This window comes from Lethenteron reissneri, chromosome 17 (assembly GCF_015708825.2).
Source record: "Lethenteron reissneri isolate LAM-NWPU_2019-01 chromosome 17, ASM1570882v1, whole genome shotgun sequence".
Classification (NCBI taxonomy): Eukaryota; Metazoa; Chordata; class Hyperoartia; order Petromyzontiformes; family Petromyzontidae; genus Lethenteron; species Lethenteron reissneri.
In genome coordinates, this window is record NC_083795.1 from 8,508,700 (window position 1) to 8,580,788 (window position 72,089).

Below are 72,089 nucleotides of genomic sequence, written 5' to 3' on the forward strand. Positions count from 1 at the left end.
ACAAGGACGTTTCTGCCTCTCCCCACAGTGTTAAGCGACCTCGTTAGCACAAAGAACATCAATTTAGATTCCCTCTAGTGAGCACCACCCCTTCTTTCTATCTCTCCTCCCTGGCCCCCTCTCTTACCTAGACAGCCTCTAGTCACAGATGCCCTCTTGACCCCTTCACCAAATTGTTTCCTGCTGTGGTTGTCCCACACAATGACGGACGCTGGTGTAGCGCCCGAAACGTCGTCATTTAATTTACTTTATTTCATACCTACGGGACTTTACCTAAAGAACCAAAGGGTAGAAGAAAGCGCATCGTTGCAGACCGAACGGGGAGTGTCAAGATCCAACCAACAAGAGGCACCATGAGACCTCCTTGCTGACCTCTCGGTGTGCCCCAACCCGAGCTAAATTCCACAATCACTACGGTAAAACTCTTTCTTTATTGACTTAATGCACCCCTGAATGTTGTATAGTCATATTACATGGGGGGGGGGGGGGGGTGGTTAAACGTGTCGGGTGATCCTCCACCCACACGGCACAGCCAAGTAATGTTTGTCACGTCAACACAACGTGGTGCCAATTAGTTACCACTTCAGCCCACCGGGGTGTTGGGAGAGTACATCCACTGCATTGAGATTTGAGTAGTCCGACGTTTCGCTGGTAATTACATCAACCAGCATCATCGGGCGATTTGCCAGTATAGAGAGGCAATCCACCACCTGCTTCCAAGGTGTTCTGTGAATATCGCAAAAGCCTTCGTGTTGAACTGATTACAAATACTCTTAGTTTTTTTCGGTAAAGTCACGTAGGTAAAAAATAAATAATAAAAATAATAGCAATAATAATAGAAATAAAATTATAAATCACGACGTGATTGTCTCTTGGATTGTTCCTCACTTGATACAGTAAATTTAGCTGTGACGGTCCCACCTGATGACGGAGACTTGTGTTGCCTCCGAAACGTCGTGATTTATTATTTTATTGCTATTATTATTTCTATTATTTTTATTATTTAATTTAAATTTTATTGTATTATTCTCTTTTATTATTATTTTATTTTTTACCTACGTGGCTTTACCGGAAAAACCTAAGCGTATGAATCCTTGCAGTCACGAAAGCTTCAAATCTAGAATTGATTACATATAAACATATGCTTTGTCCATGTAACAGCCCTCTTCCAAGACGTCTGGATAGCGTGGAAGAGTAGGCCAAACACACCCTTTGGTTCTTTCGGTAAAGTCACGTATAAAGAGAAAATAATAAATTAAATACTAGCATACGACGTTTAGATTGCAACACAATCGAGAACAAAGCAATTGCAGGTCCGCGCCTTTGCCCCCGCTCAGCACCCCCCCCCCCCCCGAGTCTAATTCCGTGACGTCACTCCCCTTCGTGTCTCGCGGTGACGTCACGTAACAACAACAGCTGACGGGGGGGGGGGTCAGCATCGGCACGCGCCTCCCCTCTGCATTTCATACAGCTGGTTAGCGGCCCCGCTCGCCCTGCCTCGCCATTGGTGGAGCCGGCGTGCCCGATTATCGCCCCCACCCCACCCATCGCACCGCTTGCCCCACAGACCAATCGCGAGGCGGGGATTCACGCGCACCTCGCGCCAATCGCGATCCTCCACCGGCGACTTGCGCCAAAGGCGACTCGCCGATTGGTCGAGGGCGCAGGGGGCGCGAGCCTAGGCGACCAATCGCGCGCTGCTCTCCCGGGGGGGGGGGGGGGGGGTGTGGCCTATTTAACCCAATCACGAGCCGTGCTGCGGCAGCAACGCGGAGGGCGGCTCGCGATTGGTTAAAGAGCTCGTCTCGACCAATCGCGAGGCGCCGTGGAGCCGGGGTTGCGCTTATGCGATCTGCGAAATCCAAAGTCGGTCTCCCCCCCTCCCCCCCCCCAGCTTACTTCCGCGCGGTGGAGCGGAGTGAACGTCTCGGTGTCGTCTTCGCGGTGAGTCGCTCCTTCTTTCTTCATCCACGGCGACCTCCGCGTTGCGCTCGAGGTGTCTTTCAACAGCGACGAGGGAAGGAACGATGGTGAATGTATGTGGGGGGGGATTTTGTTCCGACGAGCGCGTGTGGTGGGATAGGCCGCAGGGCACGTCACCGCGCTTGCCTAAGTGGGCTGCCGGGCTTACTAGGGGGTTGAGGCCGCCGGCCTCGCACGATCACCGCTCCCCCCCCCTCCACCTCCACAATTCGTGTTGGCTGACTCTGCTGTCAGCTAGTTTCCCTCTTTATCGTGTTGCGTGCGAGTCCTCATTCCATACCGTCCATTAATATGTATTTTAAAATCCTATTCATACTCCCATCAAAGAGCGTATCCAACCAAATTGTACAGTGTCCTATGGGGATCGTTTATGGCCGCATCACAAATTACATTATTGACGTGGCTTTGAGTCGAGGCTGGTGACAACGTTGTCCTCGTCTTTCCAAACCTCGAGTGACTCGTACAAGGAGGGTTTGTTGATAGTTGGAATGTGGTGACGTGTGACGAGCGTATCCGTGCTGGCAGACGCGCAGGTACTGCATGTCTAATAGAAATAGGACTGTGGAAATAACCACTTTATGCTTTTGGTCAACAGGTTTTTTTTCTCCAGTAATGAATTAAATAAATACGACTCCACATACATACACAAATATTGTTTTTAGTTCATAGCCTATGTGTCAGGCAGCGCTTTCACCAACTCGTTAACTGACCAGCGTGGTTTAAGTAAGGTCAGGACGTGGGGAGAGGATCTCATGCAGCAGTGGATTAACAAAGGGGATGTACTGTACTGTACACGCTATCCAGCAGCATTTAATTAGGTAATCTGTGGAGCTGCTCTGACCTTCTGGCTCTCATCCGTGGCAGGCTGTTTAAACAAACACTGCTGGGTTGCCACATGTTTTTTGGCAAACACTGTGTGAAAACTGAGACGCGTTCAATGCAGAAACTAATATGTAAAATAAGCTCCTCGTACAGTACGCTGCCATGGAAAATTGTGGGTAACAATAGTGAGATTTACACAGGCTTAAACTTGCTCAATGAAGTGCCTTCATTTGCACTTATATACAGTATTGTCACCAAAACTCCTCCCCCTCTGGCATGAAACATTAAACCTCACATTCCCTGCTCAACACAATCCTCGTTAGATGCGCATATTCTCATATTTGTCAAATTGCCCCGTGAAGGCGTTCACTTATAGACTCTTAATCAATCCATATTTTATTGTATTTCGTTTTTGGTCGGCGTGTGCTACCTGTCGTCACATTGTTAAGGAAAATGGTTGTGAACAAAAATGTAGCAAAAACTGAAACGTGCACATTTAAAAGGCAGAAAGAAGAACACACCGATGAGGGAACATTTTAATGACAATTCAAACTGTTAGCAAAAGTAATTAAGCATCGTCAATAAATGTTGCTAGAAGAGATAATGGTCGATGGTCAAGGATAATGACGGAGTGGCAACCAAGGGAACAATGGATCCGAGGAGTTGGAATGATGAAATTGGCTCGTGATGAATTATATTATAGAATCGTGAGTGATGGTGGCAGCTTAGGGAAGCCTTCATTCAACAGTGGATTGACGAAAGCCAATGATGTTCTGGATAATCTGAGAACTGGATCTTAAAGCAGAGCTTAAAGCCAGCCCTGGCCATGTCTTTCCTAACAGCAGTGTGATATGGATTTTTATTTTACAGCATGCACTGGGATTGAACTTATAATTGTCAACATCTTCTGGATGAAGGCATTTCGAAGCTATCGCAATCTTAATCCTGCTATTTAATCAACCTCGCACTGACACACGTTCTGATCTTATTACTCCATTGCCCCATTCGGCGTTCTCTCGGACAAGTTACACATCCCTTGACTGTCGCGCCATCGTTTTTATTGACCATCGGCCGTCATCTCTATTAGTGATGCATCCTGCACAAGCTACTTACTTTTATTAAGAATTATATCTTTAACCTTGGGTAAGTTCTCTAATCCTTGCTCCTTTTTGTCTCAATTTGATTCCAAGCACACATCTTCATGCTATATAGCACACTTTAGAGTTTGTGCATTTAGACGTTTTTATTCCGTTCTATTCATTAATATTCATGTTATGTGACAGCAGATAATATGTTTTGATTAAAACATTGTACTTTAGGCACATAGGTACGTTGTTTTCATCTTCAAGTTCAACTTTCAAAACGTACTTCAACCTGCACTTGTCCGTTTCTATATTTAACCATTTAGATTCTGGTCCACATTCAATAGCTGTCCTCTGTATATTCTGCTCCGTTTTCCAGTTGTATCTCACGGACAGATATTTCCAGTTATTTAACGCCGTTATCGTACATGACCTTTGTATTGTTTCTTACATATTTTATCCTTCGCCCAATTAAGCAGCTTTCTTCTTCAAGGTCGGATATCATTCCCAGTAGTTAATTCCTTCTGAATTGGATCTGCATAAAATTATTCTACTCGTTTTCAGGTTCCATCACTGTCATTAGTTACTATTCCATTTTTGGCCATAATTTCTACAAATTATCAGTTGCCAATCAACATCATTTTGACTGCTTTCATTCTCCCTTTGCTTGATATTACATCATCTGTCATTTCCTGACCTACGAAAATTAAGAAAACTATATGCATGTCCTTCACTGAATCCAAAATGCACGTATAACAATGTAAACTCGTGTATATTTCCTTGGTTAAAATTAAGCCCAGCAATTGTTTGTTTTGTATTTTTAAGTCGAGCTACAGATGAATTGCACCTTACAAATGTAAAGTGTTATTTTAAGTGAACGTCTACAAGGAAAAGTTCCACTGAAATGTAGGTTGGCTACTTTTAAATTGCAGTTGTTTTATTGATGTGTCGTTCAATGTCTAAATAAAGCAGAACTTGTACATGATCATAAAGTATTCGTTAGGGCCAGCTAAAGTTGCTATGTGTTGTCATATTTAAAGGCCGGTTGCTATTGATTCACTTGGTATATTGCGTGACATTACTAAACACATAGCACACTGTGTTATGTAAACGAATGTAAAATGGGAACTGAGGTACATTCTACAGATGTAGCTGCAAAGGTTATTTTGCTTTGTGTCACTATTAAGTAAAATATACATTTACATGATATCTAGCTAATGATGGAAACTGCTGTATTTTGGGATTTTGCGTAATGGATTAGAAATGCCCTTTTTATTTCCTTGTGAGGTAATTCAAAGTTTATTGCATGAGACTAATTCGTTGTATGCACATGTGATTGTTTTTGTAGGAATGCAATTTCACGTGGAAGTTGCCACAGGCAGTGGAGAATAATTGTGACTCGATCATGGCTACAGCTTCTTGTGATGAAGTGCGACCAGAGGGCCAACTTGACATTTCAAGTGTTGTTGATGAGGAAAAGACAAATTTGCTTCAGCTCCCAGACCACACTGGAGGATCAATACCTAATGAGGCATTATGTCTGCCCAACGAATCGCAAGCCGTGGGTGTTGGTGCATTGGCAGAACATGTAAATGTTCAAAAAGAGGATTCAACAACAACAGAATTGCAGCCAGATGAGAGCCTCGGCGAAGGAAAACTTGCGGCAGTGCAATTGAACTCTGAACTTTGTACCAAATCGCGCCACGTAGAAGAAGCTAAAGGTGAACACAGCGAAGCAATTGTAAAGAGCAGTACTGACGCAAATGTGGTCGAGATGAATAGTGACTCTTCACATGCAGCAGTTTGCAATGCGGACATTTTGGATTCAAAAGCTGACACAAACAATCATGAAAATATCACTGCACAAGCATCCAGTTCAGACTCGGAGAAGCCAGCACCTGAGTCGTCGCCTGAATTGGTTCCTGCTGAAGAAGCATTGTTAACTGATATTGAGATGGAGCTCATAGAGCTTGAGTTACCTCCAACCATAAAAGTTCTTAATGGAATTAAAAAAGAAGCTAGCATCGCCGCTGCTTTGCGTGAGCTGGAAACTCTAAGACTGCGTTGTTCTCTGCAAGAGGAAACCATCAATAAGTAAGCAATTTGCACAGCACTGGATTGTACTTTGAATTCCTTATCTTTTGTTAAAACCCTTGGCCTTGCTTTTGTGAAGGTTTAATTGTCCACGGATTTGTAGGGAGATGTCAGTTCTTTTTTACAACAAAGAAGCCGTTATTAAGATTACTTTATGATTGTACAGTTACAGGATTGCATCATACGTTCTTAAACAAAACTTATTTTAATTTGGCTCCAGTGGATTTTATAAACGTAATTTTTATTTTAGAAATGCTGTTTTATGTGCAGTACATAATGTTTTTCAGATTAATTTGTATGCTTATTGTAAAAAAATGTTTTATCTATGTCTTTGTTGATGTTTAATATACGGGATTTTAAGCTGCCTAGCATTTAACAGCAAACTGCTGTAATATGCTGCAATGGATGTACAGGGTTTCATATTTCATCATAGATAGCCTTGTGACATGTTTCTGGTGAGACACAGATTAAGGTATAAACCACATGTTAACTGTAAGGTTCAGTGTATCATTACAAGGCATGTAACATGTTCAATTTATTGCTTCTATACCAAGACTAGAACATTAATTTAAACATCTGGCGACAGGTACTTTTCCACCTACATTCGGTACTTTTTAACTTTAATATATTTAACTGTGCAGGTTTGTGTTTACAATTCCACAATAAATGTTCTTTTACATTTTTGAAGCTCCCAAGTGCAGCGAACTTTCCCATAAGTGTGTAATGTTGTAAGGGTATAAACGGTATGCTTATGTATTCAAAGTGTACCAGCTTCATTGTGTGTGGCTGCTAATCTCATCCTTCCCAGGTTGGCAGTGGTTGATCAGAAGCATCAAAAAGAGCTTTGTGAGCTACAAGCAGAGAACAAGAACCAGAAAGAAGCTTTAGAGAAACACATTGCAACAGAGTTGCTCAATAACTCCACTATTAAACAGGTATTAGCATTTTTTTACAAAGTATCTGCAACCTTGCAGGTATCAATGAATTATACTACATTTCTATTTCTGCTGCCTTTTACAACTAAAGTATGGGATTGTTCATTATGACATGATTGAAATGTGCAGGTGTGCATTATATTTAATAATACGGACTGTGAAACTGCAGCTATCAATATTTATTCCAATGACATTACAATGTAATTTGTTCTAATTATTAAAATAAAAATTCTTTATTGGTATTGTTATTGATCTTAGAAGATGACCACCATGCACAGCAGGTTGTCGTTATATGCTGTGGGCTTAGATGGGGGACAGCAGAGGGCAATGCAGCAAACTCCATTGTTGTACTCTATGCTTACATTTATGTGCTACCTGTGGTCACCAACCCACACTGATCAAGTGTGGTGAGATATAGTCACGCCGTCTGAGTTGTCACACCAATCGTATGGCATTGGGAGGCAAAAGCTGCTGTACAATCTACGCTGGTTATAGGTTTGCAATGCAAGAGACTAGGGCAATGCTCTTGTATTATATTTTTCAAATATATCTGGACGGTGGTATTCAGGTTAAGTATTGTCTCTTGTATTCTTTTTAGCTGGAAGAAAAGCTGCAGGGATACCAGCAGGAGGTGACTGCGAGCAAGGAGCGGCTCGCTGCACAAGAACAGGCATCCAGGAGCGCGATGGCCCAGATCCAGAAGGACTTGACCCTTCGCTTGGAGCAGGTGGGGCTGCATCTCAAGTGCCAAGCGTCTGTTTAGAGTGCAGCCTCTTGCACACAAATCACTCGGCCAGATCCTGTTTTCAGTAAAAACTTAGCATAGGGCTTAAGCTCATGCCATGAAAGAGCCACGCGAATATATCATTTTAGCATGTGTTTCTGTACACATGTTGATATTAAACATGTTTATTATTTTTAAGCTTGGAGGAGATTTCATTTTGTGTAAATATTCTCATGAGTACAATTTGTTATAGTTGGGTCATGACACTGTGTGTGAAATATTTTGTCCACAACAGCCTTTTGTTTTTAGTAGTTTTATCAGCTGTGCTGTTATATCATCTAACCATTATTTTCTGTGTTTGAATTACATTTAAAAAAATTATATCCTGTAAATGTTGTTGTTGAGTTCATGGAGTTTACTCTGCATGCACCATTCACTATGCACTCAAAATTCACATTGGCAGTTTCACATGCATGCATTGCAACTCGTAATTTGTAATACTAAACACATTTAATTTTGCCTTCAATTGTATTGTGATTTACTTGATTTAAGTGAGTGTTTATAGAAAGGGACGGGGATGCGTTTTTTCCCATCGGTCAAAATTAACACTTACACTTGTTTTGCATTTGCTGTGCTATAAAGGCCAATAAGCGATGCGAGGAAGATCGTAAGGAGAAAGAGGCCATGGTCATGAAGTACGTGCGTGGGGAGAAGGAAGCGCTGGACCTGCGCAAGGACAAGGAGGGACTGGAGAAGAAGCTGCGTGAGAGTATAAAGGAAATGGAGAAGTTCACGGCCAGGGTGAAGCTGCTGACCCAGGAGAAAGGGCGTCTGGGCACTCTCTATGAAGCCAGGGTAAGTGGGCATGAATAATCATTTGGTATGGCTCATCCGTTCACTGCAAGATGTTACTGGCAGACTCGTGCTCATTTGCAAACCGGTGCTGTATGCACCTGTTCTGCACGGGGAAAGTTGCCACTGAGAGTCACCTTGTTTCGACCTAATCAGGTTATTGAAAAGATTGAGATGAGATTACATGTTCGGTGCTTTTGAGTTGCATTGACATTAAGCATGTGCCCTATAAATACAAATCCTTAATTATTATCAGCGTGCTGTACCCATTTCATTTTTCTTTTGCCAAGTTTGCAGTTACATTCTAAGTAAAATGAATGGAATTAAATGTTTTAATGCGATGGTCATATCAGTTTTAGAGAATGCACAAATTCCTCGACCTATATGTTGAACTTCTTTCACACATTACGTAGCGAATCATGCTTATCAGGTGCAGGGTGGGGGGGCTTGCCTTCCAATTTCTAGATGTGTTGCATGGTTAGGTAGAGTGGATTAAAGGCTATATAAAGATACAAAACGATCATCACTAGTGCTATCGATCCAGGCCCTATGCTACCGCATGGGGTATGAATGTTTTGTAATATAAATAGTTTAAACATGGTACGATTCGTATGCCTATTGATTGCATATATCATCTAATTTCAGGATGGAGATGTTCACAAACTGAACAAGGAAATCGAGAAACAAAAAGAAGAAATCAACTCTCGTGCCTCCAAAATAAAATGGGCCCAAAACAAGCTCAAAAGTGAGCTGGACTCTCACAAGGTAATCTCATCTTTAGTGTATTTTGTTTTGTACCCTGTACGAGTGTATACATGTATACCTAGAACCATTTGTCAGTCCACTGCTGGATAAGGGCCTTCCCTTGCCATTTGGGTCATGTGGGTTTGGCCGTAATTCACCATTCTGATCAGTGCTGGTTGGTGTAGGCGGGATAAATGTGGGAGCATGAAAGTACAGTACAATAATAGATTTGCTGCATTGCCCTTTGCTGCACAAAATGTATCCTGCAGCATACAACACCTGTTTCGTTAAGTTGTTTGCACTTGCAAACGATATGCAGGCTCAACACTGCTTAGTCTCGGGGTGATTTGGTCAGTGTACAGTGTATCGGTAAAATGTATGGTTTACAAAATGTCCTCATGCGCTGCTATGTATTTGAAAGGGCATGTCTTTCTCATTTTACTCACTGAACACATTTTATTTATTTTTGTTGTGAGTGTGCAACGTCACGTTATATAGTCATTCATAGAATGTGACCTTCATATGAATACTGTACCTGTCTCAAATATTGTGATCGGTACTTTCTATAATTGTTTCGTCTAAACTCTTATTAATGTTATGCACCTGCATATGTGCATAGCGTGGTGCCACTAGTAATGTAGTGCGGCATACTCCAAAGATTGCAAACGCAGCACGTTTAAAACATTATCAATTATTCATAATTCAATTTGGACTGGGTACTGGTTTATGGATTGCTCGGATAAGAGGATTCAGATGCCATAAAATTAATAACGTATAATAAACAGCCCTTTATCATTACACTGCTGGATGAAGGCCTCCCCATTCCAAGTCGGTCTTCAAGGTTGTCTGATCATATTTCATCACAGTGGTGGAGGGAGGGGCTCTGACGGTTCACCCTGGGCCAGGAATTAGATGTGCCAAGTGTTTGCATGCGTAATAATTTTAAATAGGACAATGATGACTGGGATTGCAGGTACAGTAACACTACTTGTCTAATTCGCTGTTATCCACACTTTGTTTTATCTGCACACCCTATGCAATCCTGCATGTCTTTCTATTATCTGTGCACTATATTCTTCCTATTATTCAAGCAACCGTGTGGATAAAAAATATTGTATCTGTGTCAGAAAATAATTCCTTTTTATCCAGACCATTGTGCAGATAAGAACATTACCCGAATACTATGGCAAATCCTTCCTATTATTCGCGACTAATCCGCAACTCAGGAATATTAATGGATGATAATGATATTGATTATAATGACGACGATTCTGATAGTTATGGTGGTTATGGTGAATGTTATGATAATTATGATGCTGGTAAATTAATGGATATACATTTCCTGGAAGTCATTGCCACTGGACACTAGCACACATTGCACAGATTAGAGAACGTTTGTACCAAAGTAATCTTATTATTTCCCTTTCCGCAGACTTGACCAGACACAAAATTATTCCGAAATGTACTTTTGGAAGCATTGTATTTCTTCTTATCCAAGCTTTTGCTCAGATAAGAGGAGTTATCTGGAAGTGGCAGGAAATTCATCCTATTACTAAATCTCTTTATGGAAAAATGTGATCCATGCCTATAAATGCCTACATTAAGCTTATGACTATTCCACTGCAATGTATTTGTAATTGTTTGGGCTGTTTAATTTATATTGCACGACTGAATATTGTTGTTTGTGGTTCTTTTTTAAGGAAACCAAAGAGAAGCTACGGGAAACAACTGCCAAACTCTCAGAAGCAAGAGAAGAGACGGAACAAATCCGAATGAACTGTCAGGAGATGATCAAGACCTATCAGGTAATGACATTTAAAGGCTTAAAAACTACATTGCATTTCTTTTTCACCACATGCTTTAAATGTAAAGAAATGATGTCTTGAACTTTAGCATAGCTATGGGAAAAAAAAGCCATATTTATTTGTTGCTCATGCTTCACAGAATATTTGCTTGTGCATGTATTCTCACGATTGGCTTAGTTATTGTTCGTAAAAGTCAATTTTGTTGGGTGCAGCCAAAGAGCTTGTTTAACCTTTACTCGCACATACTTTAATTCCAAAAGTAGTTGTATGTTTCGTTTTATTTAAATGTTAGAGAATTGCTAGAATTCAATGGTGCATTAAAAATCATGCCTTGAGAATCTTTTGAACTTTCTTCTTCTGCCACTAGATGGCAGACGGCATACACATTTCACAACGGCTGTATACTTTTGAACAAATATTGATAGGTGTATCAATTTATCTACCACTGCATTGTTTTTATGATTATTCCAGTAGTACTACATATACGTCTTATCTTACAGGAGAGTCTGGTGGCACAACGGTGCCACCAGACTCCCCCCCCCCCCCCCCCCCCATACACTAACCAAGACAACATGCACAACACTCAGTCACCCACTCAAACAAACAACACTCTATAAAACACTAATCCAGACTCGTGAGATAAATTGCATTGTATTGTAAATATGGAATATGACAGAGGAAAAGCTTAAGCAGCTGTCACTTCACTCCCTGCTAACCATGAACTGTAGTATAATGGTTGACAAAATATATTTAATAGCACTTAATGGGGTTTGCTGTGAAATATATTTTTAAATAAATGATACTGCTTGTACATGTTGAGCCTTTTGTCAATCAACTGGATGACAGGCTCCCCCATGCTGTGCAGGTCATGGGGGTTATTTGACCACAGTTTGCCATGGTGGTCAGTGCAGGATGGTAAAGGCAGGAAGCATAGACTTGGGAGCGTAATATATAGCACGACGTTGAATTTTGCTGCACTGCTCTCTGCTGACAACGTAGCTCCATATCCTCCAACACATTTTTTTGCATGGTGATCACCAGTCCAAGCACTATGCAGGCTCAATTCTACTTAGATATTGAGATGATGAAATCTGGTTTATTCAGGGCAATTTCTAGGCTTGGATTGATGCTTTTGCTAGAAGATATAAAGAATAAAACGCAATAGTAGCAGCCTACTGAATTGGCCTTTGAGAACCTTTGCAGTTAAGCCATTTAGTCAATAATACAATGTGAGCTTCACTCAATTGTTACCATGCAATTTCTCTTGATTGACATATTTATATTTTGGCTCCTGAAGATTCTCTTCAAGCTGCACAGATAATACAGTTTCTCTTTAAACACAATAAATACCATCTCACATTTCCTTCTATAAGACATTCTATTATCGAGGTATAAATTGTGATGACTTTGCATCGTTGAAATTTACTTTTTTGCATTTAGGAATGTTGGTACCTTAAGCTTTTTACATTATCTTTCACTGACGTGCTTTTAGAACTTTTTTTTTTTATTAAACGACAACAAGCATACCCACCCTGAGTATTTGTCCATGGCTCACTTTGGCAGGAGTCGGAGGAGATCAAGTCCAACGAGCTGGACGTGCGTCTGCGTGTGACGGAGGGCGAGCTGCGGAAAAGGAGAGAGGAGCAGAACGACTACATGGAGGTGTGTGAACCTGTCCTTCCTCTACCACTGAACCGAACAATTTAACCCATTCCGATGACGTAACGAGGCCCCCACAAAGCCAATGTGAAAGGGTGTGTGGCACAGTTTGGTGCCAGCTATCATAAGAGTGCGGTCGTGTCTCTACAGTTCTTGGTGGCGAGTCCAATGTTTTTAAAAACAAGGGTGCTTTTCCTCTCTAAATTAACGCTAGCCGCCTGCGCTTTCTGAGATTTGCTGGTGAACGGGACCCACCCTGCAACTTGCAGACATCCCGCAGCGCGAAACGGTTAACTCGGCATGATCTGTGGACAGATTTTCTGGGTTGTGGATTAACAAATCTTGAGGCAAAAACTTAAATATATTTGTGCGCTTCTTCTCACTCGTTGACAAGTCAGTGAGGCAGCACACACGTGACGTCAAACACATGGCAGGTAAACCTGTTTAAGAAACAATAAAAATAGATGACACGTTCTCCGTCTTCACGCCCATTCTACACAGGGAAGCAATTGCATATGTATTTGTCGCTTAGTTGCATATGTTTTGCATTATTTGTGTTTTTTATTTGCCCAAACCACCGCCCCCCCCCCCCCCATTACACGGAATAATCGAGAGTCGACTGTATTCTAGTCCAAGGGGACATTTAACCCTTTCCACCCACCCTTTTTAGTTTCCCAACTGCCCATTTGTAATACAATACCTAGGTGGGGGGGGGGGGGAGTTTAAGAACAACAGTGGCTGTGATCATTTGCATTGGTGAGTTATTGGTTCACATTCCTTCCACATTTCTTGTAGCACATGGTTGCATAATCTATTGGAGTAAAAAACATACCCTGAACTCTTAAGGTGTTTCCCATTTTGGGTGACGATCAATTAGATGCTATACACTTTGCACGAACCATATAAATTGGTGTTCGCATTCCTTAAGCACAGTTGAAAGTTGAAATATCCGTCTTATTAGCTCTCCTTTGGAAATTAGAGTTTAAAATAATTGTTTCTATCAATAATTATCGTTGACTGACATTTCTGCATGTGTTCACTCCTGTAAAAATTCAGATCCATGGGGCTAAGATCAAGGAGCTTGAACACCTCAAAAGGAACTTTAAAGAAGGCATGGATGAGCTGCGAACCCTGAGGACAAAGGTGGGAATATCGGCGTCTTTTGTGGCTTCTTTTGGGTGTCGCTTGGCTTAACATTTGGGGCTGTGCGGATCAGACAAAAAATATTGTAGAGAAGCCAATGAGTGGGGCATGGGTGAGTTGTTAGGGTGGGGAAATTGTGGAGTCTTATTATAGTGTCATTGCCCACTTTTGACTTGCATCACTGACTCTGTGACTTCGGAAGGAACCGTTGGGGGCTACACCTCAACTCCATCGCCCTATTTGGTGTTTTTTGGCTTTTCTTGTTAAGGGAATTTTGCAGTGACACCTGTTGATGAGAAACATTTTAATACAGCTGTAAGTTTTATATTTATAGACTGAATTTGATTTTCAGAGAACATGACTGCAATTAATTTGTGCTTAGTTATCAATGCCACAGCCAAGACATTCAAGTACACTGTTACCAAAGCATATGATACTTGTTACAAAATGTATCATGGCTCATGCACCTGTAAGCCCTTTATAGTGGCACATTTGCTTATTTTCAAGCATCATGTGCAATGATGAAATATTTTAACTCAGACTTATAAATGTGTAAGAAATCTTCTTAAAATACTGCAGAATATTTTCGTACAAGGTGTTAAGTATTGTATAATAAAGGACTAACATTTGGAAATTCTTGTTGGCAGCAAATGAAGATTAAATTAAATGTTGATATATATGAAAGGAATCAAGTCGGGTATGGTACTCTATTGATTATAAATGGCCTCCATCTTATATTAGTATTGATTTATGTGTGAAAAGAGTACTCAAGTTCACTGTGTCTCTTACACATGGAAACATTCTCTCAAATATACCTTTATTTGCTTTGGTTGAATAATATAAAGCGAGTCCTTTATAGCCAAAGGTAAAGGCTACATGTTGTAATTCGAAACAGCTTGCCATATCACGACTAAGAGTAATGACCCGTGGAAGGCCAGGAAATATATCGGCAGTGTAACCCAAAAACTAGGTCATCATCAGTGTTTCACGCTTTCTTGGGCAAATGGGCTTGGAGTTGCTGATCTGTAAATGGCAGTGATGGGAGTAGGGAAGCAGGAAAGATATTAAATCAGCTGTGCTGGGTGCAATGGTCATGGTACAGTACTTGATTGAGCACATTGTTCGTAGCGACACAAGTTTGTATTGCTGCTGTTCTTTAGTTTGAAAAGATATCGCATTTGGGGTTCCTTTGACAACTTTTACAATTCATTGTTCAAATATGATTGGCTTCAATATTGCACATTCTATTGTACTGAATTTGATCGCAGCTGTAAATTGATGCTGTCGTATATAGATATATTTGGCTCCTAACAATAGTGATGATTCTAATAACGTGATAAAAACATGTATAATGCGTATTAATTTTGTTTAAATTCTGTTTCCCAGTACATTTCATTGTTGTGTTTTTTATTTGAAATTCTCATTATATTATAGAAACAAACGTCTTTTCAGTCAGTTCCATGCAGCAGTAAAAAAAATTGGCTCTGCTGTGTAGAATTGGAACATGTTTGTTTTAAAAGTAAAATACGAAATTAATGAGTTGTTTACCAGCATAGTTAAGTTTCGATAGTTAATATTTTTGAATGTAAATAACTCTTCCTGGTTACTTATGCACCCAATTTATCTTCATTGGTTTACTTTAAAAGTAGAGAATAAATACAGCCTAGAGGTAGAGCTTGTGAAGGTTATCCTATAATTATTGGCTTCATCAAAATGGATTGGGCATTAAAACATTGCTCTGATCTTTATTGATTAAGAATTGCACCTCCAAATATATCTGATCATTCAGTGAAATACATTTTTTTTACCTTATGGCCTTTGGTAGTGCTTTAGAAAGATAAATAACTCCTGAAATTATTTCATCTGTAGTTTGTATAAAATCTAAAGAATGCTGATTATATTTAAACGGTTAGCAGAATAAAATTGCCACTGACCCTGGGTTTGAATCTGGGTAGCCACCCTTGATTCCAGCCCAATTCTTGATTATGGTAAGTTGATGGTCTCACTGACTACTGTGAATATTTATTTATTTATTTTGTGTTTCACTTACCTTTTCAAATAGTTACCTCTGAGAATGTAAACTGTCTGTTTGACTGCCATGTGGAAAACATTTGTCTGTGCAAGACGTGTGGAAAATTACAGTGCCATCTCTTGCGGATTAAAGATGTCACTTGAAGAGCGCTTAGAAGTAGTTTTATGACGTTTCCTACTGCAGGCTGTTTTACAATATGGAGTGCTGCACTATTCTGAAAGAGTGCTAAATGGATAATTCATCTCAATACATGAAACCAGTAGCACATTTGGAATACTATTGGTATACATTGTTTTATTGTGAGCACTAAATTCCACCTGCACAGGGCCTAATGTCAACCGGTTCTGCCTGGGTCGGAAAGCCAAAAAATATTTTCTGCACACCACACTCGGTATATCTCTTTCTGTGGCCATAGCTACTGGTCATGTGCATACATACCCAATCCAGTCTACCAGTGACCCCAAAAATATTTTGTGAGAAATCAAGCCCTGCCACTGCTTCATTGCACACGACTGTGCTGTGCGCTGTACAGGTGAAGTGTCTTGAGGAGGAGAGGATACGCACCGAGGAGGAGTTGGCCAAGTACCGGGAGATCATCAACCGGCAGAAGGCAGAGATCCAGGAGCTGCAGGAGGGTGTGCGCGCAGTTGACCGCCTCCAAGAGCAGATAGACAGGTATAGGTGGTGTTCTCATGTGATAATTGACTTACTGGCACGCACATGCACAAGGGCTGCTTAGCTCGGGTCCATCTCATGAAGACATTAATGCTCGATTATCCTTTTAGTACACTTCAATCGAAATGGCCTTGATTAAGCAGTACGAGTGGACCGCTTCAGGTGTAGGGTTTGCAAAATATTGCATTTTGGCTATACAGTAAAACCTTGGGTTGCGAGCATAATTTTTCGGAAACGTGTTTGTCATCCAAAGCACTCGTATATCAAAGCACTCGTATATCGGTTGTGATCACGTGACACTAGGCAGACAAAGCTTATACGTACTACTCGTATTGCAAGACCTCGCTCGTTTATCAAATTAATATTTATAAAAAAAAATTGCTCGTCTTGCAAAACACTCGCAGACCAAGTTACTCGCAATCCAAGGTTTTGCTGTATATCATTACATTTACATTATGGTTATAAACTTTGCATTATGGTTGAAGGTTTTTTTTGCATTGCAAAGAATAATAGTTTATGTATTTTCATAATCATGTACTTTCAGTAATTCACAATGTCTTGTCGTGCAATTCCAATTAATCTTATATAAAATTTAGTTGTCAGATAAAGTGACCAATTAATGATCCGTTTTCTAAAGTGTACAACTCAACAAATATTTAAAAAAATATTGATACAGAATACCATGATTTGTATTCCATCATAGTTGACTGCATGTCTTTTTTTAGAGTTGTAAATGTGTACCAGAAAATGTCATAAAAATTCTGCCCCATTGCAACATGAGCAATTGCTCGTATTGCAGAACGCGATCGGTTTATTTAGCTGAGGAATGGATTACTTTGAGGCTTTGTTGACTTAACACCTGAGCTTTCGGGCAACAGATGTGAAGTGTGTCTTATTGCACCTTGTGTAATCCCATCTGGGTGGCTCGTACGATCATCCATGCTTACGGCAATACTTGGGAGTAAATATAAAACCTGCTTCGAATGTTGTGATAGCCAGCATTCTGAGATGCATCGTCACTCTTTGTTGGGTTACTTTAACAAAGGAAAGGTTCACTATTACTGGGCCGTTTGGGAACATTTATATAAATGACCGTATTAAGGATAATTTTGCGGAGTTATTTTTTTAAATGCGCTTTTTTATCAATACTGTAGATATGAAGCAATTATTGACTTTCAATACATCAGTGTAGGAGCACATAATATACTGTAATAATGCATACATTTTGACTTCAAGAGGAAAAAAAGTTTTTTTTAATACATTTTTGTTAACTCTTTAGAGATTGACAAATCCTCCAAAAAACGCTATATTGTTAATTAATCAGAATGACACCAATTACATCGATTTCTCATTGGCTGTAATATAAGTGGAAGATCTAAGGTGTAATAAACCCATTTCTCGTCATTTATAAGTGCCTTCATTGAGATAGTTAGACTGTCTAATGATTCATTATATAATTGCTCATTAGAGGCTTATTCACAGAGAAGGATAATTCAGAGTAGTTAGTCCATTTCAAAACATTTCTCTTAATTCGTTTTCCTAATTATTGGGATGTAAAGTTTTGTTTTTACCATTTCCCTAAATCAGGCAGCAGAGAACACACATGTGGCTTTCATTAAATGGAGTTTATGCTTTATAGGCCGATTTAAGCAAGAGCAGGAATCGTTGCACTGAGTAAGATATTTTGGCCATTTGAAATACATAAAATATCTATGAAACATATTCAACTGGAGCTAAATAAGCAGTGTGTCCAAGTTTTATAATGTTATTGCAGATTATAATATGTGTATATATTTTTGTTCAAGAAAATTTAGATTGTTTGTGGTAAATATTTCATAGGGAGGGAACCTACATTATATACATGCTTCTGCTGTACAGTGCATTGTATTAAGTGGTAAGGTAGATTTAATTGACCTGTATACATGAATTAGATACGTATTTCTTGCTTCCAATAAGATTCTGGAAAGTTTGGCTGTATCGGTTGAATATTCAAACCATTGTGCCTGTCCTCACTTCTTATATCGTTTGTGTGGAATATTGACCTCTTTTGAAAGCACATAAAAATCCCCTCCGCTTGCATACATGGCTTCCAAAGATCAGCTGGCAGTCCAGCCAGAATGCTTATTTAAATGTAAAATTACTGCTTAAAGGATTGTAAACTTTCCAATTGTGGAAACAATATGAATAATCCTCAATTTATTCAAGTGGGATTAAAGGCTGTCACAGTACCTGACTTGGCATGCAGGTTGGGATTTTGCCTCATCGCTTACGAACCTTCCCTTAATAAAAGCCATGCTTATGCACCCAAGTAACCCGGTTCTGGCTCGATGCCTGGCTTAATATAGTCAAGGCTCCTTTATATTCATGACTGTTATTAAGCATACAATAATTGTATGAAGAGCCTTGTTTTCTAAGCTAATACCATTCTCATTATCCTGCACTCAGTGGAGACAAGATTTTGGATGCATTGTATTAAATGTATTCCTTGTGTGCTATATTCCATTGACTTTGCTATGTAATTTGTCTTTGCACTTTGGGATATTACATGTGATTTCACTTGAAATTCCTTGTGATAAATACTGCTTGTATTAATTTTGGTGCTGCTTTGCTTGAGAAATAAGACGTAATACTGTCACATTCATGGTATGTGTTAATGTCAGCTTTAGGCTTTCTCGTATTTTTATAAGTTTTTTATAAATACCCAAAGATGGAATTTTTGCAGTGATTTCGATTTTTATACACTTTGTAGTGTCATGTTAGTTTAATCTTTTTTTATACTTTTACATTTTAATACCAGCCAACAAAATTTACATTTTCTGATTATATAGGTCTCCAGCTTGCTCTGTTCATGATACAATCTGATTTTTGGACATTGTCTTGGTAAATTAATGTTAAACATAAATTTGTAACCAATTACTATAAATTAATTTTCCAACATGAATTGGTTAACCCGTTCTGTAGTTTTTTCAATGCTGAGTTGATGAACACCTATATATTGTTTAAATAACAGTGCTGGTGGGGGAGGAAGGGGTGTTTTATCAGTGTTCATCAGTTAATCCCAAAATCCTGGAGCCCTATGTACATGCGATACATATCACATCATTCAGTATCGTTCTGTAGTTTAATAAAGCGTGACATTGTTTTATTTTAAAGCTTTATTATTCAAGCGTTTCCAAAAGACCCCTTCGTTGAACAGTCACGTTCTTAAACCCAGAAATCCACACTGTGCCGACAACAGCAGCGCTTATAACAATGAAACCGGCATTCCTGGCATTTTCTTGGCGTTGCAGCGATGAACAGGAGCAGGCAGTTCTTCGCGAGGAGTTGGCGGGCCTGAACTGCCTTGTGGCCGACCTGCGGGTGGACATCGCCGGTAGCCGTGAGCGCGAGGCCGAGCTGCTGGCCTTTGCCGAGCGACTCGCCAGCAAAAACGCACAGCTACAGTCCGACAGCAACGGCCTGCAGGCAAGTGTGGATCGACTGGAGGCCTGCGAGCGCAAGCTGATGCAGGAACTGCAAACGCAGGGCCAGGCCAAGGAAGCACTGGTGGGTGAACCGTACAATGCAAAGTGAATGTTGGGATCTCAAATAAAATAAAGTTTACATTGAGGTGTTGGGTGAATTGTTGCTTCCTGCCACCATGAAGCACAGCAGCGACTTGGGGAGGCCTCTATCCTCATGGCTGCTGATGATTATCATGGCTCTCGACTCTCAATTATCTGGGGAAAATGGGCATGGGTGGCCCCAGTAAAATTCAAACAACGCAAAGCGTATGTGAATCGAGCTATAAAAACATTTATTGTTTACTTGCGTAGAATGGGGGTGAAGATGTCCATTTGCATTGCTGTTTGTGGCAAACTTTTTATTTTTTACATTTTATGGTCATGTGGGCTGTGAAAATATATTTTATTTTATTTTCTGCCAGCACAATTAATCTGCAACCTGTGTAATTTGCCTATGGATAATCAAAAGTTAACTGGATATATACAGTGTTCTTTGCATTGGATCAGTGTACAACTAATTGCAGAAAACTATATTTTTTATAAAATAAATTTAAAAGGTATGCATTGTATATTTAATTAAATTCCACGTCGGTGTCTTTTTGAAAGAGGGTTTATTAATATTTGAGTTGAGTTCTTTCCATGAAATTGGTTTGTGGCAGATTTGACAGTAATGACATGGCTGCAATATATAATTCAGCCAATTCACTGAATATAATCAGAGCAGGTTGCTCATTTGTGAGAATGATGTACACTTAACAGCAATTGTTGAATTTTATGCTTGTAGCCTAAATGTAAAAGGAAACTTTAAAACTGTGGACAATGTTTCATTCGTAATTGTTATGTCTAAAACATCAATCATTATTTCCCAATTTTAAATTTTATTCTAAAAAATGAATATAAAGTTAAAACATTCAAAGCTTATGGTTTTGTCAGAGTTTGTATGCCACAAATCGCACATGTTAATATAAATCTAATTTGGGTAAATTAACAAAAAACAAAGGGGAAGAACCTTGACACACTCATTATCGTTAATGAATGATGACCATAGTGGGTAGAGCAGTGGCACAATGGAAAGCATACTGCTCGATTTAACTTGACCTTGGTAGATCACCTGCCATGACTAACATCAGCGGTGATATCTGAAGCTCTCGCCCCCTTCCCTTCACCAACCAGTACTGACCAGCATGGTGCAGTATGGACAAACAACCCCTTATGACCGATATGTCATGGGGGGGGAGGCCTTTGTCCAGCAGTGGATTGACAAACGGATGATAATACGCAAGTGGTGTTGTCGGCTTCTAGGCTGAAGAGTTGGGGGTGGTGAAGAAGCAGCTGGAGGAGGAACAGCGCCGCCTGGGTGCAGAGCTCACAGAGGCGACCCGTCAGCTAGCACTGCTCCGTACACAGGCGGATGAGTTGAGGGATGAGCTGGCCACCCAGAAGCGAAAGCACGCTGCCAACACCAAGGATATGAGCAAGCAGCTGATGCATGGTGAGGGAGCCCAGATGCTTCCAACTCGCAATGATGAGCAAAATACCTTTCAATTACTGCCGTATAGTAATGTTTATACACGTTACCAATTATCCACGTCAACTCTCATTTAGATACAAATTACTGATTACGTTGTGTGTAATTTGGATACAAACTACAAATGTTAAAAATGGCATACATTACGTGTCATTTACATACTGGTCGTTACTACCAATAACTAAAACCATGAAAGCATTACTTTAATTTCTTTATTTTCCCACCATTTGTCATTTGGTATGTCATTCATTTTCCTGAATGTACATAACAACCTTGGTGGTTTCTTAAAGATTTTAAGGCAACTGATAGGATCTTTAACACGTAGGCATTCATGACTAGTATTATTCATAATAAAGGTTTTTGGGTTAGATCACATTATTTCTAAATGTGTCGCAACCCTCCACCACCCCCATGGCTAATCAGTAAAATATGTGTCACGTTGACAAAAGACAAATAGTTTACTACTTTAGCCCACCGGTGTGTTGAAGAGTGGATCCACAACATTTACAATTTGAGTAACCTTGACGATTCGTTGGACATTACATCCAGCATCTTCGAACGATTTGCCAGAATAGTGAAACCATCCACCTGCTTCCGGTCTTAAATAGTGCGGGATGACGTCATTGTTGAACCCCATCACGTTTCTAGATCACAGGCGGAGATGGGGGTGTATGCAATTATGTAATAGATCGGTAATCAGCCACTTATCATGTGACTCACCTGTAAAAAAATGCAAAATATGTTGTCTATTACTTAATAATACGCTTCCAGGCTTCGCTAAGTATAGCTATCACAGCGATTGAAATTATTTGAATTCTTCTCAACTTCAATTGATTTTCAACTAATCCTGGCCAGTAATAAATAGTTCTGCATAACACTTCAACGTTATCGAAATCAATTGAATGTTTTTGTTAGCAAGCATGCTTTGCCACTGCTGACAGCTCTGTTTGGGAGAATTTAATGTTTCTTTGATGTTCTTTTAGTCTTGCGCTAATGTTACGTCCCGTCTGTCCAATATAACACTTGCCGCATAAGCAATTGATCCGATATACACCTTCTGTTCATAACTTCGGTGATTCATCTTTAGTACAAGACACTAGTTTTTGAATTATTAAGTAAGATATACAACACATTGCAATTCCTTACAGGTGAGTCACATGCTAAGTGGCTGATTACTGATCTATTACATAATTGCATACACCTCCGCCTCTGATCTCGAATCCTGAAGGGGTTCAACAATGATGACGTCATCCTGCACTATTTGAGACCAGAAGCAGGTCGATGGCTTCACTATTCCGGCAAATCGCCCGAAGATGCTGGATGTATATTCCAGCGAAACATCATACTACTCAAATTGTAAATGTTGTGGATCCACTCTTCAACACACCCTGGTGGGCTAAAGTAGTCAACTATTTGTCTTTTGTCAACGTGACACATTTTTTTCTGATTGGCCGTGTCTGGTGGTGGAGGGTTGCGACACATTTATAAATAACGAGATCTGACCCAAAAACCTCTTATGATCGGATCTTGGTTTGTGCATATATGGCCCTCAGTATAATTATTTTTTCCTCTGTCCGATTGAATCCATTATACTACAGTAGGTGAAGAGACCTTCATGCATGGTTTGTAATGCATGATTTTGTCTATGCATTATAACATGACGAGAGCGTGATTGATATTGTCCATTGTGAAACAAAGGTTCTATTAATTAAAGTTCATGGTCTGTTTGAGTAAGTTACGAGGCAAATAAAACCTCTTATTACGGTTTGTTGAAAGCTTTAATGTAACTGGAACAAATTCTTATTTTTCCTACCTTGGCATTGATGACATGGGATATGACATTGAAATATGATAAAGCATGTTCGGGCATCTTTATATATTTCAGCTGTAAAACTGCAATAATAACAAAGGTAAATAATTGTTTACAATAAGCTTTGAACTTTAAAGAGATCATGCTGCAATTTTTTTTTTACTGAAATATAAACTTGCAGACAGTTTTCTTAACGGAAGCACAGCGCAATAACAAAAATTACTTGGTCTTTAATTTACGCATGCTGTGTTTTTCAGCTCGTAGAAAACTGGAGCAGCTCGAAACTACTCAAGAAGGCAGGGAATCTGGAGGCATGGGAAGCCGCTCTAGCTCGTCTGGTGAGTTATATCACTCGGTTGTGAATGTGTGTGTCCCTCAAGTTCCCAACCGGGACATGCATGGCTGTAGAGTTTGTGTTACAACATGACTTACTGAATTAGTTTAACAAGGTTATGTTGTGATTTCCTTGTACCATATCACCCAGAATGTGCCCGATCTCGGAAGCTAAGCAGGACTTTTGAGCCCTGGACTGGACAGTGCTGTTATGGGCTACCACCATGTATAAAACAGGTGTTGCAGGCTTTGTGACTATGCTGTGGACAGCATTGGGCAGTGAAGAAACATCCATTCGTACTGGTATTATGCTCGACCATTTATGTTACCAGCCTTAACCAACCTGCACTCAGCAGTGTGGTGAAGTATGGTAAAACAACCCCCACAATCCATGCATCACAGTTAGCGACTGCTGGATCTTTGCAAGGATCTCTTTATTTCGTTGGCATGATGTTAACTCCCATGCCGGATATGCAGGAGGTCCGGGGTTCGATCCCGACCCTGATACCTGTTTATTTGGAGTTTGCATGTCTACCTACCCGTGGTCATGTGGATTTTTCTCCACGTCCTCTGGTTTTTCCCTCAACATTTTGAATCGGCATGCATTTATAGTATTTGGCTGCTATAAATTTCACATTGTAAGCTACTAGAATTTGTGGCAATGTCGCTTCTCAAAAAGAGCTATATAGCTCCGTGGGACTTACCTGGTAAAAATAAAAATAATTTAGTTTCAGTTTATCTCCCTCATCTCGTCTCCCCGTCAGGCTCGCTGAACGTGCGCGCAGGTGGCAGTCGCGACGAGGGCTTTTCGGAGGTGGCGGGCTCCAGCCCCGGCACAGCCGACAGCTTTCCAGAGGTGGACAAGAGCGTGCTCATAGAGCGCATCGTACGCCTGCAGAAGACTTTAGCCAAGAAGAACGAGAAAGTGGAATTCCTGGAAGATCACAATCAACAACTCCTCGAAGAGCTGCGCAGGAAGACCAAGTGAGTGGCTTGATTTCGGTGCAAAAATGTAACTAATCGAAGCCAATTGTGATGTTTAAAGATGGAGGTTTGTGTGGACGTTGTATTTCATAAGTGTCCACCTTGATAATTGTTTTTTACCCTTTTATCTGGCAACAAAACTGACAACTTTTTTACAAGGAGTCATGTTTGCATTGACCACAATACCTGCGGTCGGAATGCAAACAAAAAACAACTCTGATCATGTATGCACTGTCCTTGAAATTGATTGGTCCACACCCAAGACAGCTTTTCTTAGAGCCTCGTCTCACATGGTGTTGGACCAGATGACGCCAAAGGGCGTCACCGTGTGAGACTAGGCTCTAAGAAAAGCTGTCTTGGGTGTGGACCAATCAATTTCAAGGACAGTGCATACATTATCAGAGTTGTGTTTTTTGTTTGCATTCCGACCGCAGGTATTGTGGTTAATGCAAACATGACTCCTTGTAAAAAAAAGGTGTCAGTTTTGTTGCCAGATAAAAGGGTAAAAAAACAATTATCATATTTTGCTACTGGCAAAGGAGGTTCCAATGGTGTCCACCTTGAGTTTAATCTGTTTGGTTTTATCGTTTCCAAGCATTTGTGAGTCGCAAGTAAAAACATTGCATTTAACATGTGATGTGCTATGCTCCCTGCCTTTATCAAACCGCACTCACCAGCATGGTGAAATATAGTTACCAGTGTGGTGAAGTGATATAAACTAATTTCATGTATTTCTTTACATTAACCAGATTACAAATTTGTTGGATATTTAGATAATTTTCCGTAATTTGCCTTAAAAATGTAAAAAACTATACTTTTTATAAATGCCCTGATCATTCTAATAACTTTCACTTCCTTTGAAATGTCAGTTTTATTACTTTGGAATAAATGCAGCATTCACAAGGCTAGTTTGAAGTAATAGTTTAAAATATCTTTTGAAAAGTAAATTCGATTTCCAGCACCTGAATTTATTTTCTAAATCTTTCATTGTTGAAAATGTGTCTGTAGTCAATGGAGATTGTGTTTTTTTTAATCTTTAACAGTAGATTATTACTAATTTTAATAGTGTATGTAAAGTATGATTATTTGGGCTCACAATATAAGGACGAAATGCTATTAAATTTCTCCCTGCCTATATTATTCAAAGAACAAACACCCACATTGTGATACATTTTGCTTGACCTTTCAGTCGATTACACAGCATTTTATGCGAGCCAACCACCAAACTTTCCATATCAAGGTTACTTGAAATATAATCACTTTGTTCGATTAGCTCCATTCCATTATTAGAGGTGTGTGTGTGTGTGTGCTCAGCACACGGTTGATGTTGTTCTCCGTTTCAGGATCATACACAGTTACATAATGCGCGAGGAGTCGGGGGCCCTGTCCTCTGAAGCTTCGGACATGAGCAAAGCACAGCTTTCGCGCAAGGGAGGCATCATGGCGTCAGTGTTTTCGTCGCAGCCGGCCGACAGCACCATGACACTGGAGCTGTCTCTGCAGATCAACCACAAGCTGCAAGCAGTGCTCGAGGACACAGTCCTCAAGAACATCACCCTCAAGGTATCTGGCATAGACATCCTCAAGCCCATGGCCTTTATTTAAAAAAAAAATCGGTTCCCTTGCATAGTGCAGGTTTTTTGCAGCATTTTGAACCTGTGACTTACAAAGTGAAGAGTGTGTTATTTGAGAGCTATTTTGGTGATCTATATTTGAGCTTTTATCGGGTAACATGAAACACATTTCATCAGAAGCATTCTCCCATGCAGGTCACGGTACTATTTTAAAATATGCTTCAAGAGGAGGGAGCAGTAGTGCGATCATGGTATAGTAATTTGTGCCCTGCACCATGATCCCAGCTAATCGGCTGAGTTGTTTTCCTGACTACGGCTAACATCAGAGACTAGTGATGTCTAAACTAGTCCTGGGCCCCTCCCCACCTGCTGCCCCATACCCATGCACTATTACAGACTAACCAGCGTGGTGAAGTATGGTCAAACAGACCCCAATGACTGGCAGGACATGGAGAGACATCCAAAAGTGGATTGACAAGAGATCCAAATTATTTTCATTATTTCATCTAACCTATATAATTCATTTTTTGTCTGTCTGTGTGTGTGTGGACACAACTTGCGACTGTTTTAACTCGCAAACCATGGGGTTTATGTGTCAAAAAAGTACCCAGATTCCACGCGACAAGCCCCGTGGTGAGCCTGCACTATTCGTATTTCACATCCGTCAACTTTAAAGTAGTTAAATTAACAATTTAGTTCTATTTATTATATAACTACGTTGAGCATGCACCAAAGCACGCATCTGCGCATGCGCGATAAAGCTGACCGGTGGTTGCCCTAGCAACGCACACACGCAATCAGTGGGGGGGAGGGGGGGAATTCTTATTCACGTTAGAAATGATAAAATAATTCATATCCTCTTCCCCCCCCCCCCACCCAAATGTGTGCAGTTACTTCTATAAAGTTGGTAGATGCTACTACTATAGTCCGTAGATAACTACTGTAGAGCGGGCGAGGGGATGGTAGGGGGAGGTAGCGGCCTTGTCCCAGCCTGCCAAGGTACCACCTCGGCCGGCTGGGCAATCGAGGCGAGGCCGGGGGGCTCTGCACGGGACTAGGCCTCACCACGCCACTTTGTGAAGTTAGTACTGTTATAGAGTCGATTATATACTATTCTAGAGTGGGTGTATATGACTATAGAGTAGGTAGATACTACTGTAGAGTTTCTAGTTACTGCTACTGTAGAGCAGGTGGTGGGGGGGGGCGGTATAGCAGCCCAGCCCCAGCCTGCCAAGGTGCCACCTCGGTCGGCTGGGTAATCTTGACGAGGCCGGGGACTCTGCACGGGACTAGGCCTCACCACGGCACTCTGTTAAGTTCGTAGTTAACTGCTATAGAGTCGGAAGATACTACTGCAAAGTCTGTAGATACTACTGTAGAGTCAGTAGATACTTTTGTAAAGTTGGGAGATACTACTGCAGAATCGGTAGATACTAGCAGCGCTCCCGCCATGTATTTTTTTCTGCTTCAGCAGTTCTCACCTGATGACGATTGCTTGTGTTGCAATCGACAAGTCTTGATATTGTGATTCTTTGTTTTATTTTATTATAATTTTTCTATCTATGTGGCTTTACCGAAAGACCCAAAGAATATCTATTGACCCCCCACTTTCTATAACTTGTTGGACTTCTGCAAGCCTCTTATTTTTTTGACAGACAAATGGACAAACAGCACACCGGGCTTTCACAATAGTTAAGTATTTGTGTATGTATGTTATGTTTTAAGATAAGTTTTTGAATATATTTTTCCCCCTGATAACGCCGAGTACTTCCCGCAAGTTTATATAACTGGTGAGACTTAAGTAGGTATTTGAAAAATAAAGATTTTTTTGCATTAAATGTATAAACTTTAGTTATATTAATATAATATACTAATTATATTTTGAGGTACCGCATTTTTTATCAAAAATAACATGTGACAATGTCAAATCATTTCTTAATATGTTACTATATTTTACAGATACATTTTTATAGTTTTAAATTAGAACATAATACATCATAACTTTCCCAAGAAAATAATTCAGAGATCTATTACGTAACCACACCCACATTTTGTCCAGCAAAGTTGGAGCAGCAGAGAATTTTAATAGCATTTAACCAAAACTCATTTTATGACATGAAAGGACAAGCCCGTAAAGGACCTCTTGGGCCATTGTGACGCTAGAATGTGCCACCATAGCGACGCGTCATTGGCCGTCGCTCTTGCGTAGCAGGTGCTAGCGGGGCAGTGTACCTAGTTGCTCATGCGTACACGACCAACGTCATCGTGGGTCCATGAATCCCTGCAGCGGAGACGCAGGAGGCCCAGGGAGAGCGGCATTTCACATCACGGAGTTGCACATCACAGAGAATCGGACGAGCGAAATGCAGGCGGATAGAGGATGGAATTGAAGGCAGAGTAGCAGACGAGCAGGGTGGTACACACACTGAAACTAACATTGTAAGTTCTCGCGCAAAAATAGTGCATTATTCATTGAAAGCTGTTTCAATAAAGATTATCAACTAAGCAACTCGGTGAGTAGTAATTATGTGTGTAATTAATTAACATGATTTATTTGTAGTGCTAGCATTTAGTAATGTAATGGTGTTCGATTTTTTATTTTTAAAAAAAACAAGGTTTTTGTTTCAGTATGGTTCAAAGTCAAAGGGACATTCCCAAGACACAGGCATGAAAGCTGATCATTATCGATGGTTGCACTATACCTATTTTCATAATGCATCATTCGTACCAAAAGGCAGTGTTATCCCTCCCATCACCAATTTTCTTTTTACAGCATTTGTGATTTAGTTTTTTTTCTTTAGCCACAGTTCTTTCAAAACAAAAGGTGGGGTAAGATTTGAATGGGTAATTGTAGGTTGTCATGTGCAAAACATTTTAATTGACTTCACTACCTTAAGTGGAGGGCAAATATATTGTGATGCCACAATTATTGTCCATTTTGCACATGTTATAAGTTTAACAGTGCATGCTTTGTGTTAAATGTATTATAAAATTTTACTCCGTATTGCGAGTATTTGTGCAGATTACTAGTGTGCCGACAGCATGATCTTTAAAGAGATTGCTCTGATGGTCAGTGGAAACTGCCTGTCCTCACAGTAACCAAGGCGTCTCTCGTTGACAAAAGAGTAAACAGCATAAAAGCTGCTGACGTCAAAAAAAGCACACAAGTAATTTGCCGAGAAGTCATTTTGCTGCGTGCTGCAATAATTCACGTTTCTTGTGTGACTCTTAATTGGTGGGGAATAAACCCACAGTCACCCCCATGATTATAAAACTCAAATCGGTCGCATGCACAAGGATACAGGGGGACCTTTTGATGACTTTGCTACTTTGGCACACACTTTGGCAATGTTCCCAAGCAAATTGTCTGGTGGTTATGGTGTTTGGTAGGTGCTTCTGCCAGTGAATAAATTTAACCGGCAGGAAACGCGTAACAAGATGCATGCATGACATTCTCTTCTGTAAATGACTTCCTTTTTCAATTAAATATAGCCAGCCTCTGCTCAGCTCCTAAAAATGAGCATCTGCACCTGTCAGATAATTTATATAAAATGTTGCATTTATTCTTTTTTTATGGATAGCAGAATAAAACATGGTGAGTTAAAGAGTAAGCATGGATTTAAATTAGAATTTTTTTTGCATACTTCATTGTACAATTTTGGAATTTACATATCTGCCATAAATTAGCATTTTGCTTTAAATGCATAGCAATGTGTGCACAAGTGGTGGTGCAAATGAATTATTTTCACAATTTTTTCATCACACTGGTTTTGTAGATACTGTTTTTGCATCGCACATTGGTTTTGTAGATACTGTTTTTGCATCTACTGTATTGATATACATTATAGGTGTGTCACGGTGCATTGATTTATTAATTACAATAGATTCTTACCCCCATGATACAGTCACTGTTATCGTATGTGTAAGAGTGGATTCGTTAAAATGAACAGAGGTATGCAATACGTTTGCTTGACCCTTCCAGCCAAAATGCACAACAGTGTAAAAAAGTTATTAATTCTGTACATGTATCGCAACCTTAAATGGAAAAAATTCATTGAATAATGAGGGGGACATTAATATAGCCCTTTTCTATGATTCTTTCGATAAAGTCACGTATATATGAAAACAAATTGACGATTGCTTGTGTTGCGATCGAAACGTTGTGATATTTATATTATTTATTCACTTTATTTTCATTGTTTTTCCTATCTACGTGACTTTACCGAAAGAACCCTAGAATATGAATTCCTGCAGTCACGAAAGTTTTAAGTAAAAAATTAATATAACCCTACTACTCTTGGTAAAATCACAATACTAGCCTGGCATGCCTATAATTACATACTAAAAAAATACAGCAATGATTGAATATCAATGGCAATGTTATTTTTATAATGTAACATTTTAAAAGCATAAAAGAGCCACAGTTGACCCCACTGATATCCTGAACCCATGAAAATGTTTTGCTTTGGATTACAGTGAGGTTTCAATTTTAGCCTTTACAATATGCAAGCAATCCCTACTGGACCTTCGAGGACATGAGTCATTGGTCTTTTCCTTGCATATTCGTACTATTGTGTAGCTGTTCCCTTGAACTTTGTGCAGCACAGGTTACCAGACTCTCAGAGATATTATTCACAAACATGATATTCTAATAATGCCATTAAATACGATACATTTTGTACCCTCCAGGTCAGCCTGCCCGGATATGTGTGGTTTGCAGTGCTTTGGAAGGGACAAAAGAGCAAATTATGTTGCTGGCTATGTTGAGAAATGTGTATATATTGGATGTCCATCAATTTTTTAAAATCTGAAATGATGTTAAATCTGAATTGTTTTTTTTTTCATTTGGATGAGTCGACATATTGTTTGGTGATGATGGTCTGCCACATTTCATTCAGATTTTCACACTGCAGGCTTGGCTATTAAGGCTTTGGATGTTGGCTGAAAGTGTTTAAGCTTAATGGCTTTTGCCAAATGTATCCATGCGTGGAATGTAAAAGTCTCCAATAACTGCCGTACTGTCATTGCGAGAAGTCTCCATATTGTTGAATCTTTTTTTATGACCCTATTCATCCCATTAAAAAATTGTCTTACAAACGGCAAAGAAACCATTGTCAAAGTACAGCGTTGGTATTAGAGAAAAGAGTGTATCGTTCGTGAAGGTGCTCAGTCATATATATCATATTAAGTTTGTTTAAGTCTTCAAAAGTGAGATTTAAAATGTTTTTTTTCATTATTTACTACAACGTACGTTAATAAGTAACTTAATAAATGTCAATATATGTTCTTCCTATACTGTCTAAAATCAGCTTCAACAGTGCATGATATTTATTCCTATTGGTTCCAGAATTTTACTAGTGTGTACTTCCTTGTGTCTTTGTCGATATAATTGTGCCTGTATAACGATCCATCACAAGCTGAATACTGGTAAACACTAACAAAGGCTCACCCTCTTAAGCCTCACCTTACCATATTAATAAAAAGTGTGCTGTACTCGGCCCTTACCCCCCCCCCTTCTCCAACCATTATATAAATTGAGTGGTAGCTCCTGCAATCTCTCATTTACTTGATACAGCTGTCGTGGCTGTGACGGTTCCACCTGAAGACGGAAGCGTGTGTTGCCTCCGAAACGTCGTGATTTTTATTTTATTTTTATTAATTTTAATGTTTTACCTACGTGACTTTACCGGAAAAACCTAAGAATACTGAATGACTCATTATCTTTGTTGTTTCTTTTCAGGAAAACATGCAGACCCTTGGTAAAGAGATTGAAAGACTCACAAAGCTTATAGAAGAACATCAGACAAAGAATCAACCCTAAATCAGCATTGCTTGTGCATAGGCTGGTAAATGTCTTACGTGCAAGTACTTTGATCTCTGAGCTCGGTACAACGGCTTCAGTTGAACACAAATGATCATGACGTGTATTTCAGTTTTATAAGCACATTGCTCTAAATCGTGTTTGCTATAATTGCATGGCTGGAATTCTAAGTTAAATTCATTCTAACTCTAATGTGAAAGATGTATGCGTGTGATAATTGAATTATATATATTACAACAAAAAACATTTTGCGTTTTAAGGTTATTTTCCATTGCAATGTGGTATGTTAAATTATATTATTTACTGCCAAAGATGCACTGTATAAATTAAGGTGATGAAATGCAGAGCATTCGGTGCATATTTGACTTTCTCAATTATTTCTGTCGTAAAAATGATTCGTTATTATCTATTAGAGGTTTTCCACATCACATGTACATATCATGCCACTGGCTGCACAATATTTTCCCATCAATTGGTGTGGATTCACTGCGCCAGTTTGCTACACAAATCCAGTGTCTGCTGCTGCTGTACACTAATGTTGTCGGAGCTAATCACATGTCTTTACTGCAACATTATCTTGTTTGTGGGCACTGGCCTGTAACGTGACACTCCCAAGAATGCAGTTCACCTACCCTCACTGGCTAACTTGCAGATCCAGTGATGCAAATCATTCCATGAGTTCCCACCATGTCATGCCAGAACATAGTGTCGTGATCTCCTCACATGGATAAACTGTAGAGTGACTTACTGATCTCTTGTGTACTTTCTAATCTCTTTCAAGTGTAATAGTGCATTCATAATACCATAAAACATATGAAGCCAGTCACCCATGTGAACTGCATCAACATACCATCAACCAAATGTGTGTATTTTTAATGAGATATATGTATAATATGTATATATAATTGAGATGCTGGTTATAGTTGAGTAGAACATTATGAACTGTAACATTTACTTTTTTGGGGAAGAAAATATGCTTTGCGTACTTTGTGGCAGACATGTGGACATTGCCTTGAACGGGCAACGGCTCCAATCCTTCTCAACCAAAGTTACTTCCCTTTTCATTCTGTTGCCAGTGTAAGATGATAAGAACCATTTATATAACGAATTCTAAATATAACAGTAGGGGACGGCATGAATTTAATGTGACCATTTGAAGAATCTTAGTGCTAACTGCCAAACCCAAATTATAACGCCTTGGTCATCATATGGATAGCACGTTTTTTCCCCAAGAATATTGTGCTCTTGCCCCAACTGCTAGACAGTTTTCCAAATAGTTAAGTCATATTTTTTATCATACAAGCATATACATTGTCCAAGTAATGGTATGTGCCAAGTATATGTTGTATAAAAGTGACCATAGCTCCTATTAATGCGGTATTGTCTACATAAAATAGTCAATTGATGACCTGTTTAAATTATCCCCAACATTGTTAACAATGCATGCTGCACATCCATGTAGGTAGGTGTGATATGTGTTCATGTACACTTACGGTTTATTTTAAATGTTCTTTGTTGTGCAAAATGTATGTGTGTGCGTCTGGTTCTTTATGTAAAATTTATGAACATAACCATTTTTGAATCTATTTTAATTGTACCTTATCTGTATTTTAGTATGTTGAAGTTTGCTGTCTTTCATGCCCTGCAAATATCTATTGGTTTTACAATAATTATGAAATGTTAACATGAAAGCATTTTTGTCATTAAGTCACGTCGTAGAGAAATAAAACATACTGTATATATGTATATGTGTGTATAAATATATACAGTATATACATTTACACATGTGTAATGTACATTGTTTCTTAATGTGTTCATTCTTGTATGTATATATGGAAATATCGTTTAATAAAGGTTTTCATAACTTCATTGTGCAATTGTTTTTATTCATGCACTTAATGTAATTATTTGAATGTATTGCGATATCATCATTACGATGTGTATTTATCATCAATGTGCATTTATCCTGTCAAACACAACAGGTTTTGCAGTCACTGGTTATGTCACAAGTAATGTGTTCATATGTCCTGTCATCGGACTACTTTATACAATTTGAAATTGAGTTTAATAAATTGGTGAAAGCAGGGCTGATGGGCCAGAAACTAATAAGGTCAGCCATCAGTTCCAGTTGGTCCCAATCACATCACTCCCATCTATAATATGAATTCTAGATTTGAAGCTTTCGTGACTGCAAGGATTCATACTCTTAGGCTTTTTCGGTAAAGTCACGTAGGTAAAAAATAAAATTAATAGAAATAAAATAATAAATCACGACGTTTCGGAGGCAACACAAGTCATTTTAGCTGTGACGGTCCCACCTGATGACGGAGACGTGTGTTGCCTCCGAAACGTGATTTATTATTTTATTTCATTATTACTTCTATTATTTTTTACCTACATGACTTTACCGAAAAAGCCTAAGAGTATAATAACATTAAACTAATAATCCTATCATGGTTCTTTCGGTAAAGTCACGTAGGTCGAGAAAATAAAACAAAACACGACGTTTCGGGCGCAACACAAGCGTCCATCATCAGGCAGGGACAACCACAGCGAAAACAATCGCTGAAGTATGCCCTAGGCTTGTGTTGCGCCCAAAACGTCGTTTTGTTTTATTTTATTTTCTCTACCTACGTGACTTTACCGAAAGAACCGACAGTATGGATCCTTGCCGTCACGAAAACCTCAAGTCTAGAATAATCCTATCATGTTTGGTGTATACACTATGTAACAACCTTACCAAGGTCAGTAGAAAATGTCCCTGTTCAACTGACACTAGTCCATCTTCGCTGTCTATAAACCCAGTGCTTTTCGGGGGGAAATATCTATAACCTACAGTAGCAAATGCAGTGTTTCCTGTTTGTGGTATAAAAATGTGCTTCGAAGGGGAAATGGTGCTGAAATGTTACAGAAACGGCAGTGAAATGCACAATCAGGCTTTGGCATCTCCCTGCTGAAGGGAAAACTGAGTTTATCACCACAGTGTCTTGTACTGGGTCTACTCTTGAGCACTGTACGTTGACAAGAACATACAAGCTACGCCCAGATTTTGGGAGAGGCGCAGTGACCATTAAGCCCACGGCTGGTTTAAGATTTGCTTGTAAGTGTATATGAGGTTTTAGGCGTTTTCCAGACTATGTAAGCTTAAAGGCGAAATTAAAATCACAGTTTTGAGTCGTATAATGAATTTCTTCTTTCCTGTTATGGCGTGTTTGCATTTTAAAAAATTTCAGTGTCCAAATGAGTAAATTGATTAATAGCCCATCGCATGCCTTATACGTGAGCACGAAAGCGCTGCACTTGCACGTGTACAGCCATGCCAATTCATTGCTGGATGAGGGTCCCCCTGCACAGGTTCTGTGGATTATTTGACCATACTTGACCGTATTGGTCAAATGCACTGTGTACAAGTAAAAAAACACGTGTAATAGTTTCACGAGCAGCGTGAGCGACTTTGTAACTTTAGAACGTGGGTACTGCGTACATTGAACACAGCGATTTGCTGCCTGTAATAATATGCTCGCTTAGGAAAGGGTTTCGTGTTAAGTCTTCCTTCAGTAGCCCTGCATGAAAACTAATAAACTACATGTTCGTTGCTCTGTATTTTGAGAATTACGTACACTGAGTGGAATGACCACATGCATATAAACGCATTGCCGACAAAATAATGCTCTCCGATATCTTTTTTTTTACCCAATTAACCACATGATAATATATAATTGACAGTAATTAATGTAATTGTTCTGCCGTTTAAGATGCCATGCCTCACCTGAAGTCTTCTCATTAATAGCTTCATTTTTAAAATACGCGGCATCACCAGCGATCACTGCAAATGAGTCGCTCATGGGGCAAACGCCTCGGCGGAGCATTGAGCCGGCACTTGAAGATTCAGAGTTTAATTTCTGGCAGATGTCTGTGATTAAACAAGGTTCTTAAGTGTCGTCTCAGTCTAGCCACACACACACAAAATACAATCGTTGCCTTTTTTTAATGCGTATTCCAATTCTGCAGACTAAATATATACTCTTAGTTCTTTCGGTAAAGTCACGTCGGTAAAAAATGAAATTAAAATTAATACAAATAAAACAATAAAAAATAAAAATCACGACGTTTCGGAGGCAACACAAGTCTCCGTCATCAGGTGGGACCGTCACAGCCAGATTAGACGCACCTGATGACGGAGACTTGTGTTGCCTCCGAAACGTCGTGATTTTTATTTTTTATTGTTTTATTTTTATTAATTTTAATTTCATTTTTTACCTACGTGACTTTACCGAAAGAACTAAGAGTATGAATCCTTGCAGTCACGAAAGCTTCAAATCTAGACTAAATATGGTGCTCATTAACTTTATAGCAGCGCGTGTGAAAAGGCACACCGTGGAATCATGACAAAAATGTGCATAAATGGGCATCACAATTTGTTTTCTGACACTAGTCCAGTGTTCTTAATTGCAAGGCCTGCGGGCCATTTGCGGGCCATGATGGCTTTTATTGTGGGCCCCTGATGTGCGGCCCTCGACAATACACAACACGTGACACCCCCCCCCCCCACCATCGTGCTGCTGTCAACAACCCCCAATGGTTTCAAACGTGTGGCAGCCCTCACACCGATGTTGTCTTATCGGCGAAAGTGGGCCCCTCCCCCCTTTGAAAAGTAGTGATGAACACCGCTGTGGTCCATCTTCGCTGTGTAGAAATCCTGTGTTTGTGTGACGCTCTTTTTTTTCAGATGCTCTGCTCTCATGTGGAGGATACACTTGCCTTCTGCGAGAGCTGCGATGTTTTTGTTTTCTTCTCATAACATAACTCCGATTGCACAATTGGATAAAATTAGAAGATGCCTACTGGTGGTGTCACACCTACATTTCAGAGGTTGTCTAAAACAGGTTAGCTAACAGGAATCTGACGATGTTAAAATCTATTTTCGAGAGAATTAAGCAAAGTACAGTATCAGGCACACGTGCATATGGCCCAATCACAGCACAGTTTAATCCTGTGCTATAAATTAAGCAAAGTTGCAACTTGGGATGTTGTAAATAACGCGTTATGAAAATTATATTAAGGGTGACTCGTGTTACACATTGCCCGAGCTGAGCAAATTGGAAATAATACACGGTCACGTATTGTTCTTAATTAAGTGGCACTCACCGCACCAACAATTCTAATTATCGTCGTTTATAAGTGAAGCTCTGAATCATTGTTAGTCATTTGAACCGCAATGAATGAACTGTGACCTCTTGTGCAGTGAACGCTGAACACCTGCAGGAGTAAAAGCATGCCCACAAGTAGCATCATCAGCCACGATCAAGCCACTGCTAGATGAAGGCCTGTCCCCATCTCTTGTTTCTACAATGCAACCATCCACCTCGTACAGAGGTCGACGACCCAAAATAACGAGAATGGATTTTTTTTCGAATTCGGTAAAAAAAATGTACCCGTAAAAGCAAAGTTTTTCACTATAAATCCTTTATATGCGTGGCGGCTACAGTCCTCTCGTCCTCTGGCTTGAGATGGCTGCCACCTATGAGTCAGATGATTGTCTGCCACCATTAAGCAATTGGTAATAAAATATTTATTTATTTATCCCTAAACAGTGTACAATTTTGGGAAAAAAAATTCACGAAAATTAATTGTCACGCACAACGAGTCTGTGTGCAAAATGTCAGCTCGATTGAATCACGGGAAGTGGGTTAAAAAACGACCGAAAGATTTGCACGGTCGTAAGCAAGCAAGCACGCAAGCACGCAAGCAAGCAAGCAAGTGAACTTAATATAAAGGATTTAATAAAAAACAAAACATTTGAAACGCCGCAATGCATGTGAACACGAGACGGTGGTACTGAAATAACATCACGAAAGAGCCACGGATTGCCGACTTCTGAACGAGTACCATTACCCGCTCCATCTCATCTGATGACGGACTCGTGGAAGCGTTCCAATCAGTGCGCTGCGAACCTGGCGAGCCGGATTCGTTTCTCGCTCACGGCCAACACCGGTGATGAAAATTATCTGAACCGTTCCTGGGCCTCCCCGAGGTCGACTCAGCCTCAAATGAATACCCGGTGAGATGTGTAAACATCGCCACTGGGGAGACAAAGGCGGCCGGCCGTGGTGTTTGCCACCCACCCCCTGGTGTGTACCGTGCCGGCCTTTAGAGGTGCTCGCTAACAGCACTTGCCCCAACAGTCTGTGAAGGCTACACGGGAGATCTTTGTCTTTGTCTCCACGTGAAACGGAGCACGCACGTGTTTTTATCGCTCCATTCCACCCAGGGCGCTGTAAGACCGATTGTGGAATCTCCGTATAAGGTTTCTCAATTGTATTAACAAAGGCACAATGCAAGATTTATTTTTTTGTTGAAACACCCGGATATTTTGGCCAGTGTGGGCATGCCGTGCGTAAGGACCGTGCTATTCTGCATGCAAATAGCGCGTGCACAGCTCGTTTGTCAATCCACTTACTGGACGAGAGCCTCCCACCCGCTGTTGGGGTTACTTGACCATACTTCACCACAATTTGTCAGTGACAGTTGGTGAATGGGGGGGGGGACTGGATTAGTTCAGATATCACTTGCTACCGATGTTCGCATTGGTCGGGAATTGTGGACCGTATAAGCGGTATAAACGCAAAAGCATAGAAATACAGTCCAACAATTGATGTTGGAGCACTGCTCTCTTCTGCCGACCACGTGGCCTCGAATTTGTTGCGACGCAATACCTGTTGATCACATCACACGGATTAGTTTAAAAATGAATATCGAAATACAGTCCAACGATGAATGTTGATGCACTGCTCTCTTCTGCCGACCACGTGGCCTCGAATTTTGTTGTGACGCAATACTTGTTGATCACATCACACGGATTAGTTTTAAAAATGAACATCGAAATACAGTCCAACGATGAATGTTGATGCACTGCCCTCTGCTGCCCCACCACGTGGCCTCGAATTGTTGTTCCGACAGAGATCGATCGCCACACAAGTAGTTCACAATAAATCATGAACAAAACTTGCCATTATTTTATTCCCAACGAGAGAAAAAACAAACCCCCGTTGTTTACTGTCTTCACCTCGATTATTGCAATGTGAGCCGTGCCTACATGCCTACGCGAAGTGGGGATCTGCGTATTTGAGTGCTTATCAAATCAAATGGCTGATCATTTTAGCCCAGTCCATTAGCTTCTGCACAAATAGGATAATGCGCCCGCTGTTGCTTATTCGTCATTTGCATGGATGATGTATAACCACGATCCTTATTAGCAGCGGCTTTGATCAATCCACTGCTGGATAAAGCTTCCCCACAGCCTGCTTGCCATCCCTCTCAATGCAACGATCCACGCAAACACCTTGCCCACGAGCTGATTTAATGACTCCATCTCCCTTCGTTGGGTGTCCTCTGGGACGCGTTCCGTTCCTTGGCTGCCTGTCGCTATTTTTGACCATCTGCCATCATGCCTTCAGGCGACGTCTCGTCCCGCCAAGTTAATTTGCCTAACCATTTAAACGCTTTTATAAACTTGCATTCGCTCTCTCATCCACGTGTTCGCCTTTCTGTGTCTCAATGGTGCACCCAAGTACGCATCTCTCCATGCTTCTTTATGCCCTTTGTCAGTTAGTGTTCCAGTTGTAGAAGCATGCGTCAGGTAATTACACCGACTGACATTTATACGGCAGAGTATACCGTATTTGAGCTGACCGTTTTGACGAAATGCACCCCGCTTTCGACAGATCGCGGAAGCTCAGCAGGTTTTACGCCTGGATAGTGGCTGGGTAGTGCTTGCATTGGCGACGACCGAACAACGAAACACTCAGATGTTGACTGCAACGACCCTGCGTTGTCAGCAGAGAGCAGCGGAGAAAGAAAAACAAGTAAACCCGTAAAAACAAAGTTTTTCACGATAAATCCTTTATATGCGTGGCATCGGGGCGGCTAGAGTCCTCTCGTCCTTTGGCTTGAGATGGCTGCTACCTATGGGTCAGATGATTGTCTGGCAGCATTAAACAATTGGTAATTAAATATTTTAAAAAAATTCCCTAGACAGTGTAAAATTTTGGAAACATTTTTTTCACGAAAATGCATTGTCACGCACAACGAGTCTGTGTGCAAAATGTCAGCTCGATTGGATCACGGGAAGTGGGTTAAAAAACGACCGAAAGATTTGCACGGTCCTAAGCAAGCAAGCGAACTTAATATAAAGGATTTAAAAATCAAAATGATTCTACTGAACTTCGCTCCATCGCCTATTCCACCCGCTTTCACCTGCCGACCAGCGCGGTGAAGCATGGTCAGCTGGGCCGCGCGACTCGCGTGGCGCGAGGAAATTGCCGTCGTCCACACAGTCAATTGAACAAAAGGCCCGTGGAAATACATACATCAACGCACGGTGGAGGGGCTGCAGGAGCGTATGTGAGTCACAGACGTTGTGGTCCCGCTTTTGCGCAGCCGTGCACGTGCCCGCGTACAGATTAGTGGATTGAGTGGTTTCCTTTGCATCGATCCGAGTGGGATCATGACGCACACCTTGACAATAGGTTTGGCCTTGGTAATGATCTCATGGTGTTGCTGCGTCGCTCGTTTGCAGCCTCCATAATCTGGAACACTATCCCATCGGTGATCCGTGCTGTCGACTCACCCCGTTCAAGTCCAGGTTCAAGACGTTCCCTTTCTCCTCTGCCTCCAACTCTGTCTCGTTACCATATATATGGGCCTCATTTTTCACGTGTAATTCACACAAGACCCACTGTTGTGTACAGCGTTTCAGATACGGTTGCACTGAGACGCTATTTAAATCGAAGCTGTTATTTTTAAAAGGGAAATGTTAACTTTGCTGTCAGGTATCACTTTCAAAGGGCCTCGTACGCTCAGCAGAAATTGCAGACATCTATGGTGCACTGCCAAACAGCCAAGCATGGCATGCCCTATACTTACCCGAGAAGGCCTCACCGATTCTCCGGACTCATTTTAAAGAGGCATGTTTGGCCAGTCCCATTAATGACTGTTTGGCATTGTAGCAGGAAACCGGAGTACTCGGATTGAACAACAACAAAAAAACTACATTTTACGAAGACGGATAACACTTAAAGCTCCGCACACATAGATGAAAATAGTCAATCGCTGTGCAGCTGTGCCGCCTTCTCATGAGCCACGCAGAAGGGTTTCAAATCTGCGCAGCACCCATGCCCTATGAATAGTGGCACACATCGTGGTTGGCATGAACCCTATTGCAAGAAATTAAATAGGGGACCCCCCCTCCCACCCCACCCCTGTTTAAATGCATCCCCTCTTCGTTGCCGGGTGCAGTTGCACCGCCTGCACACTCGGCAGCTCCACGCCACTGGGTTGAAAGCTCGTGCTAGCGCCTGATTGAGTTGTGGTCAGGGTTAGGGCAGTGAAGTCGCGTGGCTGGCGAAATGGGTCCTGGTCCTTAGGAATGGAATGGGAGGAGGGGGGGTCTGAATAATGAAATGATTCTTATAAGTAGATAAATAAAAATAAGTTTTTATCTATGTATTTTGAACTTCTTTCACACCGTACGCAGCCAACCGTGCTAATAGGAGGTTCAATCGTCCCTCACCCACCTTCGTAGCCAGAAACCTGCCCCCCTCCCCTCCCCATACAGTTTCACCGCTTGCACAACTCAATAGTCAAGTCACCAGCTCCGAAATAAATATACAAAAACAAAGATCCCCCGTATAGCCTTAACAGATTATTGGGGCAAGTGCCATTAGCGAGCACCTATATATCTCGGAACGGCACACGCCCGGCTACCTTTATCTCCCTAGTGACGATGTTTACGCACCGCACCAGGCACTCATTTGAGGCTGAGTCGACCTAGGGGAGGCCCAAGACCGGTTCAGATACTCGTCACTGGTAGTGTTGGTCGTGAGCGAGAATCGAACTCGGGTCGCCTAGACGCTCCACTTACCGCTCCCCACACTCCTCATACGCACAGGCGCTCACCCACATTGCGTAAGGATGGACGTCAGTAAACTTGACTCGGGAATCATCCCCAAAGGAACCGCCCAAAGAGTTGATGATAATCGGCCGAGAGGGAGCACCACGCCTGTTTCGATAGCATCCAAACTGGTCAGGGAAACCAGAATAAACCGCGTTCCCCGGGGGTCGACGTCGGCACGACTCAACTGCAGCCGCATTCCACGTGCCCACCTCTCAGTTGCCACAACACAAACCCCGTACAGCTGCACGCAGAAAGTGTGCGCGTGCGTGCGTGAGTGCGCGCGTGCGTGCGCATGCGTGAGTCCGTGCGTGTGCGTGCGCGCGCGTGAGTGCGTGGTCGGCGAGGGGAGCTCTCTCTCTGGTCCATCGGGTAGCCCGAAGCAGAAGAAATGGGTTCGTCGTTGCGTCCCCTGAACGCAGATACGTCACTCGTATGTTAGAGATTATAAACAGACACACTTTAGCCCTGCAAGTTTTTTGTTTGTTTGTTTGATATATGGGAAAAGATGAGAGCGCGTCTTATAATCCGGTAGACGTGTGCGTTATGGCCAGATTTGTGTAACTTTATTCACACCGGGCACAAGTGTGTGTGTGTGGGGGGTGCGTCTTACTTTCCGGAGTATCTTATAAGCCGCGCAATACCGTGTATGCTGGACAAGCTACATTACTTAATTACTTCCAATGTGTTTGTGAATTAGCGAAGGTAATCGATTCGTTCATCACAAGCTAACAATAGTTATGAGCTGTTTGAATTTGTCAGCAACTTAGTTGGAGTTGATAAAGGTATTTGTTGCACTCCTGTGTTCATTGTTTTTTCTCACAACTCCGTGGCTCCCTTGAGCTACTTGGGGACTTCACTCTTTTGCCTTAATGTGCCTATCTCTTATCGCTGCTATACTGCCTGCAAACTCGAGCTTAGAAGGAAAAAAATTTCGCGCGCACACACCCACGGTCGAGATGAACCAGTGCAATTTAATGCATTTCTCTCAAGTCGGAACATGTACAGATATAGCAAACACTTAAATTACACAGTATGGCGTCACGCGCGAGGTTGTACCCATTAAATAGCCTTACGTCATTATAAAATTTACAAAAATAAACAGTACGAAACGTATACTGTTACATTTCTTTTTTTTACAACAGTGCAGTATAGGCTTCTGTACGTTTACGCGTCGGTTATTGCACATCATTCATATGAGTTGTGTGCACATTAAGACAATAATGCCCACTCTTATACAATACAGTATCAATATACACACACCCACGCAGACCTCTCCCGTTAAGCCGCTCTGTAATCGAGCGATTAATATATATCGATTTGTTATAAATAAATACCATCGTTTGCGGATGGATTGGTCGAACTAAATTGTTATCCAAAATAGTTAATAAATAAATAGAACGCTAACGTGTTCTGATCAGTCTGGTAATGATCCTGTAAAGGTGACTCTATTGATCGCGATGAGGCTCTATTCAAAGTGGCGAGGAGCAGCTCACAGCCAGCAGTAATAGCGAATAGTCGCGTCGGTGTTTGCGCACATGCGTACAGCTCTCTCTGATGGATGTACTTTCGGGTTGCACCGCGTGTTGTTAAGCATGATGTCAGACGTTTCGCTGCACGTGCTGCTGAAGAATCTCCAAGCACGCGGAGCGAAACGTCGGGCAATCAAGCCGAACAACGCATTGTGCGCGTGTCGATGTCCGACGTTTCGCTCCACGTGCTGCTGAAGAATCTCCAAGCACGCGGAGCGAAACGTCGGGCAATCAAGCCGAATAACACGCATTGTGCGCGTGTCGATGTCCGACGTTTCGCTCCACGCGCTGCTGAAGAATCTCCAAGCACGCGGAGCGAAACGTCGGGCAATCAAGCCGAATAACACGCATTGTGCGCGTGTCGATGTCCGACGTTTCGCTCCACGCGCTGCTGAAGAATCTCCCCAGCAGGTGGAGCGAAAACGTCGGGCAGGTGATGCTCAACGGACCAGCGATACAAGTCGAAAACACAACGCGCGGCCGCGAGAAAGACACACACACACGGAGAGAGAGAGAGTGATACAGCATGTCGAATGGACAAACGGTGGCACTACCCTGCTGATCCAGAAGCCGGCTCCAACTGCGGGAGCCCACGTGCCTCCTCCGTGCGGCGCAGCAGCGAAATGTTCAAGCATAGTTCCACGTGTCTCGTTCCGCGTACAATGTCCGCGTTGGGTTGGCGCTATATCATTGCGAATTAACGCGAAGTGTCTGTAAAAAAAATACAGTATATCCTACAGTATATACAAAGGTAGGTGCATATATGCATGTACATACCATGTGCACGTATACTGTGTATAAGTAATCTTTTTGTAAATCCATTACCAAATGTACACTGTGATACGCAATAGACATTTCAACACGAATGGAATATCAGTCGACGGACATTCAATTTTAAAAAAAGGCTGCTAAGGTTGTCCCCTAAGGTGCTTAAACGTGATTAACATTGTGTCGTCCGTGAAAGGAAACAAAACACGGACTCATTTGTCTGAGCAAATTACTTTCAACAACAAGAGCAGCAGCAGCAGCAGCAAGCACGTGATGTGCTGTTTGGTCCTTCATCGCCGCGAGTGGTAAGTTCACCCACTCGTGGCACATACGCCTTGTCGATTCAACGGCCGTGCAGGCAAAGTGCAAAACAACAATTGCGAACGTCTTCTCAGCAGGAGCCTGGCAAACATTTGCTATCGCTCGTGGTGAGAGAGGGGAAACAATGACAACATTGCATTCGGTGCCATTGCTATACCGCGTGCGTGTGTCCACACGACTCGTGCGTTTGAGCAAAAGAACAATTTAAAAGAAATGAAAAAAAAAAACCGCTAAACAGCGACCTGAGGTAAGTCACAAGCAAAACAAAAAAATTTGTACGGGTCGGACGACATACACCAGAACCACGAAAATAAATAATACAATGAGAGAGGTATGTGGAGTTTTGAAGCTGTGGCATTGTAACTGCTTTCAACAAGAAAGGACATCATACCCTAACCTAGAGTACTGATCAGCGTGGTGAATTATGGTCCAACAACCCCCAATTACCGACAACGTAGGGAGGCATTCATCCAACAGTGGAGTGGCACTGTGCATGACATGCAATGGGAGCCTGTGTACATTTTGGGCGTGGGATCACACCTGGCCAAAACACCGTGTCCCTTGGCACACTTCAACATTTTCTGGAGGCTATGTCACCGTATGTAACGTTGCCGATATCGTAATATCAGGCCAGATTTGCAACGTCGATTCAACAACAAAAGCAAGCCCAACTTCACATCGCTTTTGGAGAATTGCCCAATTGGAGGAGGCATCGGCACGGTTTCGTCCAAAACAAATTTTGGACGAAACTTAAAAAGTCATCACAATTCACAGCGGGAGAGTGAGGCGCGGAGCGGGGGGGGGGTCATCCCTCCTCCCCTCCGCAGCCCCACATTAACATGAACTTCCCCTTAGATAGATAGGAACTGCGTGCCGAACAAATAACACAACAATAACGCATTGAGGAGCAGGGCTCTAGATCGACAACCTCAGTGGCTGCCCACCACCACCACCACCAACCCACCCCGCGCCATCATCCAAGTAAGTGTCGCGCAAAGGTGCGCCGAGCGTAATTCCGCCACGGATGGCCCTTAGAGGGCCGACAAGAGGCCGTGAGAGTTCCCGTTGGTGTCCAGGCTCTGCTCACTGTTGCTGCTGCCTTGGCTGCTGGTGCTGGCGCCACAGAGCGTCGTTCCCGTCTCGCTGCAGCGCTCCACGTAGCCCTGCGTGGAGCCCGAGTCGGGGCAAATGGGCCACGACGTGCACTGGCCCAGCTCGTTGTTGTCCTTCCGTCCGCGTCCCCTCCGCCTCCTCCGCCTCCCGACCAAGCGGCCGCAGCACAGCAGCCTCTCGAAGGCGGAGCGAAAGTCGGGGCTCCGGCAATAGATGATGGGGTTGAAGGCGGAGTTGATGTAGCCCAGCCAGTTGAGGGACACGAAGACCCCCGTGGGGACGCAGTTCCACACCACCTGCACGATGTTCACGACGAAGAACGGGAGCCAGCAGAGCGTGAACGTGCCCATGATGAGCCCCAGAGTCTTGAGCGCTCTGTGCTCCTTGCGAGACAGGAACCTGGAGAGCTTCCTCGCCGGGTTCTTGATCGTCGCGCTGTCGTTCGCGTTGTTGTAGAAGCGACCCTCGCTGGTGTTTATTTTTTCCATCTGCTTTCGCGCTTCGCGGAACACCTTGGAGTAGAGGATGATCATGACGGTGAGCGGTAGGTAAAAGGACACGGACGAGGAGGCCACGGCGTACTCCAGGCTGATGTTGAACTCGCAGACGTCCTCCTGCAGTGTTATTCGCCGCGGCGGCTGCCTCGCTCTTCCACCAGCCCATCTCGATGGGCAGGAATGAGATGAGCGCCGAGACGAGCCACACGGCCACGATGATGAACCGCGCTCTCCTCTTGTTCATCAGGGTCTCGTAGCGCAGCGGTCTCGCCACCGCGATGTACCGGTCCACCGCGATCACGCACAGCGTGTCGATGCTCGCCGTCACGCACATGATATCCACCGCGGTCCAGAAGCTGCAGAAGCGTGGCCCGAAATACCACGTCCACGTGCCCGACACCACGGGGGTGGCGCCGAACGGCACCACGATGAGACCCATGAGCAGATCCGCGCACGCCAGCGACACCACGAAGTAGTTGGTCTGCGTCTGCAGCCGCCGGAACTTGGCCACGGCCGTAATGACGAGCACGTTTCCGAACACGATGAAGAGCACGATGAGTGACATGAGCATCCCCAGGCCTACCATCCACTCCATCTCCGCGGGCTTCTGGCCGGTGCCCTCCGACGAGCAGTTGACGCCGACGGACGTCGCCGGATCGCTGTCGTTCCACGCGGACGAATTCCCCACGACGCACGGCGGGGTCGCGTCCTCGTGCGGGATCACTTGGAAATTGAGCATCGCTGGAGCGTTTGCCCTAACCCTCCGCCAGAAGCACTATTATAACGATAAGATTATCGTCGTCGCATTTGTGTTACTTTCCGCAGCTGACGTCCACCGGCACGCCGGGCGCGAGGGTGCTGCGGGTGACGCTGAGCTGCATGGTTGTTCACGGCGAGCTTGTCGCCGTTGTGTTCACGGTGCCCTGTAGCGCAGGTAACCTCGCGCCGCGGCTGTTAAGTGTCCACACTGTGCAGCGGTGAAGCTGGAGCTTAGGCGTTCATGGTGAATCGTCTTGTCCAGCTTAGCAAGCGTGTCTGTGTCCACGGTTTCGCCGTAGCTTCGGTTGCTCCCACGCTGCGCTCGAAGTTGAGCGGTAATCTCACGTCCACGAAGTGTGATTTAAGTCAGGTTGAGTGGAGTTGTGCTCACGCCGCCGTGTTTGGTCGCATGGCCGTGCCGTTGTTTGTCCACACGCCGAGCCGCCGCTGTAAGTGTAGCGTTCGCGTTGAGCCTGCGTTCACGACGACCTGTAGCTGAGGTACTCTCACGCCGCCCTGTTAATCGGGTCCACGATGATCTTGCCTTGGAGTCTTGTCGAGGCTTAGTGGTCCGCAACGCTGCGCCGCTCCCCGTCGTAGCAGCTGAAGTGTCCTGGCGTGGAGCAGGGTGCACCTCCACGCGCGCTCTGCGGAGGAGGAGGATCCCCCGAGCTCGTCCCGTCCCCCCACTGAGCTCAGATCGCTCCGTCACAACACTTGTTCCCCCACCCCCACCTCTGTGGCGTGACCACACACACACACCCATACACGCACACACCCACACGCACGCACACACCCACACGCACGCACGCACACATCCCACACACGCACGCGTGCGCACACACAGACGCGTGCGCGCGCGCGCGCAACTCACGCACGCGTTCTGCGTCGCTTACCCAATGGGGAGTCCCAGTGAGTGAGGTACAAAGTGAAAGACGCGCTGACTGCGGAGTTGCTGCTCACTGTGCTGCTCGAGCCAGATTCGTGACGGTAACTCTTGGCGGTGAGCATGGGTGAGATTGCGAAACGGCCCATGCCAGTACATTCGTAAGGGCCTTACGTCGTACATTGATAATAATTTATGTAATTCACAGCCCTTTGTCAACCTGCTGCTGGATGAGTGCATCTCCTCCCACGCCGTGTTCATCGTGGGGGTTGTTTCACCATACTTCACCAGGTTGGTGAGTGTGGGTTGGTGAAGGGCCGGGTCAGCAGGTATCACTCGCCACTTATCTGAGCAGTGATCGGCATTTCAACTCATGCGGGCCCACAGCGCAATGCGCAAACCACTGCGCCACCGCTCTACCCCTATAATGTTTCATGCCACTTCAAAATCCAAAGGCAGGGCAGGCTTCTTTGGGTGTTGACTTGCATTGTCCACGTGGGAAGCGTGATTTGTCTTGTTCGTGTGTGTATTGTACCGTGTGTATGATGGACTGCATTCTGGCGCGGTTCATAAATATGTCACTGTGTCCGCGTAAGATATTACACTTGAAGAAAATCATATTGCTTATTTAAGAATAGCACATTTCATGAAGACATACAGGTGGGATTGTTATCTTAAGCCTTTACAGTATAAGGGGAAACAAAATACAGCCCTTAATCCACCGCTGGATGAAAGTTTCCCCACACCGCATCGGTCATGAAAATGACTTGACCATGCTTCACGACGGCGATTAGTGCGGGTTATGAAAGGGGTGTGCGTCCGAATACCGGCTAACACTCGCCACTGATGTTAGACGTGGCCAGGGAATCGAACTCAGGTCGCCGGGTTCAGAATAGCGCAGTGTGTGCTATAACCACTGCGCCTCCCCACACCATACTCGTTCTTGGATAAATGTCCGCGTTTGTCAACGTTTGTGTGTGTGTGTGTCGTGTTTCCCCGTTGCATTGTGAAATACACCACGCGAGTGCCAATTGTAGTTACGAATTCCATGTGAAATCGTGACTCGCACAAGATTAATGTGACCTATTTGATACACCGCGTGTTGCTAATGTGCACACGCAGTTACGGACCTGTTCCGAAAACACCGTGCCTACTGCCAACGTCGTAAACGCGTGGGCAGAGGACTCTTGACAGCATGCCGTCGGTTAGTTCGTCTCAGTGTAACGATACATCTACTCATCGATCAATATAGATTACTGTATTAGGCATTTAATCGGGTGGTGTAATACGTGTACGTTTCATCAATTCGTGTGTATAGTATGTTGTATTTTAATGTCATTCACGTTGCCCTAACAGGCACTTGGTGGCCGCTACATCCACTACAATGTTTACAAAATATATATATCACATTTATTGATTCGATTTCATATGGCAAATCACCAGATCTCGGAAGTTAAGCAGGATTGAGTAGGTGGGGGGGGGTGTACCACGCACAACAAGCACGTCGTTGTAGGCTGCTGTCGAGATACATTGTGGGCAGCAGAGGGCATTGCTAAAATTCCCTTTTGTTTTATTTTGTCTCAACTTTCGTATCTGTGCTCCCGTGCATCTGTGCTCCAAGCTTTCACCAACCCACACTGATCAGCGTGAGGTGTAGTTAAATAACCCCCCCCCCTAACTCCACGCCCTTCACTGCTCGATGAAGGCCTTCCCACGATGTTGAGGGTCGTGGTGAAGTATGGTCAAAATACTGCCATGCACAAGCTGCACAGCACGAGAGAGAGAGAGAGAGGTCATCATCCAAGCAGTTGATTGACACTGGGCTCTGGTCATGTACGTCGGGCCAGTATTTCTCAAACTGTTTTGGAACGCGGACCACTCGGCCGATGCAAACATTTACAGGCCTGGTGACCAAACGCAATCACTTATCTCTAAACACCAGCAGTACAAAATTGTTCAAAATAAAAACAACTATTTTTAAAGGTATATTTTTTTAAGGGGAGGCACTTAGATATTTGTGTAAGAGTAGTTTAATCAGGGTGGTTAACCAAGCTTTTAAAGATATATATCATATGTAAAATATAAATGATTATCCGGATCAACCTGCATTTCGATCACAGCCCCGCTGAACACCTGGAGGACCGACCTTGTGGTCCACTGAGTTAGGGGATTCGATTCGACGGTTGTTGGAGGTGGGGGGGAAGGATTATTGTGTGGTGGGTGAATCGTTACAGCCCTGACGACCTATTAGTGGTGCCTCTAATTGCCTTGTCGTGGCAGCCAAGGAATGCAACGCCTCCGAGAAGACATGCCTCCAAGGAGACGGAGCAATTAAAATATTATCTCGTGTGCAGGTGCTCCTCGGTGGAATGTTAGTTCGGGGAACCGTCAAATATGGAGCCGGATTTGGGGAGACTTTCATCTAGCAGTGGAATCGTCGTGGCTGATGGGCGCTTATGATGGTGATGAAGCCGGCCACTGGGAGGCGCATAGACTCAGTAAGGAGCAAAGCGGCTGTGTGGTTCACGCACAACACACACACACACGCGCGAGACGTTATTCATGGGGAGTGGTGGGGTATAGACTTCAGTGGTGAGGGACGCGATGGAAATAACCGTGTAAAGTTACAACCCAGAGATGAAGAGCGTGGTAATTATTCATCAGGACAATACTAAGAGCACCCGCGTCTGGTCTGTTTGCGTGCCGCGCTTGTTGTGCTGAGCAGGTGAAACACATTGTATGCGTGTGAAATGGCTCAATGCAAACACGGCAAAGGACAGGGCTTATAGTATTGCCCAGCCATCGATCAAAACTGAATTCGTCTGTTGGTGGAGCCATCACTTGAAGAAATAAATTAGGAGAGAATCGTGTTATTACGACAGTCTGTTGTTAGTACCGTCTGCTAACAATGTACTAATCCGCGTGAAGTGTAGCCCCTGAATTGTACGGTGTCTGGTATAGACTTTCATCCAGCAGTGAGTTTACAAAAAGTTCGTAAATCATGCTTATTTTTTTTATAACTTATGACAGTGGTTGGTAAGTTTAAACATGTTAATAAAAAAAATCCGTAAAAAACACGTGTTGTTAAAACTGAGGATAATATGGAACGATCTTTAACGACCCATTAATAGTTCAAATGTACGCAAATCATAACAAACACTGTAGTTCTGAAGTATGTGGCTACTGCCCAACACAACTCTTTGACCGCTGGCTGTTTGTGGTTGCCATTGTTTATTGCGAGCATTTAATACATTACACCCTGAGACGACACATCAGCAACATTTGCCGTGCCCCTCATTCGCGTGGATTCACGTGTGTATTCAAATTGGACAGCTGAATAACAATCCATTACAAATCTCCCCTGGGCACTTGCAAAAGCTTTGCGGGCTTGGGGTGTCTGCTGTTGACCAGCGTGGCATGACTAATGCTGTGCAATTGCCTTACCTTACATAGCAAACAATAGTACATGGTACATTCCAGACATTATAAACACCCCTAAACATTTAAATATATAACCTTAACAAACCCCCCACCCAGGTTTTGTGAGCATTTCAAGCTACGGAGGCAGAAAAACAGCATTCGGGCCAATCAGGTGAAGAAAAAACAGGTAACGTTAATTAATTACTGCGTTACTCGTACTTGGTACATCCCAACTTGCTAATAAGACTCATGAAGTGAGTGTCAGCTGTTGACCAGTGTAGCATAACTAATGCTGTCATTACAATGGCTGGAAGCGACAGAGCAAACAGTTCTGCCACGGTTGATGGCGAATCGTTCATTGATGTAATGGCCAAATTGTAATTTTCCATCTCGTCAAATTTGCTTCAAGTTTACAGTGTTGTGGGTCTATTATTTTTGATGCTAAGGAACTAAATAATTTTAGGGGGAGGTGGTGGGGGGGTGACAGGGTGGAGGATGGGGGGGGCGGGCAAAGATGTGCGGGAGAGATGGGGTAGAGAGGGGGGGGGGGTCACTACCAACAGCCTCTCAACACTCACGGAGACACTGAGGGAGAGAGGAAACACGGTGATGTTGAGACAGACGCAGACATCGACACGTAGAGAGACGCACAGATACGGAGATAGAAATGAGGATAAACACGGAGAGAGAGAGAGCCGCGGGGTGGGGCGGGTGGGGTAGCGGGTTGTGTTCCGAGTAAATATTTAGGTGGGACACCTGCCCAGAATGAAGTGCTCCTCCACCTATGGATGCCAGTAATGCACTGTATCGCAATTTGGATCCAGAGCAAGTTTTGCACATAGGGAAATTTTAACACCAGAAATTAAAATGCATTTCCATACACAATAAATTCAGATTTATTACAAACATTAATCTAGCAAATACGTAATACAGTATTTCAATTAACATACACAAAATCAAGGGGTAATTGTCTACTTATAAACTTTTGAAAATGATTTTCTGACTTTTAAAGTCACCTTTGTTTATTTACCCACACTTAGGATTTCAACAACACAAATTTAGCAGCGTTTTTGCCCGTAATTATACCTGAAAACTAATTTTGTAAACAAACAAAAACGACCCCATCAAATGTATATGTCAAGGTCCGGTAGTGTGTTGTGGACTGTGGCGATGATTTCAGGGATGGTGGCTGTCTGCCATGCCAATAAGAGGCAATGCCGAGGAATGAGCCTCGCTTTTGCCCGTTAGGATTTCATTGGCTTTGGGTTTTGCGTGGGCTGGGCCCTTTTCCGACTGCTGGCTGAGGCAACGATTTCCGGATTGTGTGGGCGTCTCAAGATAGATGCGTTGGGAGCACCGACTGTGGCATTCTGGTAATTGATTTAGGCAGGCCGGAAAAAAAAAGTGGCAATGGATACAGGAGCGTGTAATTTTCTTGCATTGCTGTGGCTATTTTTACTTTGTACGTGCGAGTGTCCGCGTACCTCTACGTGCAGGTGCGTTTGTCAACTCTGTTGACACGTGCGTTTGTATCCTTCCATAGTAATGTAGTGTTTGTGTAAAGGTTTAAAGATGTTATTTTGTACAAGTGTGTTTTTGTTATTTAGCCTTACATTTGCACTGTGTTTTTATGCAATGTGTTTATTATTATCATTTTGGAGGCAGTGACTCGTGTTTTGCTCCATGTAAACACTTAAGGTGCAGAGCAGTGGCATAGCGGATGGTGCATAGCACTATGAATTCACTGATCTGAGTTCGGTTCCCAGCCACGACTAACAGTGGCACCTTCCTTCAACAATCTGCACCGAGAACCATGATGCAGTTTGGTAAAATAATCCTCAAGATCAGCATGGTGTAGGGATGCTTACATCTAGAAGTGGGTTGATAAAGGCCTGCATATACATGGCGTCATGCTAGTCGTAGAGAATGTTGTGGATTCACTATTCAACACACCGCTGGGCAGAAGTAGTAATTTTTTGGCGTTTTGTTTACGTGAGGAATCCCTTACCAATTGGCCGTGTCGAGTGGTGGAGGGTTTCGACACATTTATACTTACGCGATCAAACCCATAAACCTTTATTATGAATGTTTACTGTATTCGCTATATTTTATTCCCGCAACTACCTATACAAAAGTATTCTTAACATCATCTTCACTGCTGAAGAGATAATATATATATTTTCTCCGGTAACCAGTTTCATCAAGACAATATAATGTAAACATGTGCTTTTGATTTAAAGCTTTCGTGACTGCAGGGATTCATATTCTTAGTTTTTTCGGTAAAGTCACGTAGAAGGGAAATAATAAAATAATATAAATATAAAACAAACAAAAAATTCTCACGACGTTTCGACTGCAACACAAGCAATCATCATCACGTGTGAAATCCCTTCTACGTGACTTTACCGAAAGAACCAAGAATAAATAAATGTGCTGTTTAAATCGATACAATATGCTTGCCACTTCTGCATATCTGTATATTACCAATACGAGCAGCACAAGTGGATACACAGATTTTCACAGAACACACACGGATGTGTGTTTATTTCACCAAAATTAGCGGTCACTTAGAAGTCACAACAAAGCACGTCGTAAAAGACCCCACGCGGCAGGAGGTCGCCGACTTCAATCTTCCGCGAAGCTCATGGGTCACAACGCTAAACCGCGTCCTCACGAACAATGGCAACAGATGTGGATGCTTGATGCACAAATGTAAAATTAAAAACTCTCCTGTGTGCGACTGCGGTCACCCAGAACAGACCGTGGGACATATAATGACTCCGTGCCTAATTGACTAATACGAAAGAGACATCATAGCGATAAACTTCACGACGCCAGACGCAATTATCTGGATCAGTCACATCAAAGTAATATAATAATTGCTGCTCTTCATCAACATCAGCCATACGCAGAAGAAACAGTCACATGTTTTTAAATGCATACATCACATCGGGGCACATATTTACTACCATAGTTCAATTTATGCATTTAATTATTCACTAATGTATAGTTTAGCATAGATTCGTACACTTTGTGCTACTGTACTTGTATACAATTGCGTGTGTACGAATTTACATTAATGAAAATCATTTGCGAATATTAGTTTTCAAAATGAAGCGAACATACATATCAGTTTAACACGTAGGCTTTCGCGACCAATGTTATTCATAATCAACGTTTTTGGGTTTAGATCGCGTTATTTATTAATGTGTTGTAACCCTCCACCACCCGATACGGCCAATCAATAAAAAAGTGTCACGTTGACAAAAGACAAATAGTTCACTGCTTTAGCCCACCGGTGTGTTGAAGCCACAACATTTACAATTTGAGTACGACGTTTCGCTGGTAATTGCATCCAGCATCATCGGGCAATTCGCCAGAATGGTGAGGCTCTGCTGTGTCTCCCGTTCTTATATAGAGCAGCAGCAGCAGGGTGACGTCATCATTAACTCATTAACTCACTGCAGAAAAAAACAAGAAACAATACAAGCGAAAAGATACAGGTGAAAGAAAATGTAACGATTCTTTAATCGAATCGTGACTCCGAATTGTGAAAAATAATGGGATTTCTGTGGGAGAGTAATCATTACATGACTAGTTTATTTTCTGAAAGCTGTTTTGCACTTTCACAACCACGGCTCTATATTCAATAATGAGTTTCCAATCTCAGTGTGTAAAGCGTGTGACTGTTTTTGACATATTTTCCTGGTTAAAATGTTACGTCCAGTTTCACACACTAATCATTAGGACGTGAAAGGACGTATTTTGTTGTGAATTTTACGAGTGGTGTGGCTTTCAGCTAAATCTGTTTTTAACACATTTGGTGGGCAGACTCTGAATAGAAAGAACTCTTCACCAGGGTTAAACAGGGATGCCAGAAAAAAAAATTAAATCTTGTCCTGGATCTAAAATTACTATTTATAAATATTTATGAACCTGCAAAAACATGTTGTTTTGGACTGACATCTTTTATGTTGTGACAATCACGTACAGTAAAATAAAACTTATATGTTGAATTTAGTTCTTATCTTTTCCAATGTTTTATTTTGGATGAGCAATACACGATGCGTATTACGGTAGTCATGAATAAGTGTGCTCTGCAATTAATTTGCTGTTGTGACATAAACAGTTTAAGCCACTTGTATATAATCATCATGATCCATGTATGCATGCATGTGTGCTACACTTCTTTCACACCGTACGTAGCCAACCGTGCTAATCGGAGGTGCGAGGGAAGGACACCAAACTAAACGCAAAAAGCAGTTCTCAAGAAATTCGTTTTCAATCTAGATTTAAAAGTGGCTTCCAAATATCGGACGGAAGAGCATTCCAGACGGCCGCAGAAGCGCATCTGAAAGCGTGCGATGCAGTAACCGTCTTTGTTCGATGGTTAGCCAAAAGCCGCTGCGAGGATGACCAGAGTGTGCGTGATAGTTTGTGTTTTTTGACGAGATCAGGAAGGTATTGTCGTTCATTTGTGACAGGCACTTTGTGTTTAATGAGTGCGAGAAACGATGGTCAATCCACTGCTAGATGAATGCCTCCCAAGTTGCTACCATTTAATAATGATCCTGTAGTGTTGTAATCTGTACACAAGAGATTTCTTCGCTCCATCTCCTCAGGCCACGTTTTCTCAGACACATTCCATTCCTTGTCTCCCCCTCCATCATTATTCCCCAGCATCGGCCACCATCCCTTCTTTCGACATATCCTACCTCAGCCCTGCTGCTTTTGTATATATTAATATGCGGTAGCTGAAAAGTTAACACAAAATAGGTTAACGGTTGTCTGGAAAATTCTGTGACAACACTGATACGAGCATAGCCAAAGCAGAGAATAAAATTACGATTTTTAGTTTCGTACTCCGACCCTGCACATTGACAATGCGAATGGATGAAGAGCTGAGAAGTGGTGCAAATGGACACGGAGAGGCACAAGATTGGAATTGTTTTGAGAGACAGATAGTGGAACGCACAGTTTATAGAACAGACACAAACTAGAAACATTACGTTGACTTAGGGGAAAGCAAGTGGGCTTGGGCATAAAGGGAAGTTTGTCAGCAGGGGAGACTATCAATGGGGTGGCAAACCAAAGAAGAGGACGTCCACGGTTAAGGTGGAGTTATGAAATCGACTCGCGTGCAGTTACTGGACGGATGTTACATCACCTGACCGTGAGAAATGGAGATATCGTGGTCGAAGATGACAATGATGACAGTTCCCTGTACCAAGGTCAGCATTTTGGTCGCTTAAGAGCAAATACGACACAATTTAAAGGGCAAGTCTTAAACAAAAATAGAGTTTGGCGTCATTGCCGAGTGGGAGTTATGGTTTCCAAGACAATATTTCTGCGAAAACACAACGCAATTTGTCAACGTCATGTTGTAGCCGATGGTCAGTAGAACAGTCAAGATTGAGAAATATTTAGAACGCGTAAAGAGTGTACTCACAGCAACCAGGGGCACGTCCCTGCCTCGGCATTGGCGATATTTCTTCAGTCCCCTGGGTTTTCGTGACAAGGCTTTTTGGGGCTCCTAATAGGATGGGAGTATCTGTTCTTACATGGTCCCGGAGATGACACAGATAGTCTTGTTTTAATCTCGTTTAAAAACAAGACATTTTTTTCCTTCAGTGGGTGCACTTTCCAACATTGGAACAGCCAATGAGAAAAGGTACGAAGGAATGAGACTTAAAAAGTACAAGGCTGCACTCGGAAAACGAATAGGATAACAAAAACCACTGCCACGCTTATAGTTCGATCTTTAATCTGGATCTTAAAACTGTGACGGTGAAAGAGGTCTGTAAAGTGGCCTTGTGTTTTGTTAAGTAAACCATGAAATTAGTGTCTGAGGAGTGCGTGAACTCTGCTGGCCTTCCTCCTTGAAAGTACAGCAGCCAGAGACCCACCCCTCACCTTTTCCCAAAACTATCAAGTGTCCCTCGCAGCACTTTAAGCACTTCCTCAAGCTAAACTCTTCTGGAACCCCGATGAAATGTGGCCTGGATGGGCTATTGTTTGTGGCCGAGTGTTTGGAAAAGGAAAAGCTGCGACCCGTTTTTCAGAAACCTTGGAAACTGCCGACCTGGTATGTCCGCCCGACCCAGCTTGAGTTTGTGAATTCTTTCCATTCATCTGGGAATAAACTCTCTGAGTGTGCTGGTAGCTTGTGAAGTTATTCCTCAAGATTTACACCACAAAACAAAACATCCCTTCCCCCCCCCCCCACGAATGGCCCCCACTGGAAATTGCCTCAAAGAAATTTGATGGAAGCGTGCAAATTTAATGTATCGATACAATTGTAAAACAATGGGAATGCAATAGTGCTTTTAACGCAGTAAACCTTTAAAAAAGCCTCGGTCGCACCTATTTAGTTAAAAATAAGCAGCAGTGCGTACTGCATTTTAACTGGCTATTACTGAAGTGCCTCTGACTAAATCACACGGAATGCGCCCAGCCTAATCAGTTCTCAGAAACTAAGCAGGTCGAGCATGAATAGTGGTTAGATGGGTGGTGACCATGCACAACCGGTTGTTATAGGCTGTGGGGGGCGATTTTGTCGGCAGCAGAGGGCAATGGTAGAAACATCTATTGCACCGCCACTTCAATTCTCCTCGCCAAAGGGGGGAAAGCAGCCCAAAGAGGACAGCTCTAGAAATTGGAGTGTCAAGCACATGTAGAGAAGATTCTGTCGTGGCATCGCGGAACTGAGGGAAGGCGACGGCATCGGGGAGCCATCCTGCAGCAAAGTGGATAGACAATGTCCGATGATCATTTCACATTATTCAACGTATTGTTTTAATAATGTATTGTTGAACTTCTTTCGCACCGTACGTAGGCAACCGGGCTAATTGGAGGCGTGGTCTTTTCCTTGTCGCGGAATGAGTTTGTTTACAACGTAACGGATTTTTTTTTTACGAAACAAAATCTGTTGTACAATGTTTACACATCACCAGTGTTCATATCAACAAGCAATTATTTTATTACGCAAGCACCATGTCACAATGAGTAGTAACCCAGTAAGTCAGGGCAGGAACTAGATAGCAAACACATTTATTGACAACTTTAATTTACCACGGCAACTATGACAACATATTCTAAATATATTATGTATGTATGTATGTTGCACTTCTTTCGCACTGTACGTACCCAACCGTGCTAAGAAGTATCTCTGTTGGCACACTCCTGTGATCCAACAACACTGGAGGAGAGGGTTGGTGGATAACACAAATGTTGTGAGCACTTCCTTCCCATGGGCATTGAGGTGCCATACCCTGGCTCGCCACGAGAATTGCAGTACAGCAAGTGAACTAATCGGCATCTGTTTCCATCGGTATGGGGATAGAGTGTTGCCCACTCGGGCATGTGGGTTTTATTTGGGTACTCTGATTTCCTCCCACACTTACAGTAAACCCTAATAATTGATTGAAAACATGAAAATTAAAAAAAATTAGAATGCAGAATTTTCCTGCAAGAGAGGCCTACGAGACTCGGTGTGGCTTTTTGGATAAATAAGTAATTTGCATGCAGGAAAGCATAATTTATGTTGTATGCAAATATGCGGCTGCCGTGCTTGTGCATGGAGTGGTGACAGTGGTTCGCACACTGCTCTCCAATACTGCGTTCAGGTTGTCAGACAATTCACAGTGTGGAGTTTGCCTGTTTCAGGCTGTGAGCCTCCGTTGTAGAGCAAGAGATGTACAACTCCACTGTAAAACGACAAGCTGGCGGGGAAATATTCGTATACAGGGTGGGCCGAAAAGTCAGGACAAATGTGGTTATTATTTTACTTCAAGAAATCACATAGGGTTATTTCATTCATTTTAATAGGCGTTCAAACTGACCGCCATTAACATGAATGCATGCATACATTAATTGGGGACTTTTTTAAATATCACAGCTGCCTTGAGCATATGTAAAAAATAAAATTGAGCTTGGTTGGCTGTAGTCAATTGTCTTTACATTTTTACATGTTATATGAAAAGGAAGAAGAGACATAGATGTTAATAATGGTAATTGATTAAATATTAACTTAAAAATGTACAAAACAATAAAAAAATGTAATGCCAGCTTTAAAATAAATTTAATAACCCTGTGTCCTGACTTTTGGGCCACTATTTCCAGAACATGTATATATTTTCAAATGTAAAATGTCTTCCCTGAACAGTGAATGAGTTTCAACTGTGAATCTTGTTCTAAAACTATTCGATCGTACTGTGTTGTGTAGATTTAAGCTAATTTCACTGCTTGCTGTCTTCCAATGGAGTTGTAAATATCTTGCACCACAGTGGAGCCTGGCATAGCTCCTTATTCCAAAGCGCTATGATTATCAGCAGCAAGTATGTATAGATGTATGTTGATATGTTTCGCACAATAGGTAGCCAACCGTGCTAATCAGAGGTGCAGGGGAAGGAAGTAGTAGATGTTTGAACCGGTCCTGTACAATACAGTATATTGTTATACATTTCTTTACACCACGTGACTCGTTACATGCTTAAGTTACATCTTCTATTAATAGGCAGCGTTGCCTTACATCGGCTTTGTTCTATGCTTGAACACTTGAGGCAAAAACACAGGTACAGTATAGACTAGAGAAAAGGAGCCATGTTGAAACGACACACCACTGGGGAGGTGATCTCGCCAGTAAACAGGGAAGTGCTGTCTTTGTGTTTAATTCTCAACAAAGGGGTGGAGATTTTCAAAGTAATGAAACTATTGTATTTGACCAGGTAAGGCCCACTTGACCTATATAGCTATTTTTCAGAGGCTACCTGGCCACAAATGATAGCTCAAATAAGTGGCTTATCATGTGGAAATGTATAGCAGCCAAATATTCGAAACGGATGTTTCTCAATGTGGAGGGAAAAACCGGAGGACCCGGAGAAAAATCCACGTGACCACAGGGAGAACATGTAAACTCCAAATATATAGACATCAGGGTCGGGTTCGAACCCACGACCTCCTGCATACCAGGCGAGAAAGTTAACATCTCCCCACCACCACGCCCGTTACATAAAATAGTATAAGTAATATTTTCCCTCAGTTTGAATTTATGCAGTGCAAACTAAGGTAAAAATTCGCTTGTGGACAACTGCCCACAGTCATTTAAAGTCTGGGGAACTGTGGCGCAACGCTTCACACGCTGCAATGCGACAAACTTGTTGACTTGAGCTTGATTCCCAGCCACGGCTAACATCGGTGGCGAGTTATGTCTGAACCGATCCTGCGACCCCCATTGCATGCCCCCCTTCACCAACACCCACAGACAAGCGTAACGTATCATCAAATAACTCCCCAAACCAACACGGTGTAGAGAAGGCCTTCATCCTGTCGTGGATTGACAAAGGGCTGGGCATTATTTTATTTTATTCAAAACCAGTTTATCATTGCTGCAATTACAGCAGTCACAGCAATCCGGGGTGGTAAGTAATACCGCAGACAGCAATGGCACCGCACGTAATGGGCTCGGGCCTTGCAATTGCTATCGGGTGGTCAATGTTCTTACACTTGAGCGGCTGCGGCTGACAAGTAAACAGGTTTGGGTTTGATGTGTGGGGTGCCCAACTGGTGAAAGAGGATCCTGTGCAGTCAGCAACATCATTGTTCCTCCTCCATGCTGCATCCATCTGCAAAAAGACTGCTACTGAGAGATTCGCTGCAGAATGGCACTTAGGCTGGCAGGAGTCTCTTAAAAAAATTATATCAACGAATACTATAATCAATGTTTTTTTTTCTCCACCCAACCCCTTGCGTCTATTTCACGTCATCTGGCGTGTGCGGTGTGTGTGTGGGGCTATTTAAAAAAAACATGTCTGGGAAAAATGTCAAGCAATTAATAACAAAAAGGTAAATTGTTATATTCTCAGTCTGTGCCAAGGGGAAAAAAGACTCTAATTGGAATTCATATGAGCGCACAGAAAATATATTGAAGTAGCAAAGAGTTGGAGTTGCCGTAGTGTAATATTAATTGATTGCGTTAATATTACGGAATAATTTGACGTTGTGCAGTGTCCACATTTTCCGGGGAGATTTGGTGTCGAGTGTGGTGCCTGGCAAACTGAGTTTGATTCCCAGCCATGGATAACATTGGAGGCAGGTGATATCTGAACCTCTCCTGGAGCTCGACTTCACGGGTCCACACTGACCAGCGTGATGAAGTATGATCACAAACCTCCATGCCCAACACGGTGTGCTGCACACCTTCATCGCGCATCGGATTAATTAAAAGCTGTACGTTTTTGAGTTTTCACATTTTAACATGAATGGTAGTTTCTGTCATGCATATGTGTATGAGTGTAGGAGCAATAAGATCAGTTTTTGTTTTCATTTCACTGTTTTTACACTGCGCTATCAGACCATAAGACCTCTGGCCGATGATGTTTGTGTGTTTGTGCAATGGCAAGGGTCAGGGCTTTTGAGAAAAGAAGAGGAGGACAGAGAAAAAACATTGCAAGGTCGTAAAAGTGTCATGTTTTTACAGATGTGCCAGCATTGTCACAGGAAGCCATCAGTAATAAAATAATTAATGGCCCTATGTCAATCCACTGCTGGATGAAGGACGGCCGTGGCACTTGTTTTACCACACTTGCCAATGTTGGGCAGTCTGTGGATTTGTGGTGGCGGGGGAGTGTTCCGAGATCAGTTCAGATATCGCTCACAGCTTATGTTCGCCGAGGCTGCGAGTAAAAGTCGGATTACTGGGTTCATAGCGCAGCGTACTACTGCTTACCCTCCTCCAAGACAAAAATAATGGTGTGTAAATTCCGAATCATAATTTACAGTTGATAATAGCTCGGGGTTAGAAATATTTTTTTTTACAGGAAACCTCAATAACTTGCAAAAAATACCCACACTTTTCAGAGCTTATCATATACAGTAGTCACATGTGTTGTTTGGTAAACCATTAAATCAGATGTAAGATTCATAGTTGAGGTAACTTTCAACAAAATTCACTAAATATTTCTTGAAACATTTTTCTCAATGAGTGTTTCAATGGACCATGTTCTGGTTTAGCTTTCTTTATCAGTACGGTATTACAAATGTCCCATCGAAAGTTAAATGTGTTTCGAAAACTTTGGTGTAAGTATCTACAGTGCTTTCATTGGCCATTCTTTATTTGCTTATTTCAAGTTATACTATTAAGAATGCTAATTGAGAACCTTTTGTCTGCTATGCATTCTTTAAAAAAAATTACAGTCCTTGGTCAATCCACTGCTGGATGAAGGTCTTCAATGTTTTGTGATGCAACAATCCATCCGTAATCATTTTCAAATAGGACAGATGATTTAAAGCAGTGTGTGACCGATATCGAGTTAAAGTATTGCAATCTTGTCACAGGAATAAAGGCATTTCTAGAACAATAGCAAACGTTCAAATACTAACACTTCAAGCAAACAATGAAATGGGGAAAACATGTGGAGCAAGCTGATGAGTTTAAGCAGCATCTCACTTTGTAGCTGTGCCAAGGCATTCCATTTTTTTTTTGCATTTCAACTGTGAAGATGGATTTGTTTTTTGGGCAGGTTTCCAATGAAACATATTTCCAGGAAAATGAGAAAATTTATTTTCAGGAAAGGGTTCCCACATTTGATGTAGGAAGCTGAAATTGTGACTTAAAATTATTACAACATACACACACACACACTCTCACATTTCACAAACGCGCATAGGCAAAGATTTATTCTTTTTAGCCGAACGATCTGTTGGGGCTAAGCGCTGTTACGGAACACTTTTTTGAGGCCGGCAGAGTGCACACACAGCAGAGGTACCTGATACCCGTACCCTACCCGATACCCGGCTACCCGTTTGCGACCCTGGTGCGGCCGGGTACGGGTACGGGTAGGCCGTGAGTCACTGGTGAGTAACCGTTTATCACTCATTTCGGGTAGGGTACGGGTAAGGAATCAAAACCCGTTTGCGACCTCTGACACACAGGGAGGGGCGGTGGAAACTCGCTTCCACCGCCCATGCCGTTGTCTCCCCAGTTACATCACGGCAATCAAGTATTCATACTGGTAGGAACCTCCTGGTTACACCAGCCCACAGGGGATTATTGTGTCCGTCCGTCCGTCGTGCAGGGAGGGGCAGGGAGGGGCTAGGTGGGGAGGGTGGGGAGGGGCTGGGTGGGGAGGGTGGGGCTGGGTGGGGAGGGGAGGGTGGGGAGGGGCTGGGCTGGGTGGGGAGGGGCTGGGTGGGGAGGGTGGGGAGGGGCTGGGTGGGGACGGTGGTGAGGGGCTGGGTGGGGAGGGTGGGGCTGGGTGGGGAGGGTGGGGCTGGGTGGGGGGTGGGAGGGGTGGGGCTGGGTGGGGAGGGGCTGGTCACCCCGTGGTGCCCTTATAAAACTCAACATTTAACCTACTCACGCCGGCTTGTGCCCGCCCTCACAGTCGGGCATATTTGCGGAATACACCACGCCGCTGTTGACCCTGGCCATTGACCGAGCAACCCAACGTTCCTACCAGCTCCCTCCGCAGGAATGTTTTTAAGGCTGAGGCAACCTAGGAGAGACCCATGCCAGGCTTAGATAACACTTGGCACTGATAACAACCATGTCTAGGAATCAAACTTAAGATTGCTTGGTCTGTAGCACAGTGCGCAAGCCATTTAGCTATTGCTTCCCCCACAAACACATGGACGCGCTCACAGCTTTAGTAAATATTTGCAAATAAAAGTCGGAATTGCCTTAGATTGGGAGCACTGGTGGGATGTTTACTATGAGATTTGTACCATGACTGTGAAGGAACATACCAGTTCTCTTTGCCCATTTGGAAATGTCACCAGATTGGCATCAATGATACAAACCAAATAATGTTTTTCCTGCAGTTAAAACTGATTTTTTTTTCATAGAAAATTTTTTGGAAATAATATATACACAGTCGTACTACTTCATATGTATGTATGTTCAACTTTTTTCGCACCATAGGCTGAGCCAGTGGGTCGAAATGTCATACAGATTTTCTTCATTAAATAATTCCTCTTTTCCATTTGTATTTACCCAACTCCAATGCATACAGATCATTATACCACCGGGTGTTCAAACTATTTTTAGAATGATATACCAAAATGTCACAATAACATTTTTTGTCTTAATTACCTTTTATAAATAATACAAATATTATAATAAATAACATTATTGAGAAACAGAGTTGAGTGGTGCCGCGGTGGTTATCACTGTGCTATGTATCCGACACCCTTAATTTGGCTCCCAGCCACTGCTGACATAAATGGCGAGATATATCAGAACAGGTCCTGAGATGCCCCCTTCATCAAGCCACAATGACCAGTGTGGTGAAGTATATCAAACGTTCTCCTTGATAAACACGGGTGTGCAGTGGATTGGTTAAGGATTGTAACATATTATTATTGTATTATTATAATGCACTGATATGAAAGCAGAGTGACAAAATACAGAATAAAATACATCTGGGTATGTATAAAGTAAACTTTTCGGATGGTGCTATGTAGCAAGCTGAGCTGGTACCAAAACATGAGATGATTCCACAAATGACATGCATGCATGTGTGTTGATCTTATTTCTCACCGTACGTAGCCAACCGTGCTAATCGGAGGTGCGGGAGAAGGACAACGAACTAAACACAAAAGCCCTTCTGTAGAAATGAGTTTTCAATTTATCCATCATGCATGCCGCGTTCAAGGCAACACTCATTTATTCTTAGTATTTCCTGTGGTCTGAGATAGATAAACAGTGATGCCATCATGCTGTCACCTTGCATTGTGAGGCGTACGCATTCGTAAGCTCCAAACTATGCAATGGCATTAGCCGCAGGACGTAGCGTTGTTTAAAGAGCATATTTTTGGCTATTAGTGCCATTAAAAATATAAATGCACGATTGCTTATTGTGGAGGTACATGGCATATTCCAAACATTACAATCACCTCTAAACTTTTAAATATATCACCGCAACAAACTAAACTCCCCCTCCCACCTGTTTTTTGAGCATTCCAAGCTTTGGAGGCAGAAAAACAGCATTCGGACCGATCGTGTGATGGAACCACAGGTAACGTTTAGTAATGACTGATCTTGACATGTGCTGAGTGCTACCAGTAGTTGGTACATCCCAACTTGCTGCAGAGAATGGGATTCATGAAGTGGGTGAAATAAGCCATTTGGGCCAATTGTGTAGCTCAGAAGCACAAGTATAGTGCTCGAGATGACTCACCACTGCCTTTTCAATTTTACACATATTTAAATAAGTACTCTGTGTATACGCCCTCTTTTCCCCAATTAAAATAATAGATACTCAGATGGCATTGATAGTCCTTTGTCAGTTGATTGGTAGATGGAGGCCTCCTCATGCTGTATGGGTGTTTGACCATACCCCACCATACCGGTCAGTGTTAGTTCATGTGGGGGCAGGGGGGATTTGGCCATGGAGCAGTTCAGGTATCACCAGTGATGTTAGCCATAGCTGGGAATTTAACTCAGGATATAGATTACACAGTGTGCCAACTACTGCACCACCACCCATCCCTTTCTACACGAGATACAGTGTATATATGTACAGTACATACCATAAAGCCTGCAAAAGAAAAGCAGTATTTAATATTTAGTGTGTTTTTACATGTTTTATATGTACCATTATTTTGTACAACCTATAGATATTTGGTTGCATTTGAACACTATATATACTGTAAATGAAAGTTTGTACGTATGTAGAACTTCTTTTGCACCGATCGTACCCAACCGTGCTAATCGGATGTGTTGGGGGAATAACAACAGACATGAAATATGCTGTAAATACAAATATATTTTTTTCGTGATTTCCGTTATCAACGTTTGTGGGCATAGCAGCAAGACTGCCTTATAGGTCACTGAACATCTACAGCCTTGCAAATCATACTGCGCCTGGCACTCGGAAGTTTGTTGGAAATATTTTCTTTACACACAAAGGGTGAAGGAAACATAATGAAAACAAATCAACCAGTGGCACAACTGTTGCCGCCAAAGTGCCTCCTTTAATGGTGAAAAGCTTTTAAATGTTTTTGTTACAATGGAATGGCCCTTAACAATTTAGACCATTTAGGCCATTCGCCATTCATTTAAATGCTTGTTGACACTTCAGTGTTGCTTTGCACAACACAAATATTTACATTTGTGTTGTGCAAAGAGGACAATTTAGTTTAATGTGATTTATTTAATTTCATTTCACCAAGTTAGAACCCACTGAGATACTTGAGTCTCGATTGCAAGAACTACCTTCGCGACCAAGTATTGTATCGAGATTGATGTATCCATTTTCTTGGTTCTTTCGGTAAAGTCACGTAGAAGGGAAGTAATACAATAATAAAAATAAAACATAATAAAATAATTATCACGACGTTTCGGCCACAACGCAAGCAGCCGTAATCAGGTGGAGAAAAGGTCCGTCAAGTAGACAGAGTCTGAATGGCACGCTCCAGGCTTGGAGCGACTATTTAAGCTGGGATGAAGGAGCGAAGAGCGTCTTGACAAAATAATTTGCATATCAAGAGGAAATTAGCATATTTATAAATTCCTCTTGATATGCACATTATTTTGTCAAGACGCTCTTCACTCCTCCATCCCAGCATAAATAGTCGCTCCAAGCCTGGAGCGTGCCATTCAGACGCTGTCTACTTGACGGACCTGTTCTCCACCTGAGGACGGCTGCTTGCGTTGTGGCCGAAACGTCGTGAGAATTATTTTATTATGTTTTATTTTTATTATTTTATTACTTCCCTTCTACGTGACTTTACCGAAAGAACCAAGAAGATGAACCCCTGCAGTCACGAAAGCTTTAAATCGAGATGTATCCATTGTGAAAATATTAGTACTTAAAGCTTTCGTGACTGCATGGATTCATATTCTTGGGTCTTGCGGTAAAGGCACCTATCTCGGTGACTTTACCGAAAGACCCAATAATACAAATATTAGTCGTTTACATAAGTGCCAATCACTGGGGGTTTTTGCACCCATTTATCTTCACATTACTAGGCTCCCAACGATGCCGCTGAATACTAGTTATATCATATCATCAGCCATGATAAATTCACTACTGGATGAAGGTATATAGCCAAAAACTCTTTTCTTTAGAACTGCTTTTTTTTGTTTAGTTTGTTATACTTCCCCCCGCACCTCCAATCAGCAAGGTTGGCTATGTACTGTGCGGAATAGTTTGTTATACTTCCCCCCGCACCTCCAATCAGCAAGGTTGGCTATGTACTGTGCGGAATAGGTTCAACATACGTACACACATTTGCTGCATCTATCCTTGGTCTCATCCACTGGCCCTCATTTCTTCTCACAATGTGTTAAAACCCTCTAATCCACGTGTTCCTCTTTAAATCTCTCAGTGCAACTCTCAGTGTACATCCTCTCCATGGTACGTTGCACACATTTCAGACGTTTACATTTTCTTTGTAAGTACCGTAATTGCTTTTGGGTGTTAATATTTATCAAATTACAATTTACCCATCTGACTTTAATTTTCTCTTTGGTCCACTGGTATACAATGCAAAGTGCATAATGGTCAGCTGCTTAGATATGATTGCAATACTATTAGACAACACCATTTAATTTGTAGTTAAGAAATAAATACTCATGCATTAAACGTGTATGCCCAGAACTGACAAACATGTTTAATTAATATCTGTGTGCATTTTGAAATACCATCGCATTCCTGTACATTAACATGAACACATGGGATTGGGGACATATACAGGTTCAAGACATAATTCCAACGGAAATAAAAGCCAGAGGGCTTGTGCAGGACATATTTCTCGAAGAGGTGATGGTCAATGGTCAAGAATAGTGATAGAGTGGCAGTCAAGTAATCGGACGCATCCCGAAGTACGTCCACCTGGGAGATGGAGTGATGAAATCAGTTCATGTGCGGGCGTTGGGTGGATTATTGCATTGCTCATGTATTCCTCCAGCATTTGATTGAGTTCGGCTGACGATGGTATAAAGTATACGAGGACACACGGAAATAGGCTTCATGTGATTTTATGCTTGGAATTAGCTTTACAGCTATGTCATTAGCACAGAAGCCAGATAAAATGTTGAGAGAAGAAAAAGTCCCAGAACCACAGCTCATTAGGCGTGCAGTATGCCAGTGAAGCAGTTATATTTGGACGCTTCCAGTGGGATTACTACAATGACCATAATGTCGGGATGAGGTCACTCACAAAGATTTTCAAGGCATTTATATAAATTTGTGTTTTGCCATGTGAAGGCGGGTGCGAATGTTAAAAAGAGGATAATAACGGTGTAATGAGTAACCAGCCGATTAAATGGTCCGAATAGTTGTGCATGTGATGACTGAAAAGGCACGTGGCGGAGAGTGTTAAATTCCGAGGCGTACACTAAGAATAACAGCTGTGGCGCCTTGGTTTTAAAATAGTTTTTCACACAGTGCACATGCATGAAAGGAGAAATATAGATGGGTACAGGGTGGCCAGCATTTTTATAGACCGGGTTTTTTTTCCTAACAGTTTTTAAATGTGTAGCCGTCGTTTTTTAGACGTTATATAAATCTTAAAATTGCATTGTGTTACTAAGGAATGCAGAAAACGCTGACCTATTTTAGTTATTTAATAGAGTCATTCTTAATAAGTCAGTTGCTGGTGAAACCTGTGGAGGTTATAATTCATACATTTCAGTTACCCCTTAAATTGTATAATAACAATAATAATTGACGGATCTTTGTCAATTCGCTGATGCATTTTCAGTCATGGGATTGTTTTACCTTTCTCACAGCAGATTATTACGCATTGGTGAAGGGGATTCCGGGACCCAAGCTTGGTTAAGCTATCACTCGATACTGATGTTAGCCATGGCCGGTAATCAAACTCAGTTTAACGCATAGGCTTTCGTGACCAATATCATCCATAATACAGGTTTTTTAGGTTAGATCGCGTAAATATAAATGTGTCGTTAAACCCACCACCATCCGACACAGTCAATTAGTAAGGTTTGTCACCTAAATGTTGTGGATTTGCTCTTCAACACACAGGTGTGCTGTACTAGTAACGAATTGACATGTTCTGTTTACGTGACAAACCTCACTAATTGGCTGTGTCGGGTGGTGGCGGGTTTAACGACACATTTATATTTACGTGATCTAACCCAAAAAAAACTATATTATAGATAATCGAACTCAGGTCACCGAATTCAGAACACAGAGTGCTACCTGCTGTGCCACCACTCCCATATGTCTTAAATGTTGTAAAGTACAGTTTTTTGGTTCATTTTTAACAACTACAGTCTATGATAGTAATTTCTGGGAGGGATGTACTCTGTTCTTTGTGAAACGTCTTGATTTATGATACCATAAACAATTAACATATTTATACATATTTAGAAGTTGCAACCTCGGCATGTGAAATTAAATTATCTGGCTAAAAGTTGCACAAGTGTGTTGTAATAGAATATTAAAAACAACTTTTGTTTATCTGAAAACACAGGTTACTTCAATATTTTTGCTGTGAGATGATGACCTACACTGTTATTTTGCATAATATAATAATTCTTAGATTGGCATTGCTTCCTGTTTATAATATTGGGCTGCCTCTAACATACTGCTTGTTCTATACTCTGTTGAATTTCACAAGATGTGTTGTTCTGAGTGAACCTCTGTTTTGTTAATTGTAGTTTTACCCCTTAACGGTGCATTACCGCTGAGTAAATTATTCTGCATTGGTTTTCACGGTTGTGCTGTCTAGCTCTCATGTATTTACAAAGTGTGTACCACGTGCTGTTTCACCCAATGTGTTGGGACCCTCTACAGGAATTGGAGTTAATGATTGTTCAAATCCTTGGTATAAAACGCTTTCCAGAGGTGGCCAGGTGGCCCAGGGAATCGGAGCACTGAGCCAACATTTCTGAGATTTTGAGTTCGAATTGGGTTTCAGCCAAATATGAAATAATTTATTTGAATGTGTTCTTAGGTGGGGCGAATTCATGGTCTCAGCGCAGTCACCAATGGCTGCACACAAAAGTGAATACTTAAATTGGCTGCATTCCAGCTCTTAAAATGTAAAAAACAAATGTTGATTGACTGCCATGCAGTAGACATATGTCCCTAGCAGGGTGTGTGGGAAAGTAGTTCAGTGGTACTTCGTGCTCGGGGTTGGTTTCTAACACAAGTGCAATCCACTGCTCTGTCAGAGGCCCAATGGGCACTTTGTCTCATCACACGACACTGATAGCACAAGGGGAACAAAATGTCAACGTACATTTAATACAAGCAGTTCATCAAATGCAGAACCAAACAACCACACCGAAAATAGTTTTCCAATTAAAAGAAAAAGGCTTAGTGCACAATTACAAAAACATCACCGTGTGTAACTATGTCAAGCCTTGCTATGTTTCCAATTTCCAGATAGATAACCTTAAGTTAATGGGGAATATTTGTGGCCAAATTTACATATATTAGAGTTTCATTTCAATATAGCATTACGTTTAAATGGTATCTACAGTGATATAAATTTTAGAAGATTTGTTTATTTGGTTGAATATCATAAGGGTCGTTTTTATGACATAGAGATGATTCATGAAGCAGATCTCAAGATGAAAGGAATGCAAGAAATTGTGTTTTCGCCTCAGCAGATGGATTTAATCATAACATGCTGTTCCCTATAAGGTTCTAAAATAACATTTATGTCTTGCACACGATATATATATATATACTTATATCATGCAAGCGTACAGCAATGTAATATTCTATACACATAATTATTTGGTTTAGCACTGATATGTTATTTCATCATACAGAAATGATCATTATGGCTTTGTCAGCAGCAGTAACAATGAGAGGTAAATACAAAAACAAAGTCTAATATAGATCATGACCAATTTCCAGTGCCCTGGCCTAGGGTTGACCCTAAATATACAGTTCACTTGATGTCGTTTTTATGACTCAAATAAAAGATACTTGGGAACGTTTTAAAAAAGACAACCCCTTTTGCAGAATCTCTCCCTGTTTATTCAGCTGATTAATTAGCGGAGGTCGCTATCGAGTGTGCAGGCGGTGCAATTGCACCGGGCCGCAAGAGTGCTGGGCTACAAATAAGGACAGGGGGCCCGATTGTATTCCTTGCGCACATGGCCCATGCCAACCGTGCTCCACCACTGCGGATGATACATATGTTTTGCTGTTTACCCAACAAATCTCGGTGCAGCGTTTCCTTTCTTGTAAATGGTTTCTACTATTTTAAAATATTTTCTTACTTTGGCGTTGGCGGGTGAGTGCCTGAATGGTTGAATACATTTCAACCGAGCCAAATGCCTTTTCAGAGTCCACACAGACTCAGCAGAGTGCTATTTAATATTGATCAGTCATTAGGAAAAATGTGTGACGTTAACAACACGTCAATTAGTTACTTCTTCAGCCCACCGGTGTGTTTTAAGAGTGAATCCACAACATTTAGAATTCTAAATGTTGTGGATTCACTCTTCATACATCATAAATGTTGTGGATTCACTCTTCAAACATCATAAATGTTGTGGATTCACTCTTCAAACACACCGGTGGGCTGAAGAAGTAATTAATTGGCGTTTTGTCAACGTGACACATTTTTAACTGATTGGCCGTGTCGGGTGGTGGAGGGTGGCGACACATTTATAACAAAGCGATCTAACCCAAAAACCTTTATTATGAATAATACTGGTCGCGAAAGCCTACGTGTTCAACTTTGCTAAACATGACTGGACTAATATATTACAAAGATGGCAGTTGCAATATCCAATCACCTTGAATCCT

The 72,089-nt window shown here is 42.2% G+C and overlaps 1 protein-coding gene and 1 pseudogene across 1 annotated transcript; one reads left to right on the forward strand and one right to left on the reverse strand.

The window, feature by feature from the left end:
* The first annotated feature begins 1,883 nt into the window (after positions 1–1,883).
* On the forward strand, positions 1,884–33,967 carry CCDC186 (coiled-coil domain containing 186). Its single transcript, XM_061553032.1, has 16 exons — positions 1,884–1,944; positions 5,236–5,981; positions 6,790–6,916; positions 7,515–7,643; positions 8,283–8,495; positions 9,138–9,257; positions 10,937–11,041; positions 12,605–12,703; positions 13,757–13,843; positions 16,408–16,550; positions 19,841–20,096; positions 21,356–21,545; positions 23,649–23,729; positions 24,489–24,708; positions 26,052–26,271; positions 32,023–33,967. Exons 2-16 carry the CDS (start codon positions 5,293–5,295, stop codon positions 32,101–32,103), a joined length of 2,760 nt encoding a protein of 919 aa, XP_061409016.1. The 5' UTR covers positions 1,884–1,944; positions 5,236–5,292; the 3' UTR covers positions 32,104–33,967.
* A 10,148-nt stretch (positions 33,968–44,115) lies between these two features.
* LOC133343433 (beta-2 adrenergic receptor-like) lies at positions 44,116–47,721 on the reverse strand (annotated as a pseudogene).
* Between the last annotated feature and the right edge of the window lie 24,368 nt (positions 47,722–72,089).

Coding starts and splice junctions, on each gene's coding strand:
- CCDC186 (XM_061553032.1), top strand. CDS start 5,293: ATGGCTACAGCTTCTTGTGATGAAGTGCGACCAGAGGGCCAACTTGAC. Junction 8,496..9,137: donor GCACTCTCTATGAAGCCAGG/GTAAGTGGGCAT, acceptor ATCTAATTTCAG/GATGGAGATGTTCACAAACT. Junction 11,042..12,604: donor AGATGATCAAGACCTATCAG/GTAATGACATTT, acceptor TCACTTTGGCAG/GAGTCGGAGGAGATCAAGTC.